At 43.2% G+C, this 72089-nt stretch overlaps 1 protein-coding gene across 3 annotated transcripts; it reads right to left on the bottom strand.

Moving 5' to 3' along the window:
- Positions 1-38168: 38168 nt before the first annotated feature.
- CCNG2 (cyclin G2) lies at positions 38169-61478 on the bottom strand. Of its 3 annotated transcripts, none has more exons than XM_057729706.1 (8): positions 61340-61478; positions 60209-60346; positions 59392-59529; positions 57539-57789; positions 57270-57348; positions 57063-57161; positions 54787-54992; positions 38169-39083 (listed from the first exon to the last, which is right to left on the bottom strand). In XM_057729706.1, exons 2-8 carry the CDS (start codon positions 60344-60346, stop codon positions 38819-38821), a joined length of 1176 nt encoding a protein of 391 aa, XP_057585689.1. In that variant the 5' UTR covers positions 61340-61478; the 3' UTR covers positions 38169-38818. The 3 variants fall into 3 exon arrangements, with proteins under 3 accessions (XP_057585689.1, XP_057585693.1, XP_057585690.1); XM_057729710.1 differs by lacking the exon at positions 38169-39083 and adding an exon at positions 49430-50369; XM_057729707.1 differs by lacking the exon at positions 38169-39083 and adding an exon at positions 52409-53634.
- Between the last annotated feature and the right edge of the window lie 10611 nt (positions 61479-72089).

The following is a 72089-nucleotide window of genomic DNA, read 5'->3' as shown; positions in this document are numbered from 1 at the left end:
GGTTTAAAGGTCCATCTCGTTTTGTTCCTTCAACCACAGAAGACTCCAAAAGCCATAGCTCCAGCAGTCAACATTATTTATTCATAAGCTACCTTCCAACAGTGTTTTTAGATAACCTGATTGCCAGAATGATCTAAATAAGTGAACAGATAAGGGGCTGTCCATTCTGTTCTCCAAATCATACCAACAATCTTTAAAAAGCTCCCAAACATCAAAATGGGTATCAGCTACACAGAGCAACAAAAACAAAAGCTAGACTCTTGAAAGATTAAGTTCTTACATGTTACATGATTTGATCAATGAAACAGGAGTTCTTGATGTTGCCCATCTACAAATTAAAACCCCTTTGAATTAGAACAGAATTTGGTTTTTTATCAAAAGATCCATGCAGGCAAATTCAGATCTGGAATCCATCTATCTTGAAGGTAACCACAGCTTTACAGGATATACCTGTAACTGGCTACTGATGAAAGATTGAAGGTGAGTTTTTAATACAGCATTTCTTCATTTTGGCTAAGATAAATACCTCCTGAGCCCACTGAGACGGCTTTCAAGCCCTCCATTCTAATCAACATGCCTATATGAGAAGCCTAGAATTTGGCTACTTTTTGATCATTTGGGGCTCAAGCCAGTAGCCCAGCAAGGAAGGTATGGGTTGGCTTTACTGACAAGGGTCATTAGTTCTGCTCATTATGAGTTTAGGCAGCTGCTACTAGATGGTGGCAGGGACTACTACGCCTAGAATTCAAGGGAATCAGAGGACAGTCTTGGTGCGCAGTGAGAACAAACTGTAGCAACCACGTGCTTCCAGTAAAGGTAATCAGGGCCTCAGGTCTTGGGCACGGGGATGAAGGTCTGAGGTACTCCACTGGGTCCGAAATCTAATCCAGCAGAAATGCTGGCCAAGGATAAGGGGAATCTATAAGGATTGCTGGAGGAGAGACAGTGTCAGTGACATCCCTGGGCCCAACTGCAGAAGTAAAGAATATAACTTGCAACCAACCCTGTCATTTACAGGGAACGTGGCCAACAACCCCCTTGACAGGTCAGTAACAGCCCTCAAAGCTAAGGTCAGGCAGGCCACGTATCATCAGCGTCGATACTTCATCCCCTACATCCCTGACCCTGAGTTCACCTGCAGTGGACATACGGTTCCACCGCTTACCATCAGCTGCCTACCTTAGGCGCCCGCATCTGATTCTCTACCCAAGGGTTTTCTCCTGCAACAAGAGAGCTTTCTCAGCCTGCTGACCAGATGCTCTGCTCACAGAGAACCAGCCAATGATCAGCAGGAAGCAGTTATTGGGTGGTACATACTTTAGCTTCCCCATCCCTCTGTGAACAATTCTGAGCCATGTTTTTCATGGTTCCTCAGTCCCCAACGAGTATGTGCCCCAATTGTGTATACAGCTATTCTTTCATTAGGATACCCTGACTGGCTTTACTCAAGGCACCGCCTCATTTTCCATACTCCTTCGTTTCCTGTGACCATCTCCCAAATCAGCTACTTAAACCCTCAGCTCAGAATCTGCTTTTAGAGAGAGCCAGGCTAAGGTACTAAAAATTGCAATACAAGAGTCGTAATTGTTCATAAGCTACTGTATAATCACTATAGTCACCTTCAAAATTTGTAGGGGACAGGTGTCCATGGAAATCAGATAACACATCAAGTAGCTCTGAAAACCGATCACCTCAGAATGTCAGGTTCACCTCTAGCTCATAGGCTGGAGCCATGCTTACACCAAGAACCAAGAGGCAGAATCAAGATTACAAAGAGCCAGTCTAGGTCTCTCACGAGAGCTATGCTGCTAAGAGTAGGAAGACAAGTGGGATAAACCTTGAAATCCATGGTGCAGGCAGGTGGGGCTGCCACGGATGCGAGTCTTGGTATTGGAGCTACTGCAGGTACACATCTTGGTAACACTCAATGGAGAACTTTGTTGGTTCAAGTGAAGAGTTCCTTGTTACCTAGCCATGGGACACAGCCTGCTTGAAGAGCAATGTTAAGTCAGCCTCTTCTGACTTGAGGGGCAACATATACAGATGATGTGCTACTTGAATTTTCCAAGGAACTCCAAAGCTTTGAAGCCTAGAGAAAGCTCTGCAGTAGATCCAGCTTATTCTTCGGAACTTGCAGGCAGACTAGACTAACTCCTAAAATTCTTTAGGCCCCCATTCAGAGTCACCTTCCCTAATACGGACAGGATCCCATGTCAGGTACTTCAATTTCGCCTGTAAATAATATGGTTGGGAGAAGTTACACAAATAGTATGGCAAGTAGGCCCTTTTTTCACACTAAAATCTTGCCAAGAAAAATTAAAGACAAGCTGATGCTTTTGGTACTATATCCAATTATGTCCACATCTAACTGAAGAGTGAAGAACAGCCAAGCAAAAATGCCCAAGGTAGAGATGAGTACAGCATATATATGGCAAAGCAATAGAGTAACCTATGTTTTTCGAGTAGAATTTCCCATTGCTGAGCTTGGAATGGTGGAGTGTCCTGGCATAGACTCCTTTTGTTTTACCAAAATTTCTCTGCCTATGTCAGCAAAAATATTGGTGGTCACCTATAGCTTCATGGAGATGTTTAGTCAGGGATAGAGTCCACCTTCCCTTGCACTGGGTTTCGGATGCTCCCCTGTTTACATGTAATAAGTTTGTCAAGGCCACTTAGTTTCAAGATGCTGCTCAGGGGTCATTTCAGGGATTGGGAAGAGAGCCTTGGGCCTTTCTTTGTGCCTGCAAAACCTCTAGTGACCTTACTGACCCCTGTTGGCTCTTTTGGTTTTTGACTTCGATATTGCTAACTATTGACAAATTCCTTCCATTGAACTCCCTGGAATGCAATCTGTTTTGCTCACTGGATCCTACCTGATAGAGTCATGAAACCCACATGTGGGGCATCAGAGCCCACAGTGTTGGTGGAGAGCAGCCTCCCCTCCAAGTGGTGAACACTCGCTGTGAAGGTGCAGGTGACTTACCACTGACTAATCAGGAAGGATTTTAGGACAGTCCCCCCTTGGCTCTGGGCACAGCCAAGGCATTTGAGAAATGAAATCTTGTCATTCTTGCTCTCATTTTAACCCACTACACTCTGGTACTTCCTCTTGTGGGACAGCTGGATACCTCCAAGACCATGGAGGTGACCATACCATCAGCAGTTCCCTACGTTAGGCCCTGCTGCCTTGAGCTCAGTGGAACCCAGCTACTCTGCATGACAGAGTGAGCTGAGAGTGATGCCTAGTTTCATCCTGGAGTAGGCCTGTCCCAAGAGCCATTGCGTTAGCCCACAAGAGCTTTCAAAAAGAGCTTGGTGAGTTCACAGCCAACATTGCAGGCCCTGTTCCCTGAAGGTTAGGGTTCAGACCCCACCTACACTGCCCAGACATGTCTGCTGTGCAAAAAACCAGTACATCAAGTGCCCCCCATATAACCTGTGAGATACTTATCCAGCAAACACAGGGGAAGAGACTACTCAGCTGTGACAGTCCCAGGATAGCAGAACCAGAAGTTTCCAACCTTGACAGTGCCTGGTTGGGATCTAGGGAAGCCTGACATTGCCTTTGCTTGGAAGAGGTTACCCTATACTATGAAAGTAGTATTTCTTCTCCAGGAGAGGCCTGTTCCAGCAGTATTCCTGGGATATGTCCAGTCTATAGCACGTTTCTACAGGGCTATCTGAAAGCGCTGGCAAGTCAAGATGTGGTCTTCTGGATCTGTTTCCTAGGGCAGAGTCCCTGGTGTAGGCTTCACATCAGTGCAGAGCAAGGAGACACCAGGCAGGACACAGCCTGAAGAGGAAATAGTATAAATACACTCTGTACTGGATTCAGTGTCACGGCCAGGTTTGAAATACTCATCTACTTTCAGGATAATCCAGGATGAATTACCAGCAGAAAGATGCATGTCAAAAGGAGATAGAACTATCTGGAAGTTCATAGACAAAAATCCAACAAGGAAAAGTGAGTAGGGCCAGAACAAAGGGATTGGAGGGGAAGAACGTCTAAGGTCTAGAGATCAGAAGGCTAAACACATGAGTTTTGGTAACAAGGACAGAATCTGAAATGTGAAAGTTTAAGTCAAAGCAGAACATTGATTTGTGGATTTAAGGTGATACCAAGGCTCTTAAGAGAAGGTTTGCAATGGGGCTGTGAGGATGGAAGGCAAAAGGATGCAGTTCAGTCAGTGGAGGTGGTCATCCCCAGCAATCTAAGGCAGTGGTTTAGAAGCAGGGTCCATTTTGCTCCCTGGGGTACACTGGGAAGTGCCTGCATGTACGTTTGGTTCTCAGTGGAGAAAGGGGGATACTGCTGGCATCTAATGGGTAGAGGCCATGGACGCTGCTAAACATGCTACCCTGCATGGGATAGCTCTCCGCCCCAACACAGTCATCTAGCCCAAATTATCAAATAGCCACCCTCGAATTTCAGTTTGAGAAACTAATATAAGTTGTTGGTAGGGTCATCCAAATGGGTTTTAAAGTAGTACAAGATAGTGGCAGGACCTTGGGAAGTAGAGGACTCATTTAGTTGCTTAAGTTGTCACTTCATCTCCAGGCCTCTCCACCGTGTTGGCCCTTAACAAAGACATGAATGAACACAAGAACTTCACTAAGGCTTATAGCGTCTGAAAATACTAGGTTCAAGTTTGAACTTCTGAACTACTGTTGGTGAACCTGAGAGACTCCTAAGCCCCCTCCTAACTCTGTGGGATAAAGAGCAAAAGCAAAATAACTCCCCTGCAGAGTTTCATGAGTGGTATGTTTAGGTGTGTTATGATCTGAGGAATCTGAGTAGTTGAGGGTAGCTGGTCTAAAGCTGGTTGGGGTTCCTGAAGGCATACTGGAAACCATGTGAGGACAGGAAACAAATTGCAGTCAGAGTACAAGAGAGATGACTGGACGCGTTTCCATATTTGCTGTTGGCCAAGGCAATAGATGTGAGACCTATTCTAGTCAGTTGTCCCAGAGTTCTGGGGGAACTTTGGGGTCAAATAGTACTCAGGTATATTGTGGTATTTACAAGACCCTCTGGGATGGCCATCTTCAATTCTTTAGTGAGATTAGTAAAGTACAGAAGTTTTTCCAGACAGAGCTTCTGTGTACTTGCTCAGATTTTTCAGCCTCTCAGGCGCTCTGACCACTTGCTGAAACACATTAGAGCTCTATTCTCCCTCAAGGCTCGGAGGTTTCAACCTTTGAGACCTCCCAACCCTGTGTGCAATCTCCAGTTCCTTCCACCACTCCAGGAGGAAGCACCCTGCCGCTGGGCACGTGGTCAGATTTCTTTGGCACCTGCTAGAGGGTTCCATGTGATCAGCCATTGAACGTGGTTGTGTAACCCGTGAAGAACGTGCCAGAGTACACACCAAACACGGGTCTCCATGGCCCTGTGCTCATTGAAACTGAACCACATTCACATCCCTGAATCTGGGATAGGGAAAGCCATACCTTGAGACAGCCAATGCTGAAAAGTGACATCAAGAAACTAAAGGGAAGTTCTTAAATTTTCATGAAAGGCAGAGCACTCTACAATGGGTTCATCCTGAGGAGACTGTCCATGCCTAGGGCAGTGCCATGGTTCTAGAAGCATCTAGTGGGCTTACCAACCCAGGAAAAAAATACATCTGAGGTCCAGGCTGACGTGCCTTAATCTTGCAGATCCTTTAGTGCTGAAGGTATTTGATGCATAAAGATGCTCTAAATTTTCTGGGAAAGCCTAACAGGCAAGTTCGAATGCAGACCTCTAGGATCCTAGAATTAAGGCCACATCTTCTGTGGCAGAGAAATACTCCATTTGAGGGAGATCCTGATCTACTACTGAGCCCTAGGAGAGACTGAGTCTTGAAAATGACACTAATAAGCCAATTTGAGCCACCCATCGTGGGCTAGATTGTCTCACCTGACCTTGATTTAGACCCAACAGGTTTCTTCCCTTCGAGACTTGTTCTTCCACTCAGCTAATGGTACCACAACATTCAGGAGCGCCTGCACCAGAAACCTGGAAGTGAGTCATGATCCCTATTACTACCCACCCTTATGACACTCCCAGTCTAGTGACAAAGTGAGGTTTTTCTGCTTGAAATGTTACTATCATGTTGAGGATGCAAGTCTGACTGTGACATCCCCTTGCCTAAAAGGTAAGGCAGGATGCCAGGTTGTTTGAAGTGTTCACATTCTCCCTTTTTACACGAACCTGCTCCCCTCCCCATCGTGGTCCTGGCAATACCAAACTGCTTGCAGTTCTCTGTAAGCTTTCTTCCTTTTGTCTACACGGAAGGCACTTTCATCTAGACCTGTTTCTCACATGGGGAAACTACTCCTCAGGTTTACCTCAGGCTTATTGTCCTGATCCCACTGCTGTTACTGACTTGATGCCTCGTTAGCATTAAGCAGATGCTCTATTGTCGTCTCCCCACTAAACTCATCCTGCTATTCTGTCCCTCCCATTAGTTTGATTCATTGAAAGCAAGAGAGGATCCAGCCTCATTCATGTTGGCCTTCATTTTGATGCCCCCGGAAGCAGAGGACCCAGTGCCAGGGGCTCTAGAAGTATAGCTGGATAACCAGATAGGCTGGGAAGGCAAGGGTTCTTGGAAGCAGTCTGCTCCTATAGCCATTTATTCACAATATACCCTGGAAGATGGGGAATTCAAGAGTTATTACACATAAGATCTGAGTTGACATTGATATCTGAAGACCCAAAGCGTTGTAACCCCGTGTTCAATTACAGATACATGGGGGTCATGTACTAAATGGAGTCCTGGCCAGTGTTTGCCTGACAACTGGTCCGGGGACCCAACCAGAAGTTATTACTCTTGTCTGAGTTGACGTTAACCCTCTTGGCATTTGAAATAATCCCCACGTTGTGTCTTTGGCATATGAAATAAGAGGTATCACAGTGGATACGGCAAATTGCTACTTTTCTGAAACTGTCCCTACTCTAGTCAAGATATTACATCAAAAATATTACCTGGGGTGTGGTCAAAAGTTAGTGCTATGCTTAAGAATCATGCAAAAGGATTGGTGGTCTTTATATCTCAGTTTGGTTCTACACCATGGCCTATGAATAAACTAAATGGATACTGGAGAAGAACTAGAATACTTCAAGTTCAGCAAGTATTAGCCCTGGCTCCCAAAGAGTGAGGTTTCAAGCAGTACATCTGGTCATCTACTTCATATGAAGGGGCCCAAGGTGAGAATGTACAGACACACGGGCAATGGCCTGTCTAGTTAGAAGCCTGGAAGAAGAATGAAAGATCGGAGACAAGGAGATATTGGTAGAGGAATATGGATGGACACATGGAAGTGGACATGCAGTGTGAAGATGCTTTTATCTCATGTTAACACCCATGAGAAAAGATCCACAGAAGAGGTACTAAATAACCAAGTAGATACAGTAAGTGCCACCTGACTTTGGCCAGCTTTTCAGTTGAACCATATGCATGAATTAAGTGGCCACAGCGTCAGAGACACACTCCGAATATGGGCCCAGGGTTACATACTTGCTCCTACCAGAGTCAACCTAGTTACTGCCTACGGCTGTCCAACCTGCCAGCAACAGATGTCAACACCAAAGCCCTAGATTGGCAGTACTCCTTCATTCCTTGAGTACCAAAATATTGCTTTGTGGCAAGTCAACTACACTGAGCACCTTTCATCCTAGGGCCAGAAGTTGCCTGTCACAGTAATAAACATCTGTTTTGGGCAGGGGTTTGCCTTTCAGCCTGGAAGATTCAATCAGCACCCCAACTGGGTGTTTATGGAATCTGCAAAGAATTGCACATGTGGTAGCTGACCACCAGGGGAGCCAATTTGAAGCAAAGATAGGGTGGGGGATGGGCCCTGAGATCCACTGGTTACTTCACATATTGCACCACCCAGAAGCCTCTGGCCTTCGTGTTAATATATCCTGCTGAAAGAAAGCACAATTACCAGCTCCAAGGCAAGACTCCGCACAGATGTGGTGCCACCCTCCAGGAAGCAGTTCAGACACTGAGTCAGAGACCTAGATGGTGCTATGTCCCCAGGAAGACAACTACATGGGTCCCAGAACCAGGGGAGTGCCCGACAACCTACCATCACTTCCAGTGACCCACCAGGGGACTGTGATTCTCAGCCTTCCAACTCCTGAATCTGCAGGTTTCGAGGTCATTGTCCACAAAAGGTATGTAATATTCCCAAGAGATCCAGAATGGGTTTCATTGAACTACAAGCTATAACCTGTTACCTGGGTACCTTTGACTCTGCCCAGCAACCAGCCTACAAAAAGTTACCACTTTAGTAAGAGTCATTAACCTTGATAAAGGGGAGGTAAGGCTGCTGTTACAGGGATGACAAGGAATAATGCCTGCAACTCAGGTGACCTAACTGGATACTTCTCTGTATACCCTCAGCCCATCTGTAACAGAGTAGATAAATGTGGAAAACCTGGCCTGAGAAGAGAATGGCTTCTATTACAATAGATCCTCCAGCCATGAGGGATTCAGTCTGTACCACCATGACCCATCAGGGTGATAACTGAGGGGGAGGAATCAGAATGGCCAATGGAGGACGGAGGCAGGTACCAGTGCCGCCGAGAGAGTAGTTACAGCAGCAGGAGCTGTAGTTCTGCCCACTCATCTCCTTCACAGGAGACTCCTGTCAGGAACAGGGGCCCACAAACCACGGAGTTTCTTCCCAAATGAGTATGGAGAAGTGTATGTGTACAGGGCAAAGAATGAAATTTTGTACTTAAGGGAACATGCCCCCTCCCCGGGTCTCCCCTCAAGGCAGAGCCTGCTCTAAACGCTGGAGTCTGCTAACAGCTTTCAGCAGCAGCGCTTCAGGATCTGCTGTAGCAGTCAAGCCTAGGATATATTCCTCCCAGGGAGCAATGAGCCAAAGACTGAGCCCAGGGCAGTACTGGGGCCTCACCACTTCCACCCAATCTATGTTTCCTCTCCCCATCATCTCTGTACATCTCTCTCAGAATGGCCACGACTATTGCAGAGCCGTGCTGCAGTCTCAGGCTCTGTCGTTCCCCTTCTTTCTCAGGTGTTACAGTGATATGTAAAGCTTTTCTCAGCCTGCCCCTTCCACCTGACCTCCACCCCACCCCCAGCTTCCCTCAGGCTTTATGCCCAGTAAGTCTCCTGGGTTTTTAACTCCAAAGGACCAAAACTGACAGAAGTTCCTCCTCCTCTAGGACTGCCTGCCTGTGAATGTCTGCCCTCTAGACCTGCATTCAGTGCTCTGACCACATACCAAGAGATGCAAAATAGAATCCAAGGGACACTTTTGTCCTCATATCTCAAAAGAGTCATGAAACTGGCTATAATCCATAGTTAAAGTTCACACTTGTTGGGCATGAGTTTTAGGAAACAATACCCTCTTAACAGCATCTTTATACCCCTTGAAACTGGGATCTCATGCTATTCCTTCCTATGTCTGGAGACTTTCAATGCCCTGGGTCTAAAGACAGACACGCTCTCTAGCAGACAGCTGCCAGTGGCTTACTAAAGCAGCATCACGGGACAATTAAAACTTCCTTCCCCGCCCACCTCAAGAGGTACTAACTCTTGTCAAAAGCTTCTTGGAAATTCCCTGGAGGTCCAGTTATTTGGACTCCAGCCTTTCACTACCAAGAGCCCGGGTTCAATTTCTGATCAGGAAATAAGATCCCACAAGCTGCATGGTGTGGCCAAAAAACAAAAAAGCTTCTCTAAGCGCGTCCCAGGAGGTCCCTCTTGACCCTCAGCCCTTCCCACTTCTTCCACGATGGGAGAGACTTCCCAACAGTATCTCAGATATTTCGCCACTGTAATCCCTCTTGCCTAGACTTGGCCACAGGAGAGGTATTCTTCCAAGTATTTCATTTTTACCCTCAATTTAACCTCCTCAATAGGACATTTCCCCTTAGGACAGAAACCCAAGTCTCTAAGACCTTAACGAGGGTCTTTCCTCTAAACAAGCCCTGATGTAGACCCTGCTGTTATGAATTTACTTTTTTTGTGTGTGTGTGAGCTCTCCATTGTCTCTCTTTTTTTTATAAATTTGTTTATATTTATTTATTTATTTATTTTTATTGGCTGTGTTGGGTCTTCGTTGCTGCACACGGGCTTTCTCTATTTGCAGCGAGCGGGGGCTACTCTTCATTGTGGTGCAGGCTTCTCACTGCAGTGGCCTCTCTTGTTGCAGAGCACGGGCTCCAGTAGTTGCAGCACATGGGCTCAATTGTTGTGGCTCACGGGCTCTAGAGCACAGGCTCAATAGTTGTGGCGCACGGGCTTTGTTGCTCCGTGGCATGTGGTATCTTCCTGAGGCAGGGATCGAACCCCTGTCCCCTGCATTGGCAGGCAGATTGTTATCCACTGCGCCACCTAGGAAGTTTCACGAATTTACTTCTGACAGGCAAGTAAAGGACTAAATATAAGCATGGGTAGTGGAGCTGGGAACACCACCTTCAACCCACACACTAGCACAGGGAGCTGTTCAATATCCCAAGACCTTCTGGACAGACCAGACCTAACCTGGAAGTCTGTTCTGGGAGATCCAAGTCAGGTTCTATCCTGGGAAGCCAGGCCCACTGTGTGCCCACACCAGCTTACCTGGGAAGAAATACTTCTCTAGAATTTCTGTGATAGCGAACCACGGAATTTCTCACAGACTCCATTGCCCAAGAACACTGGACTCACCTCCATGTGCAGGAGGAGCTGGCTGAGTTCCAGGTCTGTCTGAACACCCCTTTAGGGTCACTGCCTGGGAGAGTGGTCTTCCCCACCACGAAGGCGAGCCTGGCCCTGCTGCTCTGCTGCTGCCACACGTTGTCAGGACCACCTGGGAGACGGGGACCCCTCAGCCTGCCCTCAACACTTCCGCCTGCAGGTATGGAGCCAGCGACACAGGACCCGCAGCAGCAGGTGGCTGGCGGCCTCCGCAGGCTGACATCACTGGCACCAGAGCAATTCCGATCGCAGGTCAGGCGACCTTGGGGACACTGGATCAGAGCCCAGCTGGGGAGAAATGGTCCCCCTGAAGCAGGCTGAGTGAACCTTCCGCCATCAGGTGGAGAAACCGGCTTGGTGAGCATTTTTTCCCCACAGACTGGAGAGGGCACTGCTCTGAACACTAAGGAAGACGGTTCAGCTCCATATGCCCCATGAATTGTTCCCCATCTCATGAACCCAATGTTCACCTGCCTTTGGATAAGACAGAGGTGATAGGAAGAGACTAGAGAAGGACTTCCCTGCATTTCAAAGAGAAAAGGAATTCTACTTCACAGGGACAGCAAAACCACCCTGGGAGCCAGATTATTTTCCCCAGTCTCCCAACTCACTTGCCCAACCCCACTTCCCATTCCAAGGGACCCCTTTAATACACTCCAGGTGCATGTCCAGTGGATCCTGGGAAAGCAATGCTGACATTACCCACCCAAGACACAGTGTGAACTTCCAGTAGCCAGCCATGTCTAGCCCTGACCTCCAAAACAAATGAAACCCTAAGCTTTTGTCCATGACTGGCCAACTCCCTAAAAAAGTTATACCTGACTCTTTAAAAACATTGACAACTACAGATAAGAACCCTGTAGATTATGTGGGCCAAGACTGATTCCCACACCACTCTTTTTTTTTTTTTTTTTTGAATAGACTGACTGTAAGCTGAGTAACTTTACTAGTATTTTTCCTTGAATTTGTCCTTATTTAAGGAACCCACAGCTGACTCAAATATAACAAGGCAACAAAACTTGTTGAAAACAATTTTTCAACAATTATGCTGGGGTGCTGCAATGTTAGAAACCCTCCCATACAATATATTCAACTCTACCCTTCCCATTATCATCAACCCTGATGGTACCAATAGGAGTTTTACCCTTATAGTAAGATTCGGTCATCTGTGGCATCTAAAGATATGACAAGACCAGTCAGTCAACACCACAAGGAATGCATGGCCAGGTAGCTACAAAGTAGACTTCTCCCTGACACTCCACTGCACACTCAGTTCCACGTGGGCTCTGGCACCGTCTAAAGCAGCGGTCATGGCCTCAATACCCCCAGCTCCCATGTATCCAGTGTCTCATTGTTGCCCTTCCCACGGAGGGTAGGAATCCCATCCTTTCTTTCCCCCTGAAAGCAAAGAAAAATTGATTCAGCCAGCCTGCAAATCCTTGCCTTTCAGGAGCCAGCTAGAGTGGGACAGACCCCTCGAGGACAGTTGTAGTTCCATGTCCCTTCTCTAGCCACAGATTTGAACACAAGGCAACCCTTTGCCAGAGGACCTAAGGATCTGTGGCCAGCTTAGGCTCAGCTGTCAGTTCTGACCGCAACTGTGTCCCAACTTCAATGTTAAGTTGTCATTTGAAGACAGTTTCAAGCCCAACAAAGAAAAGTGATCCAGTCTCAGCAGTTCTTGTACAGGCAGGCATCGGGACGGTCCCAGAGCCCGTGTCTGGGTACACCTGTTACCACTCATGCCCACTATTTGATCAAAATCATTGGACCTGGCCCAGAGCTCTAAGACATGACTCAAATTGAAATGGTACATTACAAAGTTAAAACAATGCTTTTGTTTTCATTTACCTTCTTTCCCCGATTATCAATCCCACCAAAAAAACTCCCAAGATCAACCCAGTGTGGTTGAAATGTATCTCATGCCACCTTTATCCTTCTCATTTCACAGACAAAGTGAACCTCAGAAGCAGCGCCTACCCGGGTCATCACTGATTCGCGGTGGTGGCGGGGGTAGAACAAGCTGCACGAGGCAGGGCTGGTCAGGACCTCAAGCTCTGCCTCGGGAGCAGCCACGGCTCCTGGGTAGCGTGCCTCGTCCGTTGCCACAGTCCTGGAAGACTGGGGATCTGAGCAGGGATCCAGTTCTGGGGACGGCTGTCCAACATGGGGGCTTCGAAAACGGCAGGAACAAGGCATCAGTCACTAAAATTTGATAGCAGAAAGCAGAGGACCAATAATAGCTCTGACGTAAAGCTAAATGACCATTGCTGGCCTGTTACACCATATAAAATCGAGCTGACACTAGATTCTGAGTTAGACTAACAAGCTTTACCTGTGAAGATGCTCTGGACACAAGCCAAACAGGTCACCTTTCCTGCCAACCCCGCCCCCTGCCCCTAGCACTTACCCACTAGCAATAATTATTCATGTTTAAGAATGACTGACCTTCAGATTTCCCCAGTGTGCAGACTGTAGTCTGAAATGTGTTTCTAGCAAGTTCTATTCATCTTCAGAGAGATTTTCTCCAGTCAAAAGAGCACCTTTGAGCAGAGCTTCCTGCTTAGTGAGCCACAGGATAGCAGCTTATGTTGATAGGTGTATGATACAGCTCTCTCATTCCTCAGGAGGGCTGGGGCCTCCAGCCGCGAGCAGCTTCATCTAGCTTCCAATCCCCTCCACTGTGTGAGTTATACAAGTGAAACTAATCATTTAGTTAAATCCATTTCACCTGGAACCTGCCTTCACTAATCAGGGTTGTTTTTTAACTGTTGCTACAAAAGACTTGCATGTCCTCCAAGTAGCATGTGACCTAAATAAGATGTTGTTTGCCTGAATTTTTCTCCAGGAACACAGAGTCAGCTGTGTCTAGTTCAGGGTGAGCCAGCTAAAACTGGATGGGACCACCGACCCTCCAACTGGGCATGCACAAGTGTCTCCTTGGTGACTTTATGACATCAGAGGGCTGAAAACTACACCATCAGGTCATTCTAAGCACCTTCAATTTTAACATGCAGAGGCCTGTAGCTTAGTCACTCCTGCTCAGAACTGCAATTACCACACCTCTCCCCAATCACCTTTCCCCATGAGACTCACACTCCCCAAGCCTCAGACCTCCCTGCTTCTTTACTCTTCATGCCATAAATACCTCGAGCCCCTTGCCTTCAGGAAGGGATGTGAGAGTTGTTCTCCCATCTCCTCACTTGGCTGCCTTGTGAATAAACCCTCTTTGCTGCCAGTCTAGGCATCTCTGCATTTTGGCTTGCTGCCTGAGCATCTGGCAAGATGAACCTGGTTGGGTAACAAATTCCATGTGGGCCATAATGGAGAACTATTAGAAAGTGTGGTGCTAGAAGGCTCTGCTGTGGGACTCTGTTCCAGTTTTGTGAGCATGTAATAAACATCTCCTGTGCAACTCTGGATTTCAGCCATTCTTTCACACCTCTCTTCCCTTTACTATCAAAGAACCTCATCTTAGACAACTATTGTTGCAGGGCATAATTCCTGTCTCAGGCCAAAAAATAACTGCCCAACTTCTGAAATGAACAATTTTGTCATCCTATACAAAATATCCTCTATACACTTGTCCCAATAACTCTACTATCTATTTCTCCTCACCAGATAACTGAGGCTCAGGGAGGTAACTGATTTGCCAACAGGTTACACAGCCAGAAGACGGAAGATCTGGAACTCCAGCTCAGGCCAGGGTGCTAAATCTGTCCTCATCACTAGATTGTATCACCTCCCTGCAAAGCTTAGACTGTTCCTACGGAAACCCAGCATCAAGAAAACCTATGTAGAATGAAGAAGAAAGGGAAGAAAAAGATAAATCAAGGGAAGAGAAAGTTTCAGAGAGTGTTTTTGTCTTACTTCTACCCCAAACAAATTTATATACAATCACTTGGTTTTTGTAAAGATAAAACATTCCATATACCTGTGTATTTAACATTATGCAAATATAATTTTTCATAAAGTAATGCTTTACTAAATGTTAATTTTCTCTTTAAAAGGATCTTAAACATTCAGTCTCTAATTAACCAATGCTTAGATAAGATAAATCTGTTTGGGCATATGGAAGTCTAAGATTTCCTGACTTGTATATTTTTTATTTAGGGCTTTTTCTCAAGAGATCTGTGCAGGAAAATTCAGATTTGGAATCCATTTATCTTGAAAGTAACCATAGCTTTATAGGATATACTTGTAATTGGCTAGTGATAAAGGATTTAAGGTGTATTTTTAGTACAGCATCTCTCGATTATTTTGGCTAAGTTAAATATCTCCTGAGCCTGCTGTGATGGCTTTAAAATCCTCCATTCTGATCAACATGCCTATAGGAGACTAGTCTCCCTACTAGGAGAATTATTAAGACGTATTTTAATTGTTATCCTTTGTGAGAAGCATTGCTGTCAATCCAACAAATTCAGTAAGTTAAGGAAGCTCATCTGTCATAATTAAAACTGAGCACTTGAAGTACTGATGCTCAGAAATTCTGCATACCATTTCATCAAGTTACACTTCACTTTCACTCTTGATAATACTTGTCATTCTGGTTGTAATTTTTAGTCACATTTTAAAATATGTATTTTATAAATATAAAGTTTGTATTTCTTCCCTTTTTGTCAAAATGTAGTCTTGTGTCTATTAAGTGTAGTAAGACTTGGCTTTTATTTTTCTGATAACTAATTTTTACTCTATGTCATAAAGTCTTGGCCCATGACAGATTAGAAGCAAACCAGTCCTACACCAAACAGTCTGAGATGCACTCATCTGGGCCACACCAGCCTTGTAACTCAGAATAAAATTACTTCCTAGAAAATTAACCATTTTATTCCTGTCATCCCATTAGGCCCAGGTTTTAAAACTTCCACCTCAAAGTAGGAAAATTATTGGGGAGAGAGGGTTTTTTCAAGACGAATCAGAAGCCAGTGTACTGGGTCCCAATCAGCCCCAAATTTCCAGCTCTACCCATTCTCAGATATTTTGAGCAAATGAGAACAAGGCAACTAGCCTTGGGTGGGTGGTATGGAAGGATGGTGTTGCTAAATATTAATACCAACTCTAAAGGCATCACCCAGGGGTAAGAGACCTAGACTCAGAAAGGCCCAAACAATGAAGACCAACAAATACGTCTCAAAGGCCACAGGGAGATGACCTAATGCGGTCTAACCTCAGCCCCATGTTTTTGGAAACCTGGTCTCCATTCAACAATTTAACACACTGTTTTGCTAGTTAAGCAAGATGGGGCACAGCCGCCAATTAGAGCTTTAAACACATCCTCCAACAGGGGGCACTTAGTAACCATAGAAAAAGGAAAGCTTGACTAAGTTGTGAAACCTTGACTGCTTTTGCTAACTTGCCTGAAAAACGAACTGGAAGTGTGGATACTCCCAGTTTAAAGTGGGGATGCTCTACCACAGTGGTATTAAAGGCAAGGAAACATTTTTAATTGGAATCAACCAAAAGATCCTTGTCCTCTGGAAGATTGTGTGAAATTGAGAACAAGGAAGCCATGGCTGTCCACTGAGCTGGTTAGAAAGTTACCCAGGACCACTTAGGACAAGGGGTTCACAGCTGTGGAACTTTGTCATGTTCAAGCCCTGATGTCTCTGGTGCCACGTTGCGGAGTTTCTCACATTATGAGTCCCACCATCTCAAGGGCTCGCTCCTCGTGTCCCTGCAGCCAGGCACTTCCCCTCTAGCACTCAGATACCAAAGTCACTGATTCAGAGAAAAGGCAGTACGTGGGTAAAGTTCATCTTAGAACATGGCAGCTCCTTAGGGGGGTGAGCTTAATATGAAAGAATTGGCGAGAGTAAGTGAAACCAAAACACGAATGTCAACTCATGTTACACTCATCTGTATACAGCTCACGGTGCATGTCTTATCATCTTATCTATCATCTTTGAAGGTAAGGGAACGATGTTACAAGAACAAAGCAAAAGTTACCTGGGTTTTGGGTTAAAGAGATGCCTAAGCTTAAGATTGCCCAGCAACCCTGTTTTTCTAGCTTCTCTTCCTCCCCTCTGTGATATCTGGCAGCTGAGAAAATCCGACATCGGCGATGAGTTCAGAGACACAAACCTACCTTAGTCTTTATAAATGCAGCCCTATTCTGCTTTTGCAGTGTTAGGACAAAGATACCTTGATTCACGCAGGGCTGAGGTTTATCAGAAAGGCCTAAAACAGAGCTACAAAATTGTTGCTTGGGAAAAAAAGACACGCTAACAAAGAAATAAAGGAAGCAGCTAGAATATTGAAATAACGGGGTCAACAGACTGGAGGTCCATATAGAGACAGCCATCTTAGTGGGAATGAGGTGGGAAGAGGTGAGCAAGCTGGAGAGGAAGAAAAGTCATGAAGTGAAACTGGGTTACTTATTCGGGAAAACAAAGTGCATAGTGTTAATCACCTGTTCACAAGGAAGTAGAGTGGAAGCAATCAACAGTGAGGTGAGTCAGGGGATGAAGGTGGTGTTTCCATAACCATCCCAGCGTCTCTTCATTCAATAACACTAAGTATCTGGCTTAGGAACGAGACCTGGGTTCAAATCCCAGTACCTCTCATGAGGAAGCCTTTGGGCAGTTAGCCTCAGGACATCACCTATAAAAGTTTGTAACTGCCTAAAACTGAGTAGAGATTCATTTACCTGGCAGTGGGCCAGTACTTCAGTGCCTTCTCGGATAAGTCAGAAGTAGAAACATTATAATACCTCAGAGTAAGATTTCTACATCATTTCTATTTTATCAGGTGACAGGTACTGCTTGCTTCACCGAATCAGACAGGTATTCTGTTAAATGCATCTAGATTTTACTGTTAAGGAGAATTAAATACATGTACATGTTAATCATGTATGACAAGAAGCAGCCCTTAACTGGTTTATTAAAACAGCCCAGAGATCTTAGGTGGAGTTAAGCCACAAAAAAAATACAGGGAAAAAGACAGCAAGATATGTTCCAAGTTAGATTTATTCTACTTTTTATATCTACTTGGTCATTTAGTCTGACGCAAATGTATACATGACTAAGCTCATGACATTTAACCAGTCATCTGGCCACGCCAAAAGCTTCTGTACACATCATGGTAGAAGCCCCACATTACCCACGGTTGACATTTGAGTCAGTGTCACAGGAGCCCGGTAAGCACATAGGACTTTGTGATACAGGAATGACTATTGTTCCCCTAAGACGTCTAGCCTCCTGCCGAGCAAAACAGGAATGACAGCTACCTGATTATGTACAGTTTTGGGTTGAGATTCAATCTGATATTTATGATACCTCACCGCTTAACTACAATACTCAGTAGCTGAAAGCTTTGTTCTATAGACACGTTATAGCAACTCATTTTCAGGGCAGTGTAACTGCATAAAGACACTGAACCTAAAATGAACAACTTCCCAGGTAGAGAGATTGAGAACGTGACAACCTCTAAGCCTCTGATTTTTTCCTTATGAAATGTAAGGAACTACCCCTTACGCGTTAGTAAGGAATCAACCAGTATATAAAGCATTAGAACAATGCTATAAAGGGTTAGCTACTGTTGCTAATAGTTTGTCCATAGGTACACATTTTATAGTCATGACTCTGATCTACTGTTTGCCTAGCCACCATAGGCCCACCTATTTGTGCAATGAACATGTGTACAGACTAAAAATGTTTATGACATAAGGAACATGGGGAACCAGAGTCATCCATACCCACTAGAGTTTCAAGCAAAGTGGTAAAAATAGGTTAAGGATAGGGAATAGAAAGTGAACACAGGTTGCGAGAGGTGGGGGGGGGGAACGTGATACGAGATTACGTAAGGATGTAACTAGTATGTACACGAGCATGGACCCAGGAGAACAGGACAGAGAACCCAAGCAGGAGGGGCCCTATACCATGGATCCAGGAGTTTCAGACCTCTGCTTTGAATCAACCGTGAAAAGCAAACTAACTTCCAGTTATGTGACACCCTACCCAGGAGAAATGTGAGCAGAAACTGCGTTCGGTGGGGAATTCACCATAAGGTACACAAGATAAACCTGGCTTTCTCAGCCTGAAGAGGCTCCCATGTGTTATTCAGGATATTAACATTGCTATTCAGAATATTAATACTAGACTGTGTGGGATGCGCATGGCATCGTTTCAGTAGTCCTACTTTCCAGTTCATCTGGGAGTGTATGTACTGCTCATCTGAACAATTCCCCACCCCTGTGAGAGGTATAGGAAGCTTCAACATTCTAAAATACAATTCCAACAACAGGGATGAATGGGAAATGAGAGGGCACACGACCGCTGGCACTTCGCGGAGCTTCCAAACTCCCCTTCTCAACAGGTGGATCTGTTCATTCAAGTTATAAGTGCCCCACAGAGCCACTGGGTGGACATGCCAACTACCAACCAGGTTGCAAACATTCAAGCAATTCATTTAGTACCTGATTATAAGCAAAAACCCAGCCTTTCAGGCTTATAAACTAAGAAAAAGCCCTGTGAATCATGATGATTTTAAGTATCTTCTTTGATGAAGCTTAAAATCAGACAGGGTCATTACCCATTTACCCAGGACTTAGATTCTTGGGCAAAAAAATCAGACTGGACTTCATCTGTTAGCATCACCTGACTGAGAGGACGAGCTGGGTATTTGACAGGACTATACCAGGTTGATTCTTTCAGTCCGCTACGCATTCATTCAATCAAGTCAGATATCCGTTTCCACATGCCTTTGTCTGTTGCTGGGCTTAGACATTTACATCAACTGGTAGTTTCAATAGGCAAGGGCAATTGCCTATGACATGGTAAGAGGTGGCTCTGGCCACTCCTGGATTTCATCTTTGAGTCATCAGTTACATGAGCTCAAGACCACAACTGGCATTTGCAGACTCATTTTAGGCATTTTTTTTTTTTTTTTTTTTTTGCTGAAGTGGTGGCCAAAGTTTAGCTTAGGAAAAACACTGGAAGTCTGTCTTAAGATTGGATTGAGGGGACAACTGTTATTTGTGAAATCTGAACTTTTTCAAATAACTTGAAAGAAAACACAAAGTAAGTGTTGCCTATAAGAACAGTAACTTCTCAGAGATGAAGGTAACTTGACAGGTTGTGGGAACCCTTCCAGTCGCCATGAACTTAGTTGCCTCTCTAAGAGCCTAACTGCTGGTGACCCACAAGGTGAAGGAGAGAGCTCTTGCATCACAACTGCCCCCTAGTCACACGTTGTCCCAATCCATTATACAAGCTAACTGGTTAAGAGCTCATATGGAGAGTGCTGTAATTATTGTACATAGCCTAAAAATTGAGCCAGACAAAGCCACGGGCAGTATTTACTGAGATTCTTCATTACCTTTACTGTCAGTCACGTGAGGAACAATCTAGCATCATGTAGAGGCAGCAGGAGGAGAAAGCACCCGAGCTTCCAGATCAAAAGGGGTTACCAAGGTTCGATAAAGTCAATAGTATCCCAGCTTCCTCGGATACATAATGGGGTAAAACCTCTTAAGCTTAAGATGTAATTGGGGGTAATATTCAAGATTCAGCAACCATATCAGTGATGGTATAGTAGTAATAGTGCCACCAGGTGACGAACCATCATTATTCAAAAGTTTTGTTTTTTTTTTTCCTAACTCCCAGGTATTCAATGAGTTTTATACTGTAGTTACAGGTCTGCGTGAGGCTCCCATCTACTTATGATTTAACAGAGGAAGCTGATTACCCCCAGATAGCTTCTCCGTTGGCCTAATAATCATTAGACCTCTGAGAATTTATTGCAGCTGGAGGGTGACTGGGAGCTCGGCACAGATGTAACAAGGTATATGTCTGCATGGAAACAGTCAACATAAGGTCTGAACTTTAAAAGCTGTACCTCAGCTGAGAATGTCAGCCTCTCATGCCCTTCACTCTCACCATAACTCCTTGACAGAGGTCCAAGGTACAGGCACCCTTCTCTCTCCTCCACCTTCCTGCTCCAAAGACAAAAGCTTCCCCTTGGCAAAGACTGATGCCTCCAGTAAAGACAAACACCTGGGGGAAAGCCAGGCCAGCTGTGCTAAATTCCAATCCAGGCTGGATCAGTTTAATTTGAAAGAAGTTTTGGGTAAGGAGCTGTGCTGCAAGCAGAAGGATTTCCTCTGTTCTCTAAGGGAAACTTAGCTCCGTTTGATCAACATTTACACTGATCCTTACACAGGCACACCATCTCAGCTCACCTAAGAAGGTCTATACTCCTGTTGGCTTATAGGAAGCCTCCTTAACACAGCCCATCGCTGAAAAGCACACTCCAAGCCTTATTTGAGTGTAGCTCAATAGTAAGCAGTGTGGTTCCCTCCACCATGAGGGGACTCTAGCACGTGTTCGGAAGAGGGGTAGGGTGGAGAGCGGAGCGTGAGACCTTGACAAGGTAGATATCAAGTGCCTAAGTACTTGATCTATAAATTACCACCCACTCAAGTTGGAAAATAAAGATATCAAAGATAAGAGCTACTTGTATCTTTCCAGTGTCCTGTCCGTAGGATAGTCAGGAGTTATTTGAAAGCTATAAAATGTGCGCTTTGGGTACACATGGTATAGAAGATTCCAGGACAAAGTCTGCCAGCAATAATCAAATAAAGTGACTGCTCAGGGTGTGGAAGACATATTGCTGATGTAGGATGGTGTTAAATACAAGGGCAGTCATTCTAACAAAGTCCAGGTAAACAGTCTCAGTGGTTCCAGTGTTCTGGTTCCTGGGAACTTCCCTCTTAAAGGGTTTGCCCTCAACTGACAGCCATCCTCCAACTACATTCTACCGAAGTCATTTTAGACCAGTGTATCTCTAAAACATGGCAAAGGAGGTTGAATGGTAGGACCCAAGGTTTTTTCTTTTATCTAGTCCAAACATGACTAGCCACTAGCCACTGAGCACTTGAGATGGTGCTAGATTCGATGTGCTGTAAATTTAAACTGCATATCAAACCTCAAAAACTTAGGACCAAAATATATAAGCACATTTTTTATGTGTTTAAATGTATTTTTTTCTACTGGGTTAACATTAAACTTCACCTGTTTAATGAGGCTACAATACTGAAGTTATGTGGCTTGTACTTATGTTTCACGTGTCTCTTGGATAGCAGCATGCTAGAGTTCCCTATTCTCTATAAGGACAATGTGCAAGAGAACTTTGATCTAGAAGTTTCCCACATACACTACTTCAGGTAGAAGTTGAGGGTTCTTTGGGGTGAGAACACTTGACCTCAGAAAACCAGAAGCCATCACAGTATTGTTCCGTTTATACCACATCCCATCTCCTGCCTGGAAGCTCCTAAACCCCAGACCAAAGACGAACAACGTTACGTATCTGTAGACAATTACTGCTTGTCCTGTAGTCGACCATGCCTCACTTAAACATCCCTCCAAATTCACTAGACTGCTTTAGAAACCTCACTAGCACTAGTACAGACCAAAAGCCACCCTAAGCTTTTCTAAGCTTTCTCTTCATTTCGAAACTTACTCTTACCTCCCCCAAGGCCATCACAATTAGGGACCGTGTCTTTGGTCATCTACAAGGGCTTTCCTGCTACTGAAGAGAAGCTTCATTCCCCTCCACACTCCCTAGTAGGTTCAAGCTCCTCTATTATTGTGAAAAATCATGCCCAAGTTAGACACGAAACTTTAGACCCAAGGCACTGTCATGCAAAGCTGAGGTCAAAGCTGAAGTCTACTCCAGCTTTCTTCCCCCCAAAGTTGCTTCAGAGGAGATACGCCAGACTTGAAAGTCAGTTCCCCATTCCCAGCCTGCACGCCGCCACCCTCTTCTGCGGGGAGATGTGCGTCACTATAAGCACCTGGAGCTACGGCTGGGTCTTCTTTCTTTGGAGCCGTGCTGTGGGCTCCCAGAGGGCAATGCCCGCCTTCCAGAGTGTGCTCAGCCCAAGGGTGTTGACTCCAGTCATCCTCAGACTGGCCTCCCAACACAGGCCACTCACTCCCGTCAGTGGGTCTCATGACTGTGGCTCGAGTGTGTGAGGCGCGGGAAGGGGACCCGCTGGACCTGGGTAGCCTCTGGCCGCCTCATCTCACACCACAGGTTCTAAAGGATTCCCTGCAGGAAAAGATGCCAGCCATTCCCGTTAAACAGAATCAGATCCCTGAAAGGGTTGCTGGTAAGCAAACTGCTTTAGGGATCAAAGGATTCAGAACCGTGTCTAAGGCTCAAGCTCCCTCGTGAGAGCATTTTCTCCAACTGCACCCCCACCCTATTTAAGGCTTCAGACTTTTGATGTATGTACCAAGAAACAGACATCATGGAAGCCACAAGACCCAGAGGGTGACTCGTTTCTTAAGCTTAGCTTACCGCAGGAACAAACAAGATCAGGCCTAGATAAAGAGTTTCCCTAGAAGCAGCCAAAAGTTTGGAGAAGTTAACGCTGTGACCACAGCTGCAAGCTTGAGGTGTTTCCCTTAATAGGAAAGAGTTTTAAGAACTCTAGTAAGGTGAGCATCTTTCAAGAAGCAGAAGTATCGTACTTAGGCATTTTCAGAAGTATCGTGTTCCCCAGCATCTCGGGCATTCTCTGGGCCAGCTGTGGCCGGAGGTAGTGGAAGCGTTCTGCATCCATTCTCCCTTGCTGCTCCTAGAGCAGGCTTCTACTTTGTATCTATCAGGATTCCCCCAAAGTTCAAAGCCACTGGCTTAAGTTACATCTAATATTGGCTCGCCTACATGTCGATTTACGGGGGAGGCTCTTGATCAGACAGCTACCTTTACGAAATTCCGCCAAAGAAACAGACAGCTTCTAAAGGCACAGGTTTTAGTTCACCTGGTTCCAATTTCTATCATATTCTCACTTTAACCGTTTTCTTACTACTGTCTTTTCATTGCTTAATATCTGTCTGAGTAGCTTAAGATAAAGATAGTTGTCTTCAACCAGAGACAGTTTAAGATAGATTTGGTGCTAAGAAATATAATGCATGGCAACATCCAGCCTCCTGGGAAAGTAGCCACTGGACTCTGGTGTTGACCAGCTCTAGGTAAACATGGGATACTAAGCAGAAACCCAAAGAATGATTTCAACCCAAAGTGGCCTTGGCAGAACTGAGAAATTTCGATTAAGGCCGCCCTAAGGGCCAGTCAGGGTTTGAGCTTATAAAAGCTGAATCCCAGATAAGTTTTAAGAGAAAACATAAGCAGAGGTTCAGGCTGAACTGAACACTGTGGCCAGAAAGCAGGCCGAACACACATCAGGCCAAAGCCCAGAGAGGCACGTACACAGAAGTAGCCTAAGGCATGGCCAAATTCCCGGGGACAGAGGGGAATCCTGCAGTATCCTGTCCAGTTGCAAGAGTTTACAATTGATAAATGAGGTTAGTTAACCCCTTCTCTCCACTCCCCAGTTACAGTTAAAGTTATAAAGTTGTCTCCTAACCCATCACACCATAGTTTGATATCTAGAACCACATGGCTGACCAGAAGCCTATGCAGTAACCATCTATATGACACCAGTTTCATAGGACTCACCTGCAGTGGAGTCCCTTAATTAACTAGTTAAACAAATAAATGGCAACTGTGTTGCCCTGCTTTTCTAAAGGTGGGAAAGGCAAACTTTTCAGTATCTCCACTGTTAATTTTCTATTGAGAGGTCAGTATTTTCTTTGCCCAATAATCCACTGGGGTATTTTGTAGATCTGAAGTACACTTTCATATAGGTTGGCTTTGTTTTTGTTTCCCTTGGTTTTGGCAGTGGTTGATAGTTTACAGAAATGGAAGGTTAGTAGAAAAAGCATCCATACTACGCACTTAATACCTTAGAATTCACACTTCAATTTAACCAAGTTCTTGGTTCACAGAACTAAGTCACTGGTACACCAGCTTTTGTAATTCGGAAGCAAAGGAACCTTTTAACCGTAAATTGACAGTCACAGGTGAGAACTCCACAGGATGAGTAGTCACGAAATTGGTTTTCAGCATGAGGCAGCCATGGAGCAGCAGCACTCCTATGCCCACGCCGCATCTTGCGGGAGCCCCCAGATGCCTCAGACCCCTCAGTTCCAGTTTTCACTACAGCAGTGTTGCTTGGAAAGGCTGCAACTCTCAAGCTCCCAGATCTCACCTGTCAAGTTTTATGTCAAGCAGACTGCTGGCCCAGAACTACATCTCTCTTAACTAGGGTTATCTACATGAAGTCAAAAGTCTTTTTCTCCTTGAACCTTGCTTTCATGAGTACTGTGAAGAAGTCATGAGGAAGACAGGTGTATGTCCTCACTTGTATTTTTCTCCATTTTCCCAGGTTTTTCTTAAAGCAGGGAGACCAAGGTGTTTCGGTGTAGCAGATTTTTAAGAGAAATACTCATGTAGTTGACACACAGAAACTTCAGTACAACTTGCTCTGTAGCACCTGTGCAGTCAAGATAATGACCATAGAATGCTCTTGATCAGCCTGTCACAAAGATGCTCCATTATCCCCTTCCCCTATGATAGTTACTCATCTCGATCATCTCAAGGAAGCCTCACAATCCTCAGTACTTCAGGTAACCACCATCTAACAAGATGAAATATCCTCAGTATCCCAATTGCAAAAGCTTCGCCTGACCAGTCACCTAACAGGAGAGTGCTTTCGGGTGAGCACATCTGACTAAAGCCCGAGGTAAAGTAATACATTCCCCCCACCTCCACACCCAGATAGAAGGTGTCAGCCCATAGGTTGTATGTTATCTTCAGATCAGACAACTGCTTTCATAAGGAATTAGGTTGAGACTAACTCCCTGGTAAGAGGGCTCAAAAGCCACATGATGCCTGAAGTTCACTTCAGGTCTGTTCTTCACTAATACGAAGGACGTTTCCTTCCCTCAAATAAGTCTAATTCAAAAATAATCTACACTTTGCTCCCAGGGGTTTCACCCAAGCTGATCCAACCTTTAGTCTTTGAAGTTGGGAGGAGAGGAGCAATTTTTCCCTCACTTTCTATCATTACTCTAAACAAGAGTTTCTCTCCAACAGATTTTAGGATTTCAAGGGAAAGGTAGATAAAAGGCATTTAGAAACTTCATGAAGAAAGCCAGATTAGTGAATTAGTCTTGAGCATAGAAGCTCTAAACCTATCTTTCACTTAAAGGAGGCTTAAACAACTGCAGTAGGTTAGCTGAAAAGGTGATTTTGCTGAAATATCTTTTTTTGCTAGAGGTTAGACAGAATAAAAAACAGGTGACTTCTCAGGAAGATTTGAGCATAAGAAATTCCAAAATTCAAGAGCCTATCTTAAGCTGCTCCAAGAACTAACTCCCTTTAGAGGTACTAGTAAACTAGAGACGTTTCTCCTCTAGCTGCATCTCGAGGAAGAAAAGACAAGCCTGAGAAAGTGACTCCAGGAAGTTGCCATAAGCTCCTAAGAGATATTTTTTGTCTGCATAAAGCAGGCTTCCCTTCTTTCGAGTTCCTCAATCTCTATTTGCTTCGATTCTCTCGCCTTTTTCCTCATTCACCTTTCACTTCTAAAACTAAAATTTCCCTTGAGATCTACGAAGCTTGGTTCTTTCCACCCACCCCCAGAGAACTTCTTAGGACGCAGTGGTCTGTAAAGCTTTGGACTACAACCCACCCACCCGGCCCCAACTCCTCACACCCACAGCGAGCAATCATCAGCCGCCGACCACCTTCCTCTTTTTCATAATCAAAGCCCCGCCTTCTTCTCGGGTGCGGACCAATGAGAACGCCTAGGAGCTAGTTTTACAGTTTTACAATTTTGCAATTGGTCCCTGACTTCTGGCAGGTGAAAATAAGCTTCCGGTTGCCTGGATGCCCAAGGCCCTGTTCTTTAGGCCTCCTATTTTAAAGAGGCACTGCTCCTTCCTCCCTGCTTTTCTACCACGTTGTAAAGATACAGAGTTGTTAAAGACGTCTTTTAAGGAAATAATGTAGTGTCACGTTCGAAATGTGGCTGAATCATCTGCCCCTCTAGCACTGTCTTAATATGGAAAAATTTTTAGTGTGCCCTGAGGAATTTCAAAAGGAGAAATATGAAAAGCTAACTGGTCAGACACAGGTGTTAGAGTCAAACATCCTTACCTGCAGACAACGCTGATGATTTTTTATAGCTCACCTGTGTGTCATTCATCTATTCTTTCATTTGCAAGTATTATTAAGGCCCGTGATTCAAAGGGGAAGCGAGGAAGTGACCTAGTGGGGCTTGGGTTTTGTCTCTGCTTCTCAAACTGCTTGCTAGGATGTAGGAAACACCTCAAGATACTGGATACTTGTTTCTGGAAAATCAATTCCACTTGTAGATTTGAGGGTAAAAAGCGTTGTTTTATGTTACAACAATAACAATCCAAACCAACTAAGTAAATGACTTAACTAACAAATAAGGGAGAAGAGACAAATTTTCATCACAGAAGAATTTTAAATGACATGTTCATCCTTCCTCATCCAGGAGCTGGAATTTAACTCCCCTCCTCTTCAGTGTGGGCTCGACTTAGTGACTCATTTCAAAACAGCAGAGTAGGGAAAGGGGAAAAATAATAATTTTACAGTGCAGAAACCTGGCAAACGCTACCTTAACCAAATGACCAGGTTAGCATGGTTATATAAGATGTTAATTGGGGGAAACCGGGTAAGAGATTTTTGGAACTCTCTTTACTATCCCTGCAACTTTTCTGTAAATCTACAATTATTCCTAAATAAAGCATTTATGAGTATTTAAGAGAAAAATAAAAATAAGGAAAGGGAATACAATGTAAAATTGCGTGAATTTTTAAGATAAAACAGGAGCCTTCAAAGAAATTCTAAGCTAAAAGCAGACTGCTCTAAACTATGTCTCCCCCAAACTTCCCTGAGGCACTTTTCCATTTTTAAAAAAAGGATTTATTTATTTGTTTGGCTGCATCAGGTCTTAGTTGTGGGATCTTCGTTGCGGCACATGGGCTTCTCTCTAGTTGTGGCCCACAGGCTCTAGAGCATGCAAGCTTAGTTGCTTCGCAGCATGTGGGACCAGGGATCGAACCCACTTCCCCTGCATTGGAAGGCAGATTCTTAACTACTGGACCACCAGGGAAGTCCCCCACCTTTCCATTTTGGGGGTTAATATAGAGCAAACGTTTGAGAAGCAGCATATTTACCTAGATGAATCACATAGCTGCACAGAGGATGGATACAAGGAGGATAAGGCTGGAGGTGAAAGGTCAGCTGGAATCAAGCTGTGGTGTAACCAAGTCTAAGGCAATATAGGTCAAGAGACAACTAGTTACAAATTGCCTGCTTATTCCTGTGATTGTTACCAGTGCTTTCTGGGAATTTACTGTTTCCAGCCATTCAGTTTCATCTTGAGTTTTGATATATCTATAGCCAGGACAAAGGAGATCCTCTTCCAAGGTAGCCAGATAGCATCAACCAAATCGCCATATACACTTGAAAAGAATGTGTTTTTAAAAAAACAACACCTAAAACAGCAACAGAACATCATATCTGCTGTGAGGGCAAGGTAAGTCGTGGTTAAGGACATGAACTTGGGAGACAGCAAGCAAACTTGGGTTTCACTCTCAACTCCACTGCTTACTTGCTATGTGACCTCACACTGGCTAACCTCTCTAAGCTTTCGTTTCCTCCTCATCTGTGAAATGGTGATGAAAATAGTGCTTACTCATAAGACTGTTGTGAAGGTTGATTAGTAATATGAATGAAAAGCGTCTAGAATAGATCACAGCACAAACACATACAGCACTTACTATGACCCAGATCTATTCTACGTGCAACACATACTGGCTCATTTAATCCTCAAAACAATCCTATTATGAGTCTTTATGTTCCACGTGAGAAATCTGAGTCCAGGAGGATGACTCACTGGCTGAGGTGACGCAGCCTGCACGTGGTGGAACTCGACTCAAACCCAGTCTGGCTGTAGAATGTGTGCTTTTAGCTAGCACACTGAATTGCCTCTTCTGGCAAGGAAGGAAGAAGAGTACACCTGAAACTAATATAATAGTGTAACTCAATTATACGTCAATAAAACACATTTTTTTAATACGTAAAAAATTTTAAAGGCAAGAAGGAAGAAACACGGGGACATGGCATGCTGGGAGGTCCAAAAAGAGAAGTACCTTTATAAAAGGGAAATGGCCCGCCCTACATGGCAAATGTATAAATAATGCAGGGATGAACTGGAAACGATACCAAATTCGTGTCCAAGAGCCAAGTGGAATAGTAGCCCTTGCTTCTGCAGGCCCAAAAGTCAGTGAGAACATTCTCCTAAAAGTCATGTAATACTGCAAAAGTAAAGCTTACCAAATTGGAAAAGCCACCTCTCTACGTGTTTATCCCAGTGCTTTCTCAGTTGATTTTCTGGACAGAAAGCTCAAATGCCAGATAGTCCAGTTCAGACCTAGTCACATGACAATCCTCACTGTGGAGGAGCCAGCAGACATTCCATAGTTAATCATCATTCTTGAGGTGAAAGCCAACCTAAGCCTAAGGCAACATTCCTGAAGGCTCTCACTGCTCCCAGCCTAAGTGGATGGCAACCACAAAAACAGAGGTCCGATTTAGGCTCCTAATTTCACCACCCCATCTCTGATTTAATAGTCAAATATTAAAAGTTACCACCTTTGAGTCCCTACTTTGAGCCAGGTAATCTACATACTTTGGCTCACTCAGCACCCCCTTGACTCCCATGAGATAAATATTGATGTTCCAATTTATGAATGAGAAAACTCAGGTTCAGAGGAATTGAGAAAATTTCCCCGTGTTACACAGCTAGCAACAGGCAGAGCCAGGGTTTAAACCCAGGTTGTTGACGTCCCAAGGCCCTGCTCTTAAGCATCAAGCGCACCAATTGAGGCTGTCAGAAAGCAAGTTCGAAGGGCTGTAGGGGATGGCAGAGCCACTAACAATTTGTGACCCTATTATTCTTTTTTCCAGTAAGAGATCCCTGATCCATGAGAGAAGACAGACCAAATTCTCTTCCCGCCACAGGAGCTCTCCTTAGGAATGGAGACACAGAGGGCAGAAATCTGGGGAAAGCACTCCAACTTTTATTTCAACAGCTTTATTTCAATTGCATTACTTTTGAACCAAAGCAAACTGCTTCAGAATCCTAATCCTACCCATCTTTTTTCTTTTCTGTCTCATTCTCTCCTCTCCCACCGAAAAGGGAAATAGGGTTGGTGCAAAGAACAATTCCAGGGCTTCCTAGGTGGTGCAGTGGTTCAGAATCCACCTGCCAATACAGGGGACATGGGTTTGATCCCTGCTCCAGGAAGATCCCACATGCTGCGGGGCAACTAAGCCTATGCGCCACAACTATTGAGCTTGTGCTTTAGAGCCCATGAGCCACAACTACTGAGCCCACGTGCCGCAACTACTGAAGCCCATGGGCTAAAGCCGCACACCGCAAAGAAGAGTAGCCCCCTCTCTCTGCAACTAGGGAAAGCCCATGTGCAGCAACAAAGACCCAACACAGCCAAAAAATAAATAAATTTATTTTTTTTAAAAAAAGGAAGGGAGTCCAACTCAAGGATGGAAGATGCCTTAAAGGACTGGGGCGGGGAGGGTGGAGGGGACTCGAGGGGTGGGGGAGTCAAGGAAGGGAGGGAATACGGGGATATGTGTATAAAAACAGATGATTGAACCTGGTGTACCCCCCCCCCAAAAAAAAAAATCCAGGTCAAGAAGGCAATGGGTTAAACTGCAAGACTCCTGTAAAATCCTGTGACTAGTTCCAAAAAAAAAAAAAAGGAACAATTCCAATTTCAGTTTTCTTGACTTGTATTCTGAACTGGACTAATTCCAATAGGTTATTCACCAGAACCAACTGTCATCTCACTGCATTCTAATGCCTGCCTGGATCCTGGGCCCATACTTTGAAGAACAAAGGCAGCAAGGGGAACAGGTGGTAGAAAGTAGCTACCTTCCACACCAGCACAACGGGAAGAACTCTATGTTGGTGGTCTGCCCTTTGGAAGTTTTGATTTGTTGCTCTCTAACTCATTACAGGCATATATCATTTTACTGTGTTTTGTATTTTTTTACAAGTTGAAGGTTTGTGGCAACTCTGCATGGAGCAAGTCTATCAGTACAATTTTTACAACAGCATTTGCTCCCTCTGTGTCTCTGTGTCACATTTTGGTCATTCTCGCAATATTTCAACCTTTTTAATTATTGTGAAAGTTGTTACAGTGATCTGTGCTCAGTGGTCTTTGATGTTACTCCTGCGAAAAGATTACCACTCCCTGAAGGCTCAGACTATGGTTTGCAATTTTTAGCAATAAAATATTTTTATTTATTTATTTTTCTGCTGTGCAGTGAAGTGAATCAGCTATATGTATACATATATCCTCTTTTTTTTTTATTTCCTTCCCGTTTAGGCCACCACAGAGCATTAATTAGAGTTCCCTGTGCTGTACAGTAGGTTCCCATTAGTTATGTATTTTAAACATATTAGTGTATATATGTCAATCCCAATCTCCCAATTCATCCCACCTCTCCTCCCCCCTCCCACCCTTGGTGTCCATACATTTGTTCTCTATGTCTGTGTCTCTATTTCTACCTTGCAAATAGGTTCATCTGTACCATTTTTCTAGATTCCACACATATATGTGTTAATATACAGTATTTGTTTTTCTCTTTCTGACTTCACTCTGTATGACAGTCTCTAGGTCCTTCCACATCTCTAAAGTGTTTAAATTAAGGTATGTACATTGCATTTTTAGATAATGCTATTGCATACAATAGACTATAGTATAGTATAAACATAAACTTTATATGCACTGGGAAACCAAAAAAAATTTTGTGACTTGCTTTATTGCAATATTCACTTTATTTCAGTGGTCTGGAACCCAACCCACATTATCTCCAAGGTATGCCTGTATTGGGTAGGGCTGGTGATGTTACAAATACAGATATATCATAATATTTATTTGATCTTTTACAACAACAATATGATACTGAACTTCAAAATGTACAAGCCTAATTTAGAATATAAACAGATCAAGAACTTTCCAATATTTTCCCATGCCTATATTTCTATATCCCTTTTTAAAATAAGAAAGCAGCTGCAAGTGATATAGTAAAAAGCCTACCCGTGTAGACTTTCCCTTGAGTCCTTCCCACCTCAGCATCCATTCTGCTACTGCCCTAGCTTAAGCCCTTATTTCTCACTTATTCCTTTGCTTTATCCTCCCATCTGCCTTCACTGCCTCCAGGGTCCCACTGTACACCATTCTCCACGTTGCACTCATACAGATCTTTCTAAAACGCAAAATCCTTCTCTGATTCCCCATAATGTTTAGGATAAAGACAAAATTTATAGCACAGGAGAAAAGAAAAAAGACAGTTTATCTTATTGACTGATCCAGTCTTACCTCACTCATTCAAGTGCCATCTGAACACTGGCCCCCTTCAGTTGGTCCTCCTTCTAGCATTTTTCCAATGCTATTTCCTCTAGTACATCCTGCTCTCTTTATCACCCTTTCCGTCCACCTGGCTAATTTCCACTCCTCCTTCAAAGATCAACAAAGTTTTATGTTCTTCAGAACACACTTGTCTGCTAGATTCCTCAGAGTGAGTCAAGAACCTCCTCATATCCTCTCAGAACAGAAATGCTAATACATGTCTTATCACAACTCCACTGTCACCATCTGCTCACTTGTCTCTTTCCTTCGCCAGAACTGAGCTCATAGAAAATAGAATGTCTTATTCTCCTTTGTGTCCCAATCCCTGGAATAGTTCCTGGCCAGAAATGATCACTCAATCATGATTTTTGAGGCAATGAAGGAATCAACAAATGACTAGCTTGCTGTATCTAGAAACAAATAGTACACTCAAATGGTGTGATTGAAGAGTCTTTAATGAAGGGACTATCTGTAAAGGTGTAGACAAGGTAAAGGAAACCCATAAGAAAAAATGAATCATCCCTGGGTCCAGCTACAGCAGGAACTGGGAGCACCTCTAGGCCCTAAGGTAAAAGGAGAAAGAGAGTAGTTCCCAGAATCCAGAGAGAGTCACTGCAGGGCAGGACCAGCCAATAGGAGGTGTGGCCTTCAGTAGAGGGTGTATCCAACATATAGTGTGAGGGAATGTGAGGAAATAAATAACTGAATTCACTCTCCTCCCATCCTCCAACCTCCTGCTGCTGCCTCTCACTAGCCAAACCAATCAGAAGCCAGAGGGCAAGGGATCCAATGATGTAATCAACACAGGTCAACCTCTCAGGGCACAGAGCAGGGGATGGGGGTAGGGGAAGAGATCTGGAAGTGCAAATGGAAAATATCCAACACAGCTTCTCTCCCAGGAAAGAATCATTGACTGCATTCTAAAAGTTAAGAGGTTCAACCAGTGACAGGGCAAGAATAAAGATGCATATGCAGAGAACGGATTTGAGAACATAGGGTTGAGGGGGGCAATGGGGAAGCTGGGACGAAGTGAGAGAGTAGCTTTGACATATGTACACCAGCAAATGTAAAATAGATAGCTCGTGGGAAGTTCCTGCATAACATAAGGAGACAAACTTGATGAAGGGTGATGACTTAGAGGGCCAGGACAGGGATGGTGGGAGGGAGTCGCAGAAGGGAGGGGATATGTGTATAAATACAGTTGATTCATTTTGGTGTACCTCAAAAATTGGCACAGCAGTGCAAAGCAATTATATTCCAATAAAGAGCTTAAATAAAAGATAAATAAATATAATAAAACCAAAGCGTAAAAAAAATAAAATAAATTAAAAAAAATAAAAGTTAAGAAGGTCAAGAACAATGATCAGAGAAAAATGTATCTTCTTTACAGCTGATAAGAGAACTGGTTTTAAGGAGGAATACTTTGTCAGTTGTGATCAAGAAGATTAGCAATAAGCTGACACTCAGGTTTCTTGCAGCAGATGCACCTTCCTCTGGAAAATAAAGGAGGAAAAGGAAAAGGGAATGGGGTTGAATGCATTTGGGGGCAAGTTTAAGAAGAGGAGGAGGGACTTCCCTGTTGGCACAGTGGTTAAGAATCTACCTGACAATGCAGGGTTCATGGATGGGTTCGATCCCTGGTCCGGGAAGATCCCACATGCCACAGAGCAACTAAGCCTATGAGCCAAAACTACTAAGCCTGTGCACTAGAGCCCGCGAGCCACAACTACTGAGCCCGTGCAGCTCAACTACTGAGCCCGCACGCTGCAACAACTGAAGGCCACATGCCTAGAGCCCTTGCTCTGCAACAAGAGAAATCATTGCACTGAAAAGCCCATGCACCATTAATGAAGAGTAGCCTTTGCTCCCCGCAACTAGAGAAAGCCCTTGTGCAGCAATGAAGACCCAAAGCAGCCAAAAAGTAAATAAATTTTAAAATAAATGAAAAGAAGAAGAAGAGGAAGACAGTGGCTGAGGACCAAGAAGAAAGAGTTGGGAGAAGAGATCAATCTAATGGAGTTTTCCAAGTGAAATTGTGGGCACTCTGTGTGATATCTTCCTATGACCATATGACCAACAATAAGAATGAAAAAAAAAAATCACAATATGCTCAGTGTGAATGGACTTCTTGTGAAAATCAGTGAAGGGACTGGGTTTATTTACATCAACAGGTATTGGGCTGCCGAAGACACAGGTCCAAAAAGACAAATTTCTTAGTCAAATAGAGAAGGAACTGGGATTCAGAGAAGGAAAGTGGCTGAATGAAGGGAACAGTATTAGAGAAGGCAGGGCAGGGCTCACAACCTGATCTGTCTGACTACAACTTCTAGGTGTTTTCCTCTGCCAATTCACCTCCTTCCATTACGTCTCTGACATGGGCTGGGAGAGGTGGGCATTGGAGAAGACAGGCTGCCTTGAATGTAGAAATTATGGCTACATAATTCTTTTAGTCTACAGACACATACTAATATAAGCGCTAGAATTTATGGAGTACATACTGTGTGCCAAGGGTTAACTTGTCTAATCAAAGTAACCCAAAGTAATAGACAGAAGCTTCTATTACTCTCCCATTTTACAGATGAGGAAATAAATCAGAAAGGTGAAGTGCATAGCTTGAATTCAGAATTCACACTCAGGCAATCTGTGTTTCTAGATCCTCTCAATAGCCACCCTGAGTACATTTACTCATTTTAAGCATTTAAAAAGGGAGTACTTATACCTTTTTAAATGACAAATTACAAATCGCTACCAGCTCCAAAATACCATGGATCTATTATCACAAGTCTCCCTTGATTTTTAGCCCCAGTTCCTGCTGTCTTACATACCACAATACCTGCTACAGTTGTCTTTGTCACATTTTCTTTCTGAAATGAGACTAACAGAGGCAGCTTTGGAATCCCACAGAGCTTCCTCAGGACCCATATGTTAGAAAAGGTCTCCTGCAAGCATCTCAGCGACAGCTCATCTCAGCACTTGATCCTCTCTGCAGGCGCCGTTCACATCCAAGAGTCAGAAAAGGCAGACAGGTTCTTTGAGAACAGAAAAAAGGAAGCATTATCAGTCTTTGTGATTCATGTTCTTAACAGTCATTTTTCTGAGTTCCTAGGTTTTCGTAGTATTTAATCCCACTGTTACTTCCTTCAGTAGGAGTTCTGTTCTGTCTTTATCTGGAATCTGCTTGTTGAGCTCCATGATCAAAAATGCTGGTTCAACATGTCTTGGGCTTTTCCTTACAACACTTTATTAAAGTGTTTGTCAACAGTCATTACATTTCACATCATCTGTGAGTTTTGAGAAGGTATTATTATTTCCATTGTATAGACAGTAAGAAAGTGTTGCACAAAAAATTAGGTGACTTTTCTGAGTCATAAGTCAGTGGCAAAACTAGAACCAATACCCAGTGTTTCTGAATCTAGATCAGAGTAGTCTCCTAAAAATACCCCGTTTTTCCTTCTCCATATGTCCAAAGCCATCATTACCTACAGAATAAACGCCAGTCCTTTAGTAAATACTGGTATCTAGTAAGTACCTAATAAAACAGTTCTTTAACGCCACATGTTAACGTAGGAAACCAGCACCAACCTTCCATTACAAATCTATAGTCCAGTGGACAAAAGAATTTGCTTTTGGAGTCAAAGCAGAATTTGAATCCCATCTCGATCACCTATTACCTGTGAATTTGAGGGTAAATTCCTTAGTTTTCTGTCAGATGGTAGACACTGCTAGTTGCCTGCCCTATATCTACTCCCCTTTCTGTCTTCTACCGGAAACCTGCCTTGGATCAGAGCCTCCATGTACCCTAGTAGAAACACTCACTTCCCCAGACTCCCTCACAGCTAAGGGTGCCCACCTCCATGTGACAGAGACTGGGGCAATAAGTCATCAGCTGAGGGTTTCTGGAAGGCTTTGCTTCCCTCAGTAAGTGCCCACCCCTACCTCTTCTTCCCATTTGGTCCTGTTTTCTTTTCTTCAACACTAATATTCATTTCCATATATTTTTCCATTAGGTTATTTCTTGGATGAAACGAGTTAACTAGTTGAAAGGAGAATTCTTCTCCCGTGTATACCAGCCAAAAGTACATTTCCCAAAACCCACCTCAGCATCTCCCCACAGAGCCTGCTGAATCCAAGTCTTACTTGAAAGACTGAAGTTTTTACTGATGAGTTTTTAAGAATCTCTCAGTTTTTGAGGAACAAGTTACAGCATCTGCAGGTGATCCAGGCCCAGTTTCTTTATCTCTTTCTTCCTCTCCTTGGTCCTAGAGTTGCTCAGTGTCACCTCTGCAAGGACAGGCTATCTTCTTTTTGTCCTTCAGACCCACTCTCAGCTCCTCGCCTTTGTGCTTTCTACCCAGGAAACAGAGTTGAGTCTCAACGAGGCTCTCCTGCATACTCTGCTTGGGGCAGTGGGGAGCCCTCACAGAGACCAGAGGGAGGGAGGAGTACGAGGCTGGGATACTTTATCCCCCTGGCTCCCAGAGCAAACAAAGCCACAGATTCTCATTCAAGTGATCTTTTCCACACAACTCTCTCCTTTGGGTTCCAGAAACCACATCCTCTTTTCATCTCTTTGGGCCTAATTTGATCATAGCTTTGGTGTTTCTAGCTCTGGCTCACTGTGTTACTGAGTCCAAGCTCCCTCTGCTCACCGCACAACAGGCCCACGAATCAGAGACGAGGTGTTGAGGCAAGGAATGTGACTTTATTTGGAAAGCCGGCAAACCAAGAAGATGGCGGACTAGTGTCTCCAAAAAACCATCTTGCCTGAGTTAGAATTCAGGCTTCTTTTATACTCAAAAGGGAATGGGGTGTTATTGGTTGTTGCAGACTTCCTGGTGCCAGAATCCTTAGTTCTCGCAGCTGTCCAACATAGGTCAGGTCACAATGTTCCTGCAAACCTCCAACAAGACAAATGTTATTCTCTGTTCTGCAACTTTATATGAATGGAAAAGTGTTATACCTTTAAAGGTCAGAGGCTTGAGAATGGGCTATCCTGTATATTTCAGGCTATCAAGCAACATTCTAAACTTGTAACAAAAGCAATAGAATACAAAGATTAATGTAAAATAAACAGATCCAACATGGAGTCCAATTTAGCGTTTCCCTGCTACAATTGTACTGTCCCTTGTGCTTTTACTATATCCTACCTTTCACCTTTGAAATAGTCCTTTTATTAAATCCTCTTTGAATTATCCTAATTTGAGCGTGTCATCTGTTTCCCTGAGAACACTGACTGAAACAGATGAGAAAATCAAAACTGTCTATTTTTGCTTCTTACTAGGGCCCTTCAGATGCCTCAGGCATCTAGGGTCCTCACGTGAAGGCACAGATACCCCGAATCACTCCTGCCACAGCCCAGCGACATGGTGGTCTCCACACTCTACTCCCACCCCGGACTTTCTTCAACGGTGTTTAAAACTTAAGTACTCTGTATCCTTTTCCCATGACTCTGTCTTCCAATATGACAATTAGTGAATTTGCTCATGGGTGCTGATACAGTTATAAAAGAAGGCTGACACAATGTTTGTCTTCCATAAAAAAAATTACATCACTACTCATCTTCACAGACAGCACCCATCAGCCTTCATGGTGTGTATTTGATTTTTATCATCCCACACACAATAATTAATCAAACCTGAAGATTCACCTTAAAAATACAGGCTCTGCTTCATGTCTTCACTGCAGAAAAGCCAACCAAATAGGTTACAGGTTTCAGGCTTTTAATGCTTTAAAAATTGTAGCTGACTGGGATACAGAATGTTAGTTTACCCTGGGGCTTGAATAAATGCAAAACCACTTGCTAAGGTTGGAAAGCGCAAGCTGAGGAAGGACACTGAGTGAACACACACTGTCACTCCTTCCCAGGAGTAGTCTTTAGCCTTTCAGACCTCAAAACCATTTTCTCAGTGCACTCAGTGAATATTAATTTCATAAGGTCTGGCTCACTCTAAGCAAGGCGATAAGAAACTGATATATAAAGCAGAATGCCAATTTGCTCATTTAAATGGGAACTTATATATTCATGCTGTAAGTTATGGGAACCAGGCAAAGAGTGTATCCATCAGCTGCACGTAACAGAGGAAAAAAAATGGATTAGACCATGAGAACATTATTAATTTTTATTCAACAAGACAAGAGAGCAGTCTCATCAATGTCATCAAAGAACTATACACTTTAGCATGTTTGTTTATAGTCTTGTGGCTGCAAGATTGCTGCCACCCCAGATATCAGTACTGCATGCGAAAAATCAGAAAACAAATAGCTGGTTGCGGGAGAAGGGAGGGATGCTTTTTTCTCGTAAGACTTCGTCTTTTTGCCCAGTTAGCTTTGCAGAAGCTTCATTGGCCAGAACAGGGTTGCATGTTATCCCAGTTGTCAAGGAGGCTAGAAAAGCAAGCATCTAACTAACCCTCTAGCCACTGTTCTTTTCTTCTTTTTTGTTTTTTAATTTTTATTACATAATGGAGTGTAGTTGATTAAAAATGTGTGTTTCAGGTGTACAGCAAAGTGATTAAGTTATAAATATACATGTATCTATTCTTTTTCAAATTTGTTTCCAATTTAGGTTATTACAGAGTATTGAGGAGAGTTCCCTGTGCTGTACAGTTGGTCCTTGTTGGTTATCTGTTTTCAATATAGCAGTGTGTACATGTCAATCCCAACCTCCCTGTCTATTGTTACCAAGTCCAAGCTCATTCTACTCACCTGCAGTACACGCCGATAAATTGGAGACAAGGTGTTGGGAAAGCTGGCAGACCAAGAAGATGGCAGACTACAGGCTCAAAATAATCATCTTACCAGGGTTTGGATGCCAGTTTCTTTTATAGCGCAGAGAGGGGGAGGAGAAGAGGAAGTAAAGTAAAAAGGCCATACGATTTGCAAATATCCGCTGGAATGGCCAGCCTCCGAGAGGGGATGTGTTAATTTCTTCTTCCTTGCAGCCATCCACAGGTGGACAGGGTCTGGATGCTTCCCTGAACAAAGGGGCTTTGGTTTATCATTCAGGCAGAGGGGCAGGGTTCCCTGAGGCAGGTCATCATGTATAGACAGTATCCTTTTTGTGAACAAAAGCAAGGGGAAGCAAAGATTAAAGTAAAAGAAACAGATCCAACATGTAGTCATATTTGGTTCTTCCCTGTAACACTAACCCTCCCCCACACCTCCCCCCACCCCCTGCCGCCCGCCTCCGTAACCATAAGTTCCATTCTCTACGTCTGTGAGTCTGTTTCTGTTTTGTATTAGATTTTAGAAGTGATATCATATGATATTTGTTTCTCTGTCTGACTTACTTCACTTAGTCCGTCCATGTTCTAGCCATTGCTCTGCAGTGAGAGTTGGCCTGGAATAAGAGATTTGGAAATGGCTTTGGAGAGTGTGGCAGCCGTGACAGTGTGCCATTACCCTTCGAGAAAATTTGCTATCCAGCTTCAAGGAAGGCAGTTGGCTGGCAGCTTTTAGCCTTCTGGATCTGTCTGTCACATATTTGCTCCAAGGCCATATTTTTCCTGGGTAGCCCCCAGCCAATACTATACAAGCTAGGACTGCTAGGGTCTGGCCAGGTCTGCCCAATACAGGATTCCTCTGATCTTTGCTCCAGAACTCCCTGTTGAGTTGGTATAGACTTGTTCAAATGCGCATCACAGTCTGAAGCTCTCCCTGTCCAATCCTGCTTCCCCCACACCCCACCTCACCTTTCATGGTCATTACCGCCCAATAAACCGCATATACCCCTAACTCCATCTCAGCACCTGCTTCCTAGAGGAGCTGAACTGACAGCAAAGGGCAACATCAGCATGTTTGTTCCCTATAAGGAAATCTCCATGGAAATCAAATAATATTTGTGCTAAGAGAATACAGGAGCAGAACAAGTCTACTCTGACTAATCCATTTTCACTGTGAAGACACTCCTATTGTGAGTGCTCTCTCTTATTTCAGAAAGGACATCCATGCCCCCAGCCTACGCTGGTGAATAATGGCAAAGTTGGTCCCTGCTTCTCTGACTCCTGCTTTTCTGTTTCCACTCAGAGCATCCCTGTTCTGTTGGCTTATGCTTTCTTAGCCATGGTGATTTCAACATGGAATGCTGTAGCCAAGCCCTGTTTTCTCCACCTTGGGGCCCAGAAGACATTCTATTTTCTTTTTTGATCATATGTTTGCTTCTTTTGTTCTGCTTTAAGGGGAATTCTCCCAATATCTGCTCTCTTCCATTACGTGTGGACTTCACAATTTCAGTTGTCAGGAAGGAGTGTTGCTGCCACTCCCTTTTAATTCATATGTAGTCCTGCTGTAGGCCTTTCAAATAGCATTAGTTCCAGAGCACCAGTTCCTCTGAGGAAGTAGCTTCATCTGTTTATTTGTTCATTCTTTTTTTTTTTTTTTTTTTTTGCCTCACCACACATGGACTCTTAGTTCCCCAACCGGGGATTAAACCCAGGGCCCCAGCAGTGAGAGCGCCAAGTCCTAACCACTGGACCACCAGGGAATTCCCTCAACTTTCATTTCTTAAGCAGCTACTATGTGACAGGCACTCTTGTAGGTGCTGGCCTTACAACAATAAAGAAGGCACAGGAACTCTCCCAAGAAGCTCATGGAAGCTGTTTCTAAGTTAAACAAAGCTAGGGAGAAAAATCAAAAGATGTGACGTTTAAGCCAAGGGAAGAGTGACTCGCTCATCAGAGCTTTTCTACAACATAAATATTTCAAGCGTTCCAGCCTCTATGAGACACAGCTTCAGAGCTTTTCAGACTGGCCAGTCCTCTCCACACACTGAATGTGAAATATGGATGTGGTTTATTTCCTGCGGGTCTATGCGGCTCACCAGTGTCTAGCACCACCCTCACATCCCCTCTACTCAGAGCTGCCTGCCTGAGACGGCTTCTCTCTCACCAGAGCTTGAAAAATTATGGAGCTGCCCAAATGGTACCTACTTCTGCACCAGGCCCACCTGCAGCACATCCCCAAGGATGTCTGTGTTAAGGTCTTTATCCCAGCCTCGGTTTCAGGTGGTGTCTGTGCTGAACGTGCCGGCCCCATTTATGAATGCTTTTCATTCCATTTCCCACCAGAGTTTGTTGCAATGCAAATAGAAGTGATTGTTCTTTTTCCTCTTGAGAGCAAGGAAGAAAAGAGAACTTCAAACAAGCTAGAGGAGAAAGATAACCTGGCCTGAAAGAGTTAAACAGTCTTGGTTATTCTTTAGCTGTTCCTACTAACAAACAGTTGTAGCTGGACTTGTCCCTCACAAAGCTGATTACTCTCTGGCTCCGTACGAACTACAACTTGCACCTGGCATTTCTTCTCCCCCTGCACTCCCTTGTAGCGCTCTTCATTTCAGAAAGAAGGTCACGGGCCAATAACTTCAGGGACACCAGACCCAGTTGCTGTGCTGCCTGATGCCAGCTTCGGCCATAATTTTGCAGAAGAAAAGAACGCAAGATCCTCACCTCCTGGACTCTTATCATTTACCTGGACTGAGAGCCCCATATATAAAATCTTCCCCAACTCCTGAGGAGAGGGGAAGTTCTTGAGGCGCTAGCCTGCTGTGTCTTCCCTTCTGCCTGGCAGAAAAATAAAGCCATCTCTCTCTTCCTCCAAAATCTCTGTCTCCATATTTCTATTTGGCCTCGGTGCACAGAGTAGCCGTTATTACGGCAACAAGTTGTTTATGGTCATTTATCAGTTCTATCCCTCGAAGTGAAAATGAACAGAGATCAAGATAAACTGGACTGGGTGTAATCCAGAGCTTAAAACAGACTTGACCAGATCACAGACTGGAGGTAATCTTTCAAAAAGATGGCGACCAAAAGTAATGACAGTCCTCTCACCTAGGATTTAAGAAACTCTTTCCTAGAGGACAAAAGTCTTGAGTTGCTTTAAGCATTTTCTTCTTAATTTGAGAATGACGAAGCTACGCTGGGCCTCCGGAAGTCACCAAGCCCCATCCCCTCACTTTATAAGGAGGAGAGTCAGCTCCAGAACAGCAGAGTAACTAGCTTAGGCCAGACAGCTGTCAACAATCTGGGGCTAAAACCCATGATTCCTCACTCCCAGTCTAGGCTCTTTCCAACAGCTGGCCCACACTGAACCTGCCTCCTTCCTCCCCTTCCATATTTTAATCTCCTTTCTTTCATCCATCATCATCTGTAGCTTCCTTTCCTTCCCTCTTGCTTCTCTCGCCACAAGATTTTATTTCTTAGTCCTGTGTTTTTCCCTCTTCCTGAACCCTTTGTTTTTTCTGCTTTTGCTATCAGTAAAGGAAGAAAGCCAATATGTTTCTATCTCTGTATCTTCCACATTTAGTCCTTAAAAAAAAAGCTGGATGTATATATGGAAATTCTCAACTAGCTTCCAAAGTACAATTCTGTGAATATACTATAAAGTCAACTGGAAAACTAATACTACCGAATTCTCGAAATTTAGTACAAAAGCACTTCTGGGATGGCAATATAGGTTTTGAAATGATTGCATAGGGGCCCTCAAGACTTCAAGAAAAGATATAAAGTCTCTTCAGGGGAATTATAGTCTTCTGTAATATAATCAGATCAAAATGTAATAGATGATATTAGCTCTCTGTAGTAGCCATGGGAATGAATGACTGAAGAAAGTGAGAAACAAACACACAACAAAGACAACCAAGCCCATCAGATTAACGGCAGAGGGCTGCTTCAGGGCGGCCAGTGATGATAGTCCATCGGCCCTGGATGGGAAGATGTTCGGAATCAAACCCACCGTTTGGTCTCAAATCATGCTCTCCAAGCATGGACCTTCTGATTGCATCTGGTTTCCTAGGTGCTCTGCTAGCAGGAAGGGCATGTTTTGATGGCAGGCGTTAACATCCTAGACCCGAGGGAAATCCTCTAACACAAATTGACTAGTTGGTGCCCCCATTTCCTTTCTCTAACGGCCGTTTTACTCCATGTGTTCGACTCTCGCTCTAGGCCTGCAGAGCTGCCATCCCGATCTTGAACTCTAATGACCCCATGAAAGTGCTGTCACCATGAGCTCTGCCCTAAAGTCCAGCCGGCTTCCCACTTGAGCAGTCCAGGACCCTCTCTAGCTTCTGTGGGTTGATAAAATAACAAACATCCTACTGAGAATAATTGCGTGGATTTGACTATTGTTGGTTAGTTGCCCTTCAAGAGTGGGCAACCTTGTCGATTTCAGCAGGCCAGGAGTTATGGGTACTGAGGATCGGTGGAAATGGATAATTAAGGCTGCTTCCCTCTGTGCCATCTGTTTTCATGTTCTTCTAATAGCATCGAGAAAGGAAAGGAAAGTGGTCCTGAGAACCTGCGGGGCTTGGCCCTGAATAAGCAAACACACAGTCCTCTCTGCAACCCAGACAAAGGAGAAGCACTTCTCACAGGCCCATTTTGTTTGTTGCTTGAGCAGCCCTCTCTCTTCCCGGAATTCAGAGTCCTGGAAACTGCATAAAAGAATTGTCATTGAGCCTCAAACGGGGCTCCAGCCCTAAGTCCAGGCGACAGCTGTTAGGCAGCTGCACCATTGTGCCCTAAAGCTGCTTAGTTTAAGATGCGAAGGGAAAAGCGACTAGCTCTCTGAAGCTATGTGGAAAACACCAACCCCTGTGACAACAGCTGGCAGATAATGTATATCTTGAAGACATTTGTGGCATGAGAATGGACACATAATGGATGACCTTTAGAGTGTATTTTAGGGGCTTTTTTTCCCATAAAATTACGCACTCAAATCTTTTCAGTTTAAGAAAAATTAATAAGAAGAAAAAAAAGAGAAAGGGAAGAACCCTGGCAACTGGTACAACACAGGCACAAAGGCAGGTAAAATGGGACTGCCTATCATTCCTCACCTCCTTCCCCACCCAGATGCTCCACCTGAAAATAGCATGAAAGCCTTCCCTGGAGCAACCAAGATAAATGTGTGCTCCTGGAGCCAAGCCCCAAGTTCAAGCACAGCACCACTTCTGAGACTTGGCAGCTTGTCTAGCCTTTGATTGCCTTTCCTTCATGGGACACGTCAACCTTGCTCCTCTTTAATGTACAAGACGGGGCAAGAACTGGTGCCAGGGAGGTATAGCTGCAGGCAGGGCTTTCTCCATCACTGCGCAGGGAGGATTTTGCCTGCCCAGGCCCAGGGGGAGCAGCTGAAGTTGCTTGCCTGCCACATCCTATGAAAAGACGTTCAGTATTCTGGTGGCTGAGCATGCGTGATGACCAAGGGCGGACAAGCTGAGACCTGGCACCCAGCAGAAGGCAGGCAACAGGCTACTTTCTGATCCCAGATTTGGCTGTGTATGCCCCCCATCCCTTTAAGTGACACCTTTCTCTGAGTCCTTTAGGAATTTAATGATCCTGTTCACTTTTCTAAGCTGTAGCCACCCCCACCCCACATCAAAATCCTCCGGCACAGAAGTAAAGAAACTGTCACTGAAGTGTGTTATTGATGGGAGTGTAAACCCACATAACTTTTCAGGGGAGCAGGTCACCAATGTACAAATTTTAAATATGTGTTCCCTTAGAATAGACCCAGGAATTTCACTTCTAGAAAGTACCCTAAAGAAATTACTGCATGGGTAAGCAGAAATGTATGTTCAAGAATATTTATTGCTGCTCCAATTAAAAATACTGAACAATTGGAAACAATGTAAATATCCATTAGAAGGGGAGCAAATTGTCACATGAGCATAAAATGAAACCCTCTGCAGCCATTAAAAGTAAGAAAGAAAGTAGATCTGTATTCATTGATGCTGACATATGCCTCAATATACTGAGAAAAGTGGGTTGTAGGAGAGTATATAGTGTAGGATCCCACCTATGCAAAAAAAAAAATAAAGTTTATGTTTATACTCATATAAAAAGAATGAAGTGAAAAATATCATTGTGCTGACGGCAGGATCTCTGAGGGGCAGCATTGAAGGCACTATCCACTTTCTCTATGCTGTTTACATTTTTAGAGAGAGATGTACAAACAGAAAAAATATTTTGATGTGTTTTTCAAAACCTCTCAGGAAAATATATGCAATGCTTTCATACTGACAACAACTCACAATTGTAAAGAGCTTTGCAGTTTACAGAATACCTTTTTTTTTCTCCATTAACTTGTGCAGTTCTCAAAGCGCTGGGAGGTAGGACTTAGCATTGTCAATGATAAGCAAAGCTGGGCCTTAGCAAAAGCTGTGAAAACAGACTCCAGGAGGAGAAAGAGCTGAGGGCCCACCATTTGGAACAGAGGCGACAGGAGGTTTTAAAGGAAGAAGGAGGATGAAGGGAGGGGAAGCAAGTGGAGGCTCAATGGAAAATGATGATGTGTTGGTGAGTGTAATGTGATTAGGGCAGCTGGGTCTGCTATCTGGAAGCTATGGAAGTTAGGATTCTACCTTCCCACAGAGACTGGAAGACAGAGGCCCAATCCTTCCTGATGATTACATGTCAAAGGAATGGCTTTCAGATCCTTTAGGAAGATCCTCCTGAGTTGTAGGAGATACACATCTCAAAGGAACAGAAAAAGGATTCACAGCTGTCAACCCTTTATAGTAAAGGCCTTAGGAAAGGGAGGTCAGGTGTTGGCTAGAACAAAACAGTACATTCTTTAGAGACAGCCCTGAGCTTTTCCAGAGAGAAACTCTAAAGGCAGCAGGGTTGTCCCAGGAATGTGGCCTTCGACTGTGAGAAGCCAGTTAAAGCTTGGCCAATGGAGTGCTCCTGCCAAGAGTTTTTGCAGTTCTAGGTGTCTCCTCTTTCTGTATGAAAAAAGTAGTTCTCAGAGAAGTTATGGCCCCTTGGATATGCACTCCCTTCCAGAAAGAAACTGCCATTCCTCTGCAAGGCTGGCCTCCAGCTACAGCCCCTGCAGGAAGCCCGTCAGCATTTGAGCTGGAGCCACACTCTTCTTGAACACGCCTCAGTCAGTGACTGAGCACTGAGGCTGCTAGACCTGGCCATTTCCACCCAACACGGGGCTCCTTTAATGAGCAACTTGTGTTCCCAAGGCCCAGGTTGGCTAAGTCTTGTCAGATTTGATCACACTTCCAGGTTCTCCCTGCCCAACCCTTCTTCCTTCCTCCCCGTTTCTTTCACATCCCCCAATGCCACCACTGCATTTCTGAATTCATCTCAGAATCTACTTCCCGGGGTCCCAAAATAATCACACGTGGCGTGTCCAATACCACACTCACAGCAAGTAAATAGGTGCTCAAACCCTGACTCAAACCATAGTTTCTGAATCCCATTAAGGTGAAAACCCTATTGGAGATATTTGCATTTTAACCATATTCAAAATCTTTAGCTAAAGGAAAGACTTTCTAAAAGTGGGACTGATATAATGAGCTAGAGGGAAACAGGGATGTGAGTGGCACTGGAAAAACGATGGACCATGAGGGCCATCACACCAAATGGTCTTTTAGTTCCATCCAGAAGATTAAAGAACCCATGCAGAGGCAACACCAGGATGCTAGTACCATGCCTTGTACATATTTCAATTACTGTGTTTCACACATTGCATGGTAACTGGTATGTCTCCCTCTCCCTTTAGAGGATGAGCTTCTCAGTGGTATGACCTGTGCTTTGATTCTATTTTGCATCCTCATTGCCTAGGACAAAACTCAGTACATCATATTAGCTCAATAATAGTTGAGTAAATAATTGAGTCTTAGCAGGGATGTGAGAGGGTAGCGACAAAAGTAGGGTAATAATTATAGCCAATATTTACATAAGTGCATATTAGGCACTGTTCAAATTTTTTATCACATATCATCATATCATTCAATCCACACGGTAACCCCACGAGGCAGTGTTGCAAGTGGTGGTGTCCAGGAAGCAGACACTGAGACCAAATTTAAGGTGCAGGATGTTCACTGGGAAACACTGCTGTGATCAGCATCCATGGCAGGGGCGGGGCAGGGGGCGGGCGGTCATGGGGAGGAGGAAGAGAGAAGGTTGGGTGGAGGGAATTAACCCACAACACAGACCCAACAGCAGCCTCAGCCAACCCCACTGGGAGCTCTGGGACCAAAGTGATCCCTCTGAGTTGTCCTGTGTTGAACCAAAGTGACCAAGCCTTTATATGTCCTCCCACCACAATCTGTCATTAGATGAGGGCCCTCCTTGGCAGGTCATGACCCTGGGGGAGGCTGCTCTCTGGGTCACGTTTCCAAGGGGGCCGTCAGCAGAAGGCTGTGTGCCGAAAGCACTCCCAACAGCTGGGGCATCTAGGCAGCACATTTCTGTGTCTATCACAGATCCATCCATTATCGACCCCTTCATACAGATGAAGAAACTGAGGCACAAATACTTTAGTTAACAGGTCAGATAGTAAGTGGTCAAACCAGGATCAAACTCTGATAGTCCAGTGGGAGCCTGGGTTGCTGTTCACTACAGCTGACTCTTTTTTTTTTTTTGGGGGGGGGTACACCAGTTTCAATCATCTGTTTTTATACACATATCCCTGTATTCCCTCCCTTCCTTGACTCCTCCCCCCTCGCGTCCCCCCAGCTGACTCTTGATTGAGGTGCACGTAATTGTAGCAGTGTGTCACGGCCCCCCACACACCCTAATAATGATTTGAAATCCTAACTTCAGAGAGGGTGACTTCATCCTTGCATGCGTGGAGGCTCACCTTTATGAACTATGAATTGCTGCAATCAGGAATGGAAAAGACACTGCTGGGTGTGATACACGTAGAAACGTGTTGGCACTTGTTCTTACCCAGCATCACACTAGGCACCTTGAAGGGCATAAAGGTTCACGAGAAGCTCAGAGTTTAGGCAAGAGGATAAACCACAGACACATGCAATAATTATTGGAAAAAAATCCCAGAACAGTAAATGAGTAAGTGGGAGATGATTGCTATGTTGGATAAAGGTAAAACAGGCAAAGCGGAAGCAAACCTTTAACAAGACAGTCCTCTATTGTTACACTGTCACACCCCATCTAACACTGAATGACTGTGGGCCTTGGAACCCAAGTTAATAATAAAGTATAAAGTATAACCTAAGTGTAGAAGGAACTTGATGTACGAGGGTTGGGAGGGGCCCACAAACCTGAGTGCAAAGGAGTTTCCAGCTTTTGATGAGGCCTCATTTTCTCTGCCACTACACTGCCTTAAATTTTGCATTATCCTGTGTGGCTCCTGGGTGATTAAAGACATTTTCATTGTAAATCTTAGCCACTTTTCCTTTATATGGGTGAGAGCACTTAAAAACTGAACAACAGGAGAATACTGTGGTTTACTTTACTTGTACTATGAGTAGGATTTTCTTCATAAGAACTTTTATTTTTTATCATTTCATTCATCCAACAACTGTTTAAGGAGTACCATCAAGGTTGGGGTAGCAGTTTAGCACGTGGTTAAGAGCACAGGGTTTGGCACAGACTTGGTTTGAGTTACGAGCCTGCCACTTACCAGATCTGTGTCAAAGTACTTCTCTATTCCTCAGTTTCTTCATATGATATATGGGACTAAAGCAGTACTTGTCTAGTAGCATCATGCGAAGGACTAAAAAATTCATATAAGGTACCTGAAACATAGTAAGTGAACAGTGAAGTTATTTTTTAACTAGTAACAGCCAGAGTAGGAGCAGTTTGGCCCAGATACTATGCTGAGTGCTGGAGATTCAACAACAGCAAGAAAGACAAACATTCCCTGCCTTCCCAGGTCAAACAGGTAAGGTAAGCAGACAAGCAAGGTATTAACTGCTAGGATAAGAAAAATATAGACTTTTATGGAAACAGGTAGCACTGACATGGAGAGGGAAGTAAGAGGGTAAGTTCCAGAAAGATTTCTTGGAAGAAAACACATCATCACAACCTTTAAAAATCATATTTGCTGTAAAGTATTTGATCCTGGGCTAGAATGTAAGTTGCATGAGGGTAGGGACATTGTGCGTTGTGTTGGCTTTGTATATCAAGCCCGCTGTATGGTGCCTGTCACATAAGAGGCATTCACACAGCTGGTGGTGAATGAGAGAATGAAGGAACTCCTAAGGTGATAAGTAGGAGTCTTCCAGATGAGGATGACAGGAAAGGTGTTCTAGGCAGATGAAAGGGTGTGTGTAGAGTCACGGGAGGGAGTGAAAGCATGGTCAGTGGGGGGAGCTGAAAGGCAACAAGGCTGGAAAGAGGGTGGATGTGGATGCCATGAGAGATGAAGCTGAGAAGGGGCCAAATGAAGTAGGGTCCTGGAAGCTGTGCTAAGGTGTCTGAACCTGATACTCAGGAGCAATGGGAAACCAATAAGGATTTTAATCAAAGAAAGGATATAATCAGTACGTGCTTTTTAGAGTTCATCCTTTATTCTGTCAATACACTAGTAACTCAAATCCATTTGAAGGATAAAAATGGACACTACATATAAGCATCATCAGGAAAAAAAAGTCATCTGTAATCTCACCACTCAGAGATAACCACCATTTGACTATACATAACAAGCAACCTGTCACGGTTATCTACTACTGTGTAACAAACCACCCCAAAACCTAGTGACCTAAAATAATGATTTATTATTTTTCAAGAGTCTGGGGGTTAATTGGGATCGATTGGGCGGTTCCTCCACTCCATGTGGCTTAGCTGAAGACCCTCATGCAAGCTGCGTTCAGCTGGGAGCTCAGCCGAGGCTGGAACATCCAAGATGGCCTCTCACCCCCAACAGCCTCTCTCTGCGTGGGCTCTCGACTTTCAGGAACCCAACCTGCTTCTTTGCAGCATGGTGGCTGGTTTCCAAGAGGGATAAAAGGGAAGCTGTTGAAGCCTAGGCTTGGACACGCACTGCGCTTCTTCCACTGCACATTAGCAAGCAAAGCCAGGCACAGGGCCAGCTGAAATTCAAGGGGAATGGAATCCACCTCTTGAGGTAAGAGGAGCATGTGTGCACAGGGATGAGAGGACTCATAAGCGACTGGGAAACTACCACACAATCCGATTTGCTCATCACAGAGTCAGCAAGGTTGTTGACCATTTCTGGTACAAATAATTAGAAAAACTCCGGTCAAGAGACAAAGGCAAATTACATGGTGTTCGGCCATATAAGAATCCGGTAAGTGGGTTGCTTGAATAAGCCAACACTTGGCACGCATGCAAGGGAAGGTGGGAGGCAGTGGGGAACATCATATTAGAACCCAGTGTGCAGTGAAAGAAATTGAAGGAAAAAGGCAGATCCTAGACCAAGAAAATGGTTAAAATTGTTGTATTCTGGAACCAATGCCTCTACACTTAACCTGAGTATTAACTTCGAGCATAACAGGTGAATGAAACACATTATTTGTCCAATCTCGCTTCCTGAAGGTCAGATGGGTGCGGACCAGCAGATCAGGGACAGCGGTACTCCAGCATCCACAGTGGCAGAGGCAGCAAAAAGTGCACACCACATCCTAGGAAATGACAGAATCGAAACCTGAAAAGCCAAATCTCTTGCCAAATCAAGGAGCAAGTATGAGACCAAAATGGCAGCCTTCTCCTCACCTCTGCTGTGAATGGGGCAGCAGGCTTGATTCTCAATTTCATTCATCACAATTATGGGAAAGCCACCTGGTTGAAAGGCCCAAGGGCATAACCAGGCTCCCGGACTTGTCTGTGAGTCTACTTATGATGCCTAAAGAGAAAGGACAGTGCCTCTCAAGTCCCACCTGTCTTGCTCATCCCCACTGCCATCACCTTAGTTCAGTCCTTCATCACTTCTTGGATGTTTGCAGGACTCTTGAGTGGTCTCCCCACTGCATTATTCATCTCTACCTGCTTCCACTCCATCTTCCACATAGCTTCCAGTTACCTTTTTTTTAAATATACATTTTACAGCTCTAGGAAATAGCAAGGAAAAAAAAAAAAGGCCAGAGAAAGGTGCTACATTCCGATTAGGAAGAGACTTGTATGTCACGATATAGACTTTATCCTGATTGAGAGGTACCTACTGAACAATTTTTCAGGAGAGACATAATCAAATTTGTGTATTTTAAGAAGATTTGAGTAATTTAAAAAGATATCCAGGCAGCAAGGGGATCAGAAGAGTAAGTGTGGAGACTGAAAGATCATTAGGATATTGTAGTAACCCTGCTGATAGACTACAGGTCTGAGCCAAGCCAGTGGCAGAAAAGTGGAGACAGACTAGATACACAGGATAAATGATAAATGGTGACCTCCAGGCCAGAGGCAACAGGCAAGAGGAAACGAGGATATCACCTAAGTTTCCAGCTTGAGTAGGTGGAATACCTACTCACCAAAATAGACACACAGGAAGGGAAGGTTTTGGTGTAACCAGAAACTTCCACGTGGGATGATCAGTTGTGAACAAACGTTGGGAGCTCGGGAAAAGGGTCTAAATATATTGAAAACCAGAAAGGAGAACAGATGAAGTCACGTGTGCACAGATTCACACAGAAAGACCATCTAGTAAAGGTAATGAAACCCTAGAGAAACTGAAGAGGGTCCAAGACTTGGAATGCCACAAATAACTTTTACATCTCAAAGGATCAAAATCTGAAAGCAGAATATATTGTCTACTATTTGCCAAAATTACTTAGTAAGAGAGGGAGGGTCATTCAAGCAAAGATTCTCCGCTAGGAGGATCGGAAAATGTGTCCCTATCTCTAGGGAAGAGGTATTACGTGAAAACCATATTCAGTATATATCATTTTCTAACCAATTAGAGAAAACAAAGGTCTACAAAACCAAACTACATAGGGAACCCATACACACACACACACACACACATACACAGGGCCACCACTTGCAAACCAAGCCCAAAGCTTGGGAAAAAACATTCAAAGAGCTAGAGGCTGGCAGCAATCAAAGCTAACTCCCCTAGTGCTTATTCACCAAGAGACCTTCTGAAGAGAATTTGGCTTTCTGCAGAGAGAGAGACTGTACTAACCTGCCAACATAAGTTTTCTGGCCTACTTTATACCCTTTGGCTTTCACTATAAACTAACAGGCATTCTGGTTAATATGTCACCCTTTTGTTTAATATGAGTCCACCCCAGAGAGAGGTCAGCTCTCCAGTGACAGATTCACTTTCAGTATCTCCAAGGCTCAGGATCAAACTGCGGTAAGGAAATACTACCTGGAGGACTTCTGGTAACCAGAGACAGACAGGGCTTATCCTGGAGGCACTCCAGCCTCACTTCAAGCCTCCCCACTGAAATACAGCAAGCACTTTTTCACCAAAGAGTTAAAAATTAATATGTGACTGGCAAACGAGTACAATTCATTAATATTTTTATTTTGAGTCATAATCTATTATTACTTCAAAAAGATTCACTTCAAAAAACATCCAAGGGATGTCGACTTACCAGTAAAAATGTAAGTCATCACTGTATGATTTATAATACAGAATACACAATAAGTTATATTTACATGCAATGACTAGACTATCACACATGGTAAAAAAATACAGTATTTTTATGTACATTTTTAAAGATTTACATTTTCACATACAGTTTATAAAGTTTAAAAAAATTCTCTGTACAAAATCTCATGTGTACAGAGTTTATAAATCCCTATTCTTATGGCTGTACCACCACACAGATACGCTTAAAACTATAATACTACAAACACTTAGGTTTTATTTTTACACTTCATATTCAGTCTTGGCACCCATACACAATACCATTATTTTTGAAATGTGAATTACAAAGCAAATAAAATGTAATCATGCAGACTTTAATAAAAGAAAATGAGACAAAATGTTCTACTAGATCAACATTTATCCATTCCATAGTTACCTAGTTCTGTTCAACTTGCTGCACTGCTCTCATACAGGTACATGCAAAACTAGCAGATTATGGATTGTTTTAAAAACATTAAAATAATACTATAGTCTGACGATACTTAGGCATTAGGAATGCAACTATCCAACAAACCTAGTCTGTTGCTTATTTCTGTTTTGGCAGAAACCTCAAATAAATATTACATACTGAAATTCACAGAAATGTCAATACCATAATTCCTAATTTTCTAGAGTCTGCATCAGATAGAACATTGATCATTTAAAAAAACAAAAACAAGAAAACAAAAAAAAGTTTTTGACATTTCAGAGTATATTCTCTGCTCTGAGAATGGGGGGGAGAGAGATCTAGGATAAAGCATTAAAGGATTATCCACTGCCCCTGCTAGGGAAGCACTTGCACACTCCCAATCTGTTCAATAAAGACACCTGAAGGCTTTATAAAAAGTTGAAGCTACACTATTCATCTTTAAAAATCTTCTTGAAAAGTAATAAATTGAAGGTCTCAGCACCTTCCCTCCCCCCCCAAGTAGCTAAAGATCAAGGACAAAAATAAAGTGCCAATGTCTAAAGTATTGTTAATTGTTTAAGAGGCACTAACCCATTCGATGGCTTAGGATTAAATATGAAAATAGGCCAGATCTGATCTGAATAATAAATAGAAGGTAGGTATTTCAGAGTCTATGCAATTCCTGCCTAGGTGGGGGCTGGACCAGAAAACTACCTACTCCCCCATTTATTGCTTTGAAACCTGTACACACACTTTAAACTCGGACCCGCAACAATGAGATTTCTAAGATGGAAAGCACAGTGTCTGCGCCACTTTGAAACTGAAGAAGAAAGTGCACTCCTGATCACCGTGAGGGGAGCCGCTGAGGCTCTCTTCTCCACAGCTCATATCTTCACAAGAGTCCTCACTAAAAGGAAAAAGAGCCAGAGTGAAGAGGATCCCAACGTTTAAAACGCACTTACACGTTGTACAGGCAAAATTAAACTGCCGAACAAGCAACTCTAGTCTCAGGATTCTTAAATTCAACATTTAAGCTTTACAGAGACAGAATTTAACTTAGAAGGACTTCCTAAAGTGAAGTCTATCGTACTCTTCTTAGAAAATACAGCTTTGTTTAAGGGGTTTAAACAAATTACCACTTGCCAAACAATTATTCTTGTACCAAGTAATAACACTGTCAACAACCAACAGTAGAATTCTAAGTATTTTAAATCCAATAAATGCAGACTAATGACAAAGATCTCCTATCACATAGCTCTGATGTCCTTCTTGCATCAATAATTGCACCACTGAACTTCTCAAATATCAAATCAAGAAACCAACAAGCTATGAAAATAGAACTTCTGGTCTCTTCTCCCTACAGCATAAAACAGTCAAATTTCATAAAATTAAATAATTCATTTTACTAACAAAAATAAACTCTGAATAAGACAACAGCATTTGACAAAACTAAAAATATCTACAGAACTCTGCCACATCAGTGGTGGGAGTTCCCTTTACTACCCAGTCATTTAACCCGCAGCCTTTTCCCATAGGACCATTTTGGAAATTCATATTAATGTTAACAAGCCCAGAATACTGTCTGTTTTTTTTAACTAAACTGTGTTTCAAAGAGTAACGGAGATGGGAAACAACCAGTTTTTTCCAATGGGAGGAGTGAAATAAGTCAGAGGACAACAAATACTATATGATCTCACTTATATGTGACATCTGAAAACAAAAAAAACAGAACTCATAGATGCAGAGAACAGATGGGTGGTTGCTGGGGTTGAAGGGAGGGGGTGGTAGGTGGTAGGTGGAAGTGGCCCAAAGATACACACTTCCAGTTATAAGTCCTGGGGAGGTCATGTTGTATAGGATGCTGGTTTTTGTTGTTTTTTAAAAAGGAAAAAAATGGGGAGAAGGGGTACACTTCCAAACTATTACCTATTTTAATAAAACTACTTCTGGTTAATTTTCTCACCCAAAGAAATGATGCTATTAGAGGCAGGGGCTCTGATATACAAAAATCAGTAACACTTGGTCTGGGGAAGTCTAATTAGTCAAGGAACCTGCTTACCTTTCACTTTCATCAAAACACCCCGCCTCCGGTATTGTTGGCAACTCAGGGACACTATAGTAGCTGTTGTGGAGGTTCTGGGCTGTGCGCCTTGAAACAATCCAAACCAGCTTCTTCAGATCTGGTTTGCAACATTCAGGAGAAGAGTATTCCGCCAGGCATTTAGAAACTAATTCCCTCCAGTAAACAAACTCAGAGTCATTAACCTGAAAAAAACATTGAAATGAAGAGGTTATGACAGTGGTTCCCCAAACTTGCTGCACCTTGGAATCACCCTGTGATCCTTAAAAAATACTGTGTGGCTCCCACCCCCAGATACTCTTACTTAATTGATATGTGGCGTCATCTGGGCATCAAGGTTTTTTTTAAAGCTCCCCAGGTGATTCTAACGTGCAGTCAAAATCTGGCAACCACTGCTTTAGGGGAGGAGTACCACGGGTATCAATAATTTACGTAGGATTCAGTACAGAGAATACTCTCTTTTAAGAAAACACGCTGACCTAAAAACACTGGGTCTGGTAATAAACCCATTAGCAAGTATACTCTTTGATAGTCACAATGCAAAGGAACTGAACATAACTTAGGCTTCTGTAACATATTTGCTAAAACATGCATTTATATTAAGAAACCAGATATACACGAATGGAGAAGCTGGCAGTATGAGAGAAGAGGAACTTCCCCAGAAGGGCACAGTTCCTCCACCACTGGGGAGTGCCCCAATTTATTTCACGGAATCAATTTTCACCGAAGATGTTTCCAAATAACATTCATATAAAAGGTTTAGATTTGAACTAGCAAATTCCTGAAGCTGGAAGTTATCTATCAAAACAAAATGCTTCACACTGCATGTACTTGACCACAAACAGATAATAATTCTATATCATCTTGGCCTCCATTTCCACCTAATCCAGCCACATCTTAATCCCCTGGCAACCTGGCTTCTACCACACTCTCTTGTTCTCCTGACATCACCTCCTGCGTGCCCAATGAGCTCCTTCAATTCTCGTTATACTGGGCCTCCTTCTTGAAAACCTCTTTCCAATCTGACAGTGCTTGTTACGTGTGTACTCTACCTTCCTTCACTTGGCTCCTAATGGGGAAATCGCCAACACTGAAGACCTAGAGTTTTTATTTTTTTTAAACCCAGAGTTTTAATCAACCCCTAAGCAAAGGACTCCCAAGAATTTATGGTTTCAACTACTATTTCCTCATGAGAAATTTGTAATCTCAGTCTCCAACTATAATTTATCTGGAGTTTTTATTCCAAACTGCCAAGCATCTGCTAGACATCTACCTATCTGGGAAGATATGCAAGTACCTAAAATCGTACTTCTTTGATCACAAATTAACTTCTCTCAAATTTCCCTCACTGGTATCAATATTCTCTCCACCATTAGGTCCAAATCTTGGTCATTCGTGACTCCTTGCCTCATTTCCATGCTTGGCTTCTAAAAACCACTGAGTTGGGCATCCTCATTCCTGCTTGTGACTATCGCCTAGACATTCCATCTACAAACCTACCCTAAAATGATTGCCAAACCCTCCTAGTATGCCAACCTCCTGGCTGTAAGTCTTTGCTGCCCAAACTTTCACTGTCTAAGATTCTTTTGGTACAACCAGGTTCCCAGTCATCATGCCTGTCACAGTCTACCTGCTTCTATGCTAACCAAACCCCAAAGTGTTCCCTATGTTCAGAGACACAGACCCTACAGGACTGACACAGAACAGTAAATGACAGTACACCCTGCCTTGTGTTCAGTTCCATATTTCTCCAACTAAACTATCAGTTTAACAAAAAGGACTGTGCTTCTGTTTGGTTTACACCTTTTTATGACTGAAAAACTTCTCAGGCTGGCCTGAGGGAAGGAGTTTAAAAGAAAAACATAGCTGACGTTTTTTTGGTAATGCTACTAATGGGATTATGACTCAGTCCTACAGATATAATGGGATGCCATTCGTGTATTTACTAAGCCTACTTCTTAACACGCATTTTAGAACTACGTGCATGGGGCAATGTAGACTGCTGTACTACCAACTGGCAAGACTACAGGAGGGATGTCTGAATACAGAAAGAAGCTAGGCTAAGTGACCAGCTTTCCAGCTTAATACTGTCTGGGTTGAAGCTGCATTTGGAGAACATCAACACTTAAGACACAAAAATAAATGAATAAAAGCTTAGAGCCCCATAAAGTGTTACTTAATGAGTAAGTCACCACAGAAGAAATAAAACACTAGGAAGAAACTTGCTTTAAAGAATAAATTCTTAAGACATTTACCTTGGAATGTTTTTTAACAAGCAGGAGAATTTCCAGTAATTCAATGGATTTCAAAGTTTCTACTTCCAAATTGAGAAGGCACAAAGCTAATACAGATGGCTGCAAGAAAAAAAAGTAAGAAAAATATTTTTTTAATTCAAAACAGAACCTGCGGGGGAAAAAAAAAATAGAAACTGTGAGATATATATACTTAAGAAATTGACTTACTTTTGCTTTTGAAAAGATAAGTCGGCAGCAGCAAGCTTTCAGCTGAGCTTCCAGTTTATCAAGGTTCAGTATTTCTTTCCTATACAATAAAAACAAAATACTTATTTATTAAACTTCCAAAGATTTAAACAACCTTAAGCACTTGTCATTAAAAGTCCAAGCTGAAAGTTTGGAGGGGATAAAAATATAAATTTCACTGGCATTTTAATTTTTTACTGTTACTTATAGCAATGCTAAAGTACAAAATTTTAATTTTTAATCCCACTGACCTTTCTGAAGTATGACAGAGTACTATAGTATGGTATAAGTGCAAAAAGTTTAAGGCAGTAGTAGCTTCCAATTCATAGTGCAATTTTTCTGAAATTATTTTTTCCATCCGTTTTATGTCAGAAGCAGTACATTTACATTGACTAATCCGGATTATATCATGAGTAGATGGAATATTGCATTCTTCTTCAACTATTCTAGCAGCCAGCAAAAAACAACAGACTCCAATGCAAGACAAATGTTTAGGTTTCACCTGAAAAAAAAAAAAAAAAAAGGTTTCTTCCAGCAATTGTCACTTTAATTTAGCAAAGCAGACACTTAAAAGAATATTGTAATGAGCTCCTACTCTTAAGACAGAACACAATCAAGCTGCTTCTCTGTACTTACCCTTAAACACAATTATACTTAATCGTTTTTACATTTTAAACTGTCTTAGCCTCCCTTTAAAAAACAGAAAAAGACATTTGAGCATTTAAATTACTTAAGTGCAAGTAAAAATTTTAATGCAAGTTCAAAAGCTGGGCTTTTAACAGTTACACATTATATTCCAAACTTATGAAAGTCATAATAGTGCTATCTCCCCCGAAATAAATTACGCCTTCCAACACCAAGAAAATATACTTCTTTGGATATAAAAATAACACATTCATCTTTTTATCTTATTTAAGAATCACCCCATACTTCAATGCAAACTTCCCCCAGAGGGACATTGCATCAGATGTGCAGGGTGGAGCATATGTACATGCTGCCATGGACAGATGGCTTCCCTTTTCTCCTCAGTGCCCTGAAAACTGACCCAGCAGCTGACAGCAATCCTACTGGCAGAAGTATCACCACATTTAACAGTTACTGGTAATCATTTTTTTTGTTTTTTCCTTTTGAAAAGAGTTTTATTGAGATATAAGTGACATACAATAAAGTGCATATAAAGTGTACAATTTGATATTTTTTATTAGTCATCTTTTTTATACACATTACTGTATATATAGCAATCCCAATCTCCCAGTTAACTGTTTTCTTTTTTATTGAAGTATCGTTGAATTACAATGTTGTGTTAACTACTGCTGTTACAGCCAAGTGAGTCAATTATACGTGTATATACACGTTCTTTTTCATTTTCTTTTCCATTATTGTTTACCACAGGATGTTGAATATAGTTCTTTGTGCTATACAACAGGACCTTGTTGTTTATCCATTGTATATATACCAGTTTGTATCTGCTAATCACAAACTTGCAATCCTACCTTCCCACTCCCTTCCCCTCTGGCAACCACCAGTCTATTCTGTATGTCCCTGATTCTGTTTCTGTTTCACAGATAGGTTCATTCGTGTCATATTTTAGATGCCACATATAAGTGATATGATATGAGTTGCTGGTAACTGTTAATAAGACTGTGGCTCCCTGCTTTGAAAAGATTTCTTATAAGGAAGGAAATAGGTCACCTTTAACATACTGCTATACTTCCATCTGCCATGTTTCAGGTGTTTCAAAACACCTAGGCTCAACAGAAACATAATGGGAGATGAAAATATGAAAACCTTATTTTCAGAGCTATGTGTACAGAGAACACCTAAAAAACAGTAATCTTCATTTCGTCACATTTTCAAAGAGAAGGTATGTAAGAGGTACAGCAAAGCCTAACTTAAGATACAACAATACACTTACTTTCATAGTCTCTTCATCTAGACTGAACATCACAATTCTGTACACTAAAAAATGTTTATGTATGGTGACATAATTACATTCATTTGCCAAATATTTACTGAATCCTTGTATTCTAAGCATCATGCTAGGCACCATGCTAGGCACTGAGTATAAAAAAATGAAGTTGTATTTATAAAAACAATGAAATACCTTCATAAGAGCCAAGAATCTGTCCAAAATATTGACAGCCAGGACAAAAGTTTCAGTGCAAGATCCAAAAAAGTTGGTTAAACTCCTTAAATCCTCGACTTTGGCATTTCTCAATCTTGGACATAAAGTGTTATCATTCTGCAATAAAAACCAAGAGTCAAAGCCTATGATTGTCTTAGAACTAGAATAGACAATACACACAGATTCAAATAAGGTTAATTTTTCCCCTTAATCTTCAAGACTATCACTTAACCAAAGCATTACCATTTTTCAGATACAAAATGTGCATATAACACTGCTTATTAAAAATATATATCATAAAAGACATTCAGCAATTCCATACAAAGCAAACTGTTGACACACTACCAGAAAGTTATAGCAAATATAATTCAATTCCCTTGTAATGGACATCTACAAGGTTCCTTGCTTGTTTTCTTTAAAAACAAAAAAACAAAACAAAAAAAAAACACACACTTAAGAGCCTACTACACAGAAGTATTGCATAAGCAAAGGGTATTTCCACAAATGACCTGTTCAATTCCCAGGGAATCTCCCACCCAGAAGCTGCAGGCTGGGGGTGCCACATTTGAAGCCACACTTCCCTAGATTTAGTATCACTCTCATTCTTGCTAGGAAACAAAAGCACGACCCTATATTAAGATTTATCTTAGTACTCTAGGACGTCCAACTGTGGTCTTAAGAAACTTTTCAGCCTTTAGTCTAAATTCAACCAAAAAGAAAAAGAAAAAAAAATTTTTTAAGTTATCTCCCCAAGCCGTATCAGCGACTGGAACAAGTTATCTTTCCTGGGACTTACCTCCGGGGTAGCCTCGATCAAGCTCAGCCCTTTTTCTCGAGGTTGGAATCTCTGTTCCTGTTCTAGGTAGAGGTTCAGCAATGTGAAGAGCTGAACCCCTTCATGGCCGGCCAAGTACTCTGCCCCCAAATCCTTCATCTGTAGCAAAGACACCACACACAGTTAAGAGTGTATCCTGAGGGTGGCAGGGGTGAGGAGGGAAAGCACAAAAGAGCTGGGGCCAATACCTCCAGCGAGAGGCGCCCCAGCACACCCTGGCGAGGAGCGGGTGAGGGCACCAGTCACGTCCAGCCGAACCCCGGCGCAATGCTCCCCCCTCACCACCCCGGGCCAGGGAGGTGTGGCAGGGGGAGGGGCGGCAGGGGGAGGGGCCGTGGTCACGTCCGCAGGCTAGCGCTGGGTCAGACCCGCCAGCCCCGGCCTCCCCGCCGTTTCACAAACAGGAAACTGTCCCCGGGCGGCGCTGTCCGGATGGTCAGCCCCACCTAAAGTCGTGGGGGGAGGGGTTTCTGCCCAGTGGAACGCACCGGGGCTCTGATAGCAGCGGGTCCCGCGGGCAGAGGCTTTGCACAATGCGGGGGGAGGGAAAGTCCCGCGACTGAACAAAGAACCGGAGGGAGGAGACTCCCGAGCCCCGCCCCTCCCGCGGAGCCCTGCTCCAGAAGCCCCTCTCGCTGGAGTCCAGCCCCCAAGCCGTCCCCATCCGCTTCGGCAGCGCCTCCTCCGAACAAAACCCGAGTGGCAAAGACCTCGCTCCCAGAGAGCGCTGGGGTGGCGTGGCCCACCCGATCGGGGTCTGGGGTTAGAAACCCAGCCCGCCCAGTGCCCAGACAATACCCGTCCACCCACTGATGCCCTGATTCTGCAACTGTGCGGAGGCCGGCGGCTATCGATCCGAGAAGCAGCAACCCAGAGGGCCCCAGTCGCACAATGAGGAAGGGGGCACATCAAAAGAACCTCCTTCAGCCTCCTCATCCCATCAGCATCTATCCGCCCCGGGCGCCCACTGCCCCAGGGCTGAGAGCAGGAGCGGAATCGCTCCCCAAGCCGAGGGGTGGGCACTCTGACTTCGGTCCCCGCAGTCCCGATCACGAACAAAGAAACTCCGCGATCCCGGACGGGCCCACTCACCGTGCTGGAGCCGCGCCTCCACCGGTCCGCGGCGTCACGGTCGGAAGGGGCTCGGCGTCACGGTCGGACGGGACCGGTCCGGACCTGTCTTCGGGGTCAGGGACCCGCCGCCTCAGCGGTGCCCTCGGACCGGCATCCGACCCTTCCCCCCCGCCACCGCCGCCTCGGTCTCACAGCCCCGGCTTCATCCCGTGCCCCGCGCGCCCACCCTCCGGCTGGGGCTCTACGCCGGCCCCTCTAGCCCTGCCCCACTGCGGGCTCCACCGCCGCAGAGGCCACCAGCACCGCCGAGGCCCCAGTAAACCCCTTGTTTTTGTTTTGAGTTTTAGACGCCCCCAAGGGGGCGGGGCACGTGACTCCCCGCGGAGGGATCCGTCCCTGCCGCAACACACTTTCAAAAAGAGTCCCTCCCCTAAGTGTCTGTCTCCCGTAAAGGCCTCCTCGGCTCGCCTTTGCCCTGAGGATGCACTCTGGGCACGGCTCTACGCCGCGACTGATCTGAAGGGGGAAGTAAAGGGAGCGATGGGCGTGAGGAGCGGAAGGAGATAGTTTCCGGTCGCACTGCGCCTTTTAAAGGTCCCCGATTTGTTTTGTTTTCGCTGTTTTGAAAAGTCCGCCCAAAGCAGTCGGCTCCCCGATTGGATATCGGTGGGGCGAGCGGAATGCAGAAGCTCTGATTCAGTCTCGAATCCGGATTGGCTAACTGATTAGTCTTTGAGCCCTCTGATTGGTTTCCACTGTATCCTGCGGTTCAATCTGCCTTGGGGCCTTAGCAACTCTGGGGTCTGGAATGCGCATGCCTGGTGGACCACTTCGGAGGAATGCACGACCTGCCCCGGGATCTGTCCTTTCCCACCGCTGTCACCCGCACCCTCCCTCTGCTCCTGCCCCGGTCCCAAGGGAATACCACGCTTGGTTCTCACCTCCGAGGAGCTACAACAGCTAGATAACCTTTGTGACAGCCTCTTCCACCGCGGGAGGGTTTTCTACGTTCCTTCCTTATTTTGTTCTGCACGTCAATGTTGCGATAACCAGTCAAGTTATTGTAAAATTTTCGAGGTGCTTACTGAAATATTTACGAGTCAAATGCTGTCATCTCTGATATTTGCTTTAAAGTTTTCCGACCAAAAGAAAAAAAATGGAGAGGATGTGTGAAACAAGATTGGCAAAAAGAGTTGTTGAAACTGGGTGATGGATACAAGAGGGTTTGTTATACTAGTCTTTCTACTTTTGTGTACCTTGAAGTTTTCGGTAATAAAAATAAATATTCTATAAAGGGACTTAAAAACAAAAAGTTATCTGTGCACATTGACGATGGCAGGCAAACATCTAATAATAGCATACTTCCTGAGGTTGTACTTGTACTGTCGTTTTAATGAAGACTCAGAGAGGCTTCTTGGTCCTCCGTCACCCATAAATTATCATTTATTGTCCACTATAATTAGAGTTGTTATTAAGAGGCGACACCACTCCTGAGGTGAGGCAAAAAGCAAAGCAAAGAGTGCCTTAGGCCGGAGAAACTTTCACATGGAATATCTTGGGGGGATGTACGAAGCTCCGCTCCAACATTACTTTCTCTTGCTTCAGTTTCTCGCTGGCCATCTGCTAAACACGCAAATCGCAAATCGGTAAATGGCCCATTCTCGAGTTCTACTTTAAATAATGAGCCCCAAGGAACTGAGGTCTCTTTTATGCCCTTCTCTATGTTTTCTGTGAATTGTTTGGTTACTTGTAAAATATGGGAAGGCATATAACATAGCTTTTGCAGAGCTTTTTTGTTTTTCCAGAGCAGCTAAGGAATTTTAGAAATATATCCCTTTGCATATTAGCTGGGACTAGACATAAACGTCTGGAGCACAGAGCAACTGGGGGGAGGGCAGCTCAAGAAGCTAATCGTCCTATTTCAGGGAGGTGTGGCCTTGTTCGGGGTTTTGGCAAATTAATAAAATTACATGAACAGACTATTTTTAAATGATTTACACTTTCCATAATTTTATTCAATGTGTGTTTGATCTTTGAGACATTATTAAAACTAGTACTTTTGTTTGACATAAACTTCTTGCTAGAAATCTATGCTGAAAAACATAAAAGAGCGCATGTAGCTAACGTGGGAAACAGAGCTAAGATTAGAATTACATACATACATGACAGCTCCTTTTACAGTGTATTAAGAAGTTCAGTGGACAGAGTCCAGAGAGAGACAGAAAACAGCTGGATGGAAAACATACACCATGAGGGAAAGGAGAGTTGTGACCTCCTTGAGCATGAGGGAGACTGGGGACTTTTTTTTCAAGTAGGAGGGCAAAGGTAGAAGAGGAACGTAACATACAGAAAAAGTGATGTGAAGCAGGAAATGTAAAATTATATGGTAGAAGATTTTTTAAATAATAGAGAAGATAGAAAACAAAAAGGAAGTGATGTTGAAATTGCCTACATCACTGTTATAAAGGTCTACAAAATGTATAGTATTTATTTTATAATCATTTGATGTATCTTCTAACAGGCAGCCTCCTGAATGATGAGCAGTCTCTCAAGAAAGCTTTGTAAATGCTGTTGAATTTCTTCCTCTTTGCAGACTCTGTTCAGTATAGAAAAGACTGATCCAGTTGTCTGATGTGGAGGCCCTTGTCCATTTTTAGTCCACTTATCTTTTTAAGATAAAGGAAAGCAATCATTAAAAAATAACGGGTCCATATTGTATGATATCCCTTATATGTGGAATCTAAAAAGAAATGTTACTGATGAACTTATTTGCAAAATAAAAACGGACAGACCTAGAGAACAAACTTAGGGTTACGGGGGGGGGGGAAGGGTGGGAAGAGTGGGGGAAGGGATAGCTAGGGAGTTTGGAATTGACATGTACACACTGCTGTATTTAAAATGGATAACCAACAAGGGCCCACTGTATATAGCACAGGGGACTCTGCTCACTGTTATGTGGCAGCTTGGATGGGAGGGGAGTTTGGAGAAGAATGTACACATGTATATGTGTGGCTGAGTCACTTTGCTGTGTACCTGAAACTATCACAATATTGTTAATTGGCTATACTCCAATATAAAATTTAAAAATTTTAAAAATATATAAAATAAAAGTAAAAGTGGGCAGGAAAAAAAAAAACTGGTCCAGTAATTAAATCATCCTTAAAAAAAAAAATACTTCCTTCTAAAAGTGATCATCTTCTGGGGGAGAAAATGATGCAGGTCTTCTCTTTAGACTCTGCTGATTTTTTCTTTTGCGGAGGGATGTTAATTTTTTTAATCAAAAATTTTTTTAAAAGGCTCTTTTTGTCCTTATCACATTGGCTTACTTTGCTGCAGCTGTAGGCCTTAGGTTTTAAAATGACATTCTCCCCTAGGCTAATCAGCCTTTACCTGTCAGCTGCCTTTCAGTCTTTGCTAAGCTTCTTGAACGCAATTTTCCTGCATCATGTGTGCATACAAAATAGGGATTCAGAAATCTGGCAGTCCCCAAGAAGGGCTTTGAGGGGATTTATCTCATTATAAGATATTTGGTCTTTTACAGCACACTGATGGGCATACAGTGGGATTGGGTGATACTCTGCCTCCCCATAACCCCATGAAGCCCTGACAGGGAACCAGCTGTCCTCAGTGGCATCTGAAACTGTGAAACTAGAAGGTGGGCACAGAGCAGGAAATAAACAGCAGCACACCCACACAGAAACAATGCCTTCATTCAGCGGATACTTGACGTGTGAGGAGTGTCCTTCAAACCTATCCAAACTTAAGCCTCTACCTTGAAAAGAAAATAGAACATTCCCAGGTGGCTGCTGCCTTGCCGTCCAAATGCCTTAAACTCAACTTCCCTGAACTTTGTAAGGCATCAAAATTCCCACACAGCTCTCCAGATATCATCTTCCTCCTCACAAATGATAGTTTTAGGTAATAAACCCTAGCTTTTTATTCAATAGACGTTTAATGAATACACACTAGATGCCAGGCATGGTACTAGGCAGAGGTACAAAAATAGATAAATAAAACACAGTCCCAGAATATGCCCTGGTGTATCTGAGGTGTAGGGCAAAAGCTCTAGCAAGTGATCAAAATGCCTGACTTTGAGTCCAGCTTTCCTGCTCAAATACCTTGAATAATTTGATTTATCCAGAGCCTCAGCTTTTCTTTTTTTATCTTTTGGCCAAGCCACATGGCATGTGGGATCTTAGTTCCCTAACCAGGGATCAAACCCATGTCCCCTGCATTGGAAGGGCAGAGTCTTAACCACTGGACCTCCAGGGACATCTCTGGGGAGCCTCAGGTTTCTAATCTGAAAAAGCAAACATACAAATAAACAAATGTCGGGGAGAGGGGAGCCCCTGGGGAGTAGTTGTTTCTACCTTATATGTAAAGATTAAGTACAAACATTTGTAAAAACACTTTTACTCTATAGTCCTAGGCTGATGGGACTGTCACAATGCTGTGACTTCAAGAAGGGATCATCCCTAACCTCACCAAAGGAAAGCAGCCCTACAAGGGAATGAAACTCGGCATCAGGATGGGTAAAGCTGACAAAGGGCCACACTTCCTTTTCCCCTCTACTCACTGTTCCTAGCTCCCTGCCTAGGCTGTTTTCTGTCCTTAAGGGTGGTTTGCAGCCCCAGACTTCCTGTGCTTAGATTAACCTGCTAGCAGAACCTGTAAAAGAGACAGGAACTCTTGTCAGAGGGAAAGGACCAGGGAAAGCATACTCTAACTGGGGGTTGAAGTAATTCAGATATTTTAACCAAGAGTTCATTTTTGAATCTGAATTTGAAAGAATGAGAATTTATAGGCAAATTCCTTTCTTCAAGCAATCAGAGAATAAATTAGTGAAAGTCTCATATATTCTGCTTTCTGAATTTCTCATGAACAAGACTTCAAATCTGAAATAGCAAATTCAACATACTAATTTATTTTCGTACAGATATTTTGTTGCTGTTGTTGTTAAAGATAGCAGCATGTTGCATCTTTCAGAGGGAGCATTTACTTATCTAAGCAAGGGTTAGGGATATTCATTTCCACATGCTGAGGTGCTCAGTTTTGGGATTGGGGGAATTATCTACACTGTAGAGGCCCTCTGAATGACCACAGCAAGGCTTTTCCAGCCAGCCAGGTGAGCCCCTCCCAGCCCTGTTAGCCTGCAAGTGAGTGAGTCTTGTGCGAACTCTCTCCGAAACCAGAGAACTCAATGCTCACTTGCCTCTGTGGCTGACTCTTGACTTTAGTATCCAGAGCTCTTTCTGTTATGCTGAAAGTCAACTGGAATAAATGGAGTAGCCCTGACAGGATGTGGAAAGACTGGCAAAGCGGGGTGCAACTGAGAATATGGTGATTCCTAAAATCAGAGCTGATTATCGCAAAATGGTGGGTCTGTCCCAAGGCAAATGTATTTGAAGTAGCCCAGGCTTCATTCTGGGACAGTGTACATTATTATTTACATAACACATTCCTCTTTTATGATTTATCCCAAGAACCATAACCTAAGTCAAATACTTCCAATCTTGTCTTGACATCACGGTGCTGTGGGACGTTGACACTGTCAGCAAAGAATCATTTCAAAGATGTCTGTTGAATATATCATCTTATTCCTAAAGGAAGTTTTTATTTTCTGTGAAAGTAATTATCTCATATTGATCTCAAATGAAAAGGCAATTGGCATTCAAGTGATATGAACAAGTAGTATAAGCTTAAATTTTGCTTTTATTTTCAAGTGTCTTCAAAATGAGGGTTTTTTAACCTCTAAAAATAAAGATTGCTTTATTTCAAGATTCTCACATCTGTTTAATTACATGTATTATTATGTTTTTCAACCACATTCTGAACAAGAAATTATGACTACATGCAGGAACTAGTTTTTTCGTTTTTATTTTCGTTTTTGTTTTCTGTGGGGATGGGAGGGGGGAGTTGAAACTTTACAATCTGGAGGGGTTCTCTCTAGGAAAAAGCAGAATTTACAAATACAAATTAGATACGAAAATGAATATTTATTTTAAAGGAGACATCCAGAAAACTGGTAAATTTTAAAAAGTTGATGTACATTCATGTTCCGGTGATCTATTGTTGTGTAATGAATCACCCAAAACTTAGTGGCTTAACCAGCAACAATAAATATATCATCATTTCTCTCAGTTCTGAGGTTGGCTGAGCTCAGCTAGCAGTCCTTGCTCTGGGGTTTTTCACGAAGCTGCATTCAGATGGTGGCTGGGGCTGGAGTCACCTTGTGGCTCACTCCTTATGTGTCTGTAATTGATGTTGACTGTGGGCTGGGACCTCAGCTGAGGCTGGTGGTTGGAACTCCTACGTAGGTGGCCTCTCCACGTGGTGTTTCCACTTCCTCATGACATGGTGACAATGCTCAAAGAAAACCGGGTAAACAATGTGTCTCCTTTTTTGAACCTTCCTTGGCAGTCACCTAGCTTCTATAGTAGTTTCATATTGCTTCTCTGACAAATTGCCACAGATGTAGCAGCTTAACATAACACATTTACTATCTTATAGTTCTGGAGGTCTCAAGTTTGAAATGGGTTTCCCTGAACTAAAATCAAGGTGTCAGCATGGCTGCATTCCTACTGGAGGCTCTATGGAAAATGTATTTCCTTGCCTTTTCCAGCTTCTAGAGACCACTGCATTCCTTGGCTCATGGTCCCTTCCTTCATCTTCAAAGCCAGCATCATAGCCTCTTTCTCAATTGTGACTCTTCTATCTTCCTTTTTCACTTATGAAGATCCTTGTAATTACATTGGGTAATTACCTGGATAATCTAGGAAATCTCTCCATCTCAAAGTTCATTGATTAGCAAGGTTAATGCCATCTGCAATGTTAATCCCCCCCCCCGCGCCCCCCCCCCCCCCCCCCCCCCCCGCCATATAACATGCCATGTTCAAAGTTCTGGGGATTAGGACATGGACATCTCTGGGGGCCATTATTCTGCCTTAATCAGCATTCCTTCAGCCACAGTCAAGAGTCTACTTATGTTCCAGGTTCAAGGGCAGGGAACATAGACTCCACCTCTTGATGAGAGGCATGTTGATCACACAGTAAGAAGAGCACGTGAGATGGTAGGTATTGTGGAAATCGTCTCTAGAAAGTAAAATCTTTCACACTTACAAACATCAAAAATTGAGGAAATGCCATGATAATTTTTTTTCATAAATTTCCTGACACGTGGCTATAAAACTTTTCATCAGTATTTTTGACTGCAAACTCTCTGATCACATCTTCATAAGATATGAATATTATAATATAACTTTCTATGGAGAAAAAAATTTTAGTCTTTCCTCTAGCATGGTGGATCAATTTTTTTTAATTGTTGATATTTAAAAATGTTTCTTTCAGTTTTACAACTCATTACTGTTATCATATGATACTTTAGAATTGATGTCTGATTTGAGGAAAACTGTATGAAAATTTTTTCATGTGTGAGCTGTAAAAGTTCAGAGTCTCAATGAAGACTGGCCATACTCATTAATTAGCTTGTTGTCTGTTTCCTTATTGCAGAAACATATTTTGAGTTTTATGTTATCTTTGTCAACATCAGTATGTTGTATCAAATCAGCAAGAAATTTCAATATATTTCAGAATGATATTATGATTTCTTCCTCTTCATTGATGAGAGTATCAAACAATCCAAGAGCCTATCTATTACTTCTGCTAGGAAATTCTCTCTTCCTTTTAGGGAACTACAGCTTTTGGAATGATCTGGGGGAAAAAAATCTCTTCAAATTAGTCTTGATATCCAAGCACATTCTACTGATTTTTATCATGCATTTTTATCACTTCTATTTCATAGCTCATTAATTTTTTTAATCAGAATTTTGTCTTAGTTCTCAAGTAAAAACACTTATAGATGACAAAAGAAGGCACCTTTCTTTCACATCCAAGTTAGAGGTTTGTAATTTCTCAATTGTTTTATTGCAACATTCCAAAATGTGTTTCCAAATTTCAGTTAAAATGGTGTGTTCCCCCAACTCAGCTTCCCATTAGCCAGATCCCCAAAATACTGGTGAACTCTAAGCACCTCTAAACACAAGGGAAAATGGTACAGTGCAATTTGACATGGAAAGAGACAGCAGCCTTAACGGACTGCAGTTAAAATGTCTTACTTTGGGAAAACTAAAACAAAAACTCATATGTGAACATTCTGCTAGGGCCCATCCTGAGATCTCAGGAGCCCAAAGCTAAATGTCATTAGCTTCCCAATAAATCCACACTTGGTCATCAATAATTGTCTAACATTGTACTAAGTGATTTATACATACTGACATAACTGTAATGCCATAACACACACAGATGCAGATAGAGAGCCAGAGAGTTTAAGTAACTTGATTCCACAGCCAGACAGTGGTGGAGTCAGGACTCAATAGCAGATAATCTGATTCCAGGACCCACTATTTTACATAGGATTCTGGCATCCAGGAATAAGGAAGATAAAACTGCAAATTGGACATAAGCTTGATCCATTTGACTATACTTTCTATTAAATCCATACAAAATGGTTGCATCAGTAGTTTAGGTTAGCCTAAACCAAGGCAATTTGGATTTGGATGTTTTATTAGGAAAATTAATCAATAAACTATCCACCTGCATGCTTTTGTATGTGTTTCTTTCCTTTTTTTTTTTTTCTTCAATAGCAAGTGAATATACTTTTGAGAAATCTGATTGCTCTCTACCAAACAAATCTGTCCTGAGAGACCAGAGCTACCAGGATTAACTTCCCTTGCCCTGGAGTTTTGAATTAACATTTCTAACAAAGCAGGCCAATTGTTTCAGCATAGTTCTACCACTCAAATCCCAAGAAAGCCAGTAGGAGAAGAAAAAAAGAGGTTCTTTCTTTTCTGCCCTTCTTTAGACATTGCAGGAAGATGTCTAAAGACTTCTGACCATCATGTGAATGTGTCATATCAGTAGTTTGCAAACGCTTAGGTGCCAGAGGGACATTGCTGTTGTGTTCCTATTGGTTCTGCTAGGGGTTGTTTTGCAGATGTTTGAGATGTTTTCCATCTCATGACATGGAAGCATTTTTTGTTTTCACAACCAAAGATTATAACCAGCAAACACTTTGCCCTATCATAGCTGGTTCTGCTCTTACGTTCTCACCTGCATACCTTCATTTTAGGTGAAAGTCAAGGCCCTCTGATCACTCACTGCTAAAAACAGCAGGTTTGAACTTTACAGCCTGTGCTGGACAGAGGAGGGTGGAGATGGGGAGGGGTGGCACAAACAGAATATGCGGAAAATAATGACATGTACCCAGAAGTTACCAATTTATTGTGTTTACAGTGTTGTGCAATGTTTGTGAGCGTTTATGATGCACATGATAACATTATCTCTAGAGCATCTATTTAAACATCATAGAAAAGTATTGACTCATTCTGCATGAAGATTAGCTTCCTAGAATATTCAGGTTTCCATAGCCATGTGTTTTATAAATGCAGGCCACGATGAGTTTCAAAATTTTTTCTGCTTCTTTTGTTTAGTTTAATAAACCTTATCTAGGCAGCTACTCTGTTGAGGCATAGTGGTAGAAACTGGAGATACAAAGTGACTATGGTTAGACCATGCCCACAGGGAGCTCAGAGCCTAGGCGGGGAGAGCCTAGTTGGCAAATAGCAATATTACAGTGTGATCTGAGCAACCATAGGAGTGTGTACAAAGCATAGCAGCAAGATAGGGCTAGAATAGTTATTTCAGAAGCGGGAGGGAGATGAGGTAGATCTGTTCAGAGGAGGAGATTCTTGTGCTTCTAGAAAAACTGCTTCTACTATGTGACTATGTCTTCTCCCTTCAACCAAGAATGTTACATTCATTTTTAAAAAGAAGCAGCTTCTGCTCTGAGAACAGATTAGCAGCATCTGAGCTCCTCAAGACTTCGTGTTGGTAGAACTTCCACCTTCAGAATGTTCTTTTAACACTGGTATTTCACAGATACTTGTAAAATTCATTATCCTAACTAAAACCACTTCAAGTTATAGTTTGTGACTTATTTATGCTGTCAGAATATTGCCATTTCCCTATAAGTGGATTATTTAATATAATGTATTATATGTAATATACTTAATATATTTTAATTATGAAATAACTAAAACATATTACAGAAAATGTGGAAAAAGGAAAAAATTACCTGTAACTAAACAATCTAATAGGGACTTCCCTGGTGGCACAGTGGTTAAGAGTCCACCTGCCAATGCAGGGGACACGGGTTCAATCCCTGATCCAGGAAGATCCCACATGCCATGGAAAAACTAAGCCCATGTGCCACAACTACTGAGCCTGTGCTCTAGAGCCTGAGAGCCACAACCATTGAGCCCATGTGCTGCAACTACTGAAGCCTGTGCCCCTAGAGCCTCCACTCGGTAACAAGAGAAGCCACTGCAATGAGAAGCCTTCACACTGCAACAAAGAGTAGCCTCTGCTGGTGGCAACTAGAGACAGCCCACGCACAGCAATGAAGACCCAGCGCAGCCGAAAAAATAAATAAAAAATAAATAAAATCTTTTTAAAAACCACAAACAATCTAATGCAACTAACATTATTGTGGTGATGTAAAATTTTCTGGTCTCTTTTCTGGTGTGTGTGTGTGTATATATATTATTGTGAAATATATATACAAGAGAATGTGTATAGCATATGCATAATTTAAAGACCCTTGATGAAACAGGTGATTGTGTAACCACCATCCAAGCCAATAAATAGAATATAATCTGTACCTGAACCCTCTGGATACCTTACTCAGACCACATCCCCACTCACTCTCCCT

The sequence above is a fragment of the Hippopotamus amphibius genome, chromosome 3 (assembly GCF_030028045.1).
Source record: "Hippopotamus amphibius kiboko isolate mHipAmp2 chromosome 3, mHipAmp2.hap2, whole genome shotgun sequence".
In the NCBI taxonomy this organism is placed as follows: domain Eukaryota; kingdom Metazoa; phylum Chordata; class Mammalia; order Artiodactyla; family Hippopotamidae; genus Hippopotamus; species Hippopotamus amphibius.
This window is presented reverse-complemented; position numbering and strand designations above follow the sequence as displayed.

Coding starts and splice junctions, on each gene's coding strand:
- CCNG2 (XM_057729706.1), bottom strand. CDS start 60,346: ATGAAGGATTTGGGGGCAGAGTACTTGGCCGGCCATGAAGGGGTTCAG. Junction 57,349..57,538: donor CTCTGTCATACTTCAGAAAG/GTCAGTGGGATT, acceptor TTTATTGTATAG/GAAAGAAATACTGAACCTTG. Junction 54,993..57,062: donor TTGTTAAAAAACATTCCAAG/GTAAATGTCTTA, acceptor TGTTTTTTTCAG/GTTAATGACTCTGAGTTTGT.